At 49.5% G+C, this 70,975-nt stretch overlaps 1 protein-coding gene across 1 annotated transcript; it reads right to left on the bottom strand.

The window, feature by feature from the left end:
• Positions 1 to 19,469: 19,469 nt before the first annotated feature.
• Positions 19,470 to 29,756, bottom strand: LOC115614520. The gene is made up of 12 exons (XM_030501506.1): positions 29,207 to 29,756; positions 28,629 to 28,886; positions 28,189 to 28,470; positions 27,795 to 28,079; positions 27,592 to 27,688; positions 23,904 to 24,034; positions 22,721 to 22,864; positions 21,246 to 21,527; positions 20,390 to 20,671; positions 19,999 to 20,283; positions 19,781 to 19,883; positions 19,470 to 19,647 (listed from the first exon to the last, which is right to left on the bottom strand). Exons 1-12 carry the CDS (start codon positions 29,280 to 29,282, stop codon positions 19,614 to 19,616), a joined length of 2,259 nt encoding a protein of 752 aa, XP_030357366.1. The 5' UTR covers positions 29,283 to 29,756; the 3' UTR covers positions 19,470 to 19,613.
• Positions 29,757 to 70,975: the final 41,219 nt, after the last annotated feature.

Raw genomic sequence — 70,975 nt, 5'->3', positions numbered from 1 at the left:
GAGCACAAGGTGCTAAGATTACACAGGAACCATCTTGAATACTAAAATAAAGTTGGATAGTCTTTCTTCGTGTGATAGTTAACCCACAGAAAAATTTTTCCCTAGTGGAAAAATCGCAGCAAAGACAAAGCCCTGCAAAGCTAGTTTTATATAACCGGAGTCCAAACCCCAAGCAGGTAGGTGCTTTAGTCCAATGCTGCAAAATATTCAGGTATTTGCAGGCACGATCACCTTCAAACAAGCTGAATTTTCTGATAATCCCTGCTGAATGAATGTGGAAAGCCAACCTTACCTGTGCAAACATGAGAATCCTTAAAAATACCTTTCTTTTTGTACCTTAATTTGGATTAGTTCAAGTGTACCAAAATAAGGTTGTACAGCATCATTTCTTCATTCTCCTTTTATCCACTGCATTTGTGTACAGCTCAGCTATAGCAAAATCAGAATAAAAAAAGATCTTTAAACTGGCCTGACACAGTCCCCAAATCCTTCTCTCATTTTCTATGTAAGAAAAAAAAAAGACAAGCTTCAGGGGTAAGGACAATTTGGGACTGGCTAGATGTTTGCATAAGGTGTGGCAATGACTGTTCTTAAAACATGCTTCAAAATAAGAACTTGAAAGGCTCAGATGGCTTGAAAATATTGATTTTCAAGAGTCTGTCAAGTTCCTGGCAGAAAGCTGCTGGAGAGAGCATCTGCCTGCCAGAAATGAGCAGAGAAGTAAAGAGATGTTTGTCATGAAACCAAATTCTTAAGATGTCTAAGCATCAGGAGAAAGAGGCGACTTAGCTTTGGCCATTTGTTGAAATGCCTGGGCTGGATTTGGGAGCAGGGATTTCTCCTTGACCTGAGTGGTTGGATATCCAACCTGATAAGCGCTTGGCCCACTGCCAGGAGCAGCAAAGGAGGAATGGCTGGAAGGTCCAAGCAGCAGTATGTCTGGCACACCATCTGCTGGGCATAGCACAGAGCAGATGCTCAGGATACTTCGTTGCTCTGCTGGGAGGGAACAAGACAGAGAGGAAGGGAGGATTTCCCCACACCCCTCCCCCCCCAGACATCTCCCTGCTTTCTCCTCCTCTCCTCTGCACTCCAAGCCCAGCATCTCCCTCAGAGCTACCTACAGCTTCTCTAGACCATGCTGTGCCCTCTTGCTTTCCAGCATTTTTCTTCCTTGGTCTCATTCACCAGAGGCAGCCTCTCCTGTGTGTCTGCAGAAAGGGCCTGGTCATCCCAAGTGGTTGACCTCTTCTCAACTGAATTGCAGTAAAGGACGATGTTTACGCTTCATGCTGCTGAACATCATAGAACCAATGAATAACAAGTTGGAAGGGGCCTTCAAAGGTTATCAAGTCCAACCCCCCTGCAATGAGCAGGGACATCTTCAACTAGGTCAGGTTGTTCAGAATCTGATCTGATGATGTCTTTACAATAGCTCTAATGCACAAGGAAAGTAATACACCCCTACCACCTCCAGTCACAGTCATCCAGGCCTTTACTCCTGACCATCAATGTTCCCTTGTAACTCACCTTTGCAGATCTGATTGGTGAGCAGTAAATGAGCTACCATTACTGACTTTTTTTGATGAGGTAAACATGCCCTTATTCAAATGTAAACCAAGCCTGTTTCATTTTAGATAAATCATTTAGGCGCATGTTTAAACTGAAGCAAAACAAGAGCCTGCACAGTGGGGTGTACCACTATAACCAAGCGGATCACTGCAATGCTATTGCTCTCTCTCTTCTCCCCCCCCTTAATTTTCCTGTAATAACTCAAAAGGGACACAGGTTCCAAAGGTACAGGAGAGTAATACAATTATGTATACACACAGGAATGCAGCACGTACTTTGGCTGGGACAGATTTCACTTTCTCTGTACTTACTTCCACCAGTGTGAGAAAAAAAGTTTGCATATTTCCCCTCTTCTCATAAGCTCTGAAGGGAGACAGGCATAGCTAGAGCCTGCTTTTGGCTGCACTGTTACACGCAGCAGGAATTTTACTGAAGTCAGTTGAATTACTTGATGAGACATGGGTAAAATCAGTGGGTCAGAGGTTTGGTGCCAGGGAGGATGCTTTTATAACACCAATGGGACACAACAGCTTTGGTGCCTTTGAAGAGTGTCTCTGCAACCCCCTGCAACTTGCCAGAATCCCAGGATGATGCTGGCGCCTCCTTCTCCGTCATTTTTGCTGAAGAACTAATTTGGAAGAAAAAATGAGGCAGCATTTCTGCAGTCAGATGATTTCCTCACTAGAATAACTTCCTGACAGTGCCAGTTTTGCTAATACAAAGTAAGCTCTGGGAAGGGCGTCAGATCTGTTTTTGATTTAAGACAAGGCTCATGTAAAAGTCACTTCCAAAAGTTTCTCTCTACTTCCAAGCAAGCACACTTCTGTGACACCTCATATCTGTTGCAGAATTTGATCTATTTTGGATGACTTAATGTTGCTCGATAGATGACCCATAAGTTAAAAATAGAGCATTTTCCCCACATCAGGGAAGCCCAACTGTAAATTACATCTCTTGATGATCCATTCACATACCCGTTCCACTAAGTACCTCAACGAGGTGAGAAATAGCTGTTAGTCCTTCGCTCATTTAGCCCTGTTCTGAACACAGTATTCCCATTTCCTAGGCACTGAGGCATTTTCTAGGCGTTTTCTAGTTTTTATGATTAAGGAAAAACTTAAAAAATCCCCAGACCCAAAGTGACTGTGGAATTAATTTCATCGATTTAAAACCTAATCAACTAAAGAATTCACAGTAGGTCTGAGCTCACTGTTACATTCCTCTGCTATATAAATATAAGGGCACTCAATGACAAGAGCATCAGGTTTATAAAAGAAAACTCAGAAGGCTGGTGAAGCTGTGTAGGCTGGTAGAGAAGCAAAGTTACTGCAAGCAGCACAGAGAAGTCACAGCGCGCAGGGACAAAGCTGTCAGGCAGCCAGCTCACTGGTAGCAGTATCATAAAGGAGACAGGGTGTGCCCAGAACCCAACTGAATTAGTCTGTGCTTTTAGCACTGAACTCATGAGTTATGGAATGGAAAGGTGTTGGTTTGGGGAGAATGTTATTTCTATTTTCTCATTTGGGAATTCACAGATTTTACTGACATCTGCTGTAATTCCTGTATTAATTACTAATAACTTGAATTCCTATTAAATTCCTATTATTCCTAGTTAAAATGTTTTATAAAAGCAGAATGTATCCTTGTGGTCAATGTCAGCAGGTGGTAACTGAGGCCATATCCTGTTTTACACATCTGGTTAGAAATAAATAGACTTATACCTTAGTCTTTGTTCTTTGATGTTGATCTCTGCTCTGGCTTTCAGCTAATGTTGCCTTTCCAGAACTGATTAAAAACACTTGCTATAAAGCAAACAAAAAACAACAACAACAAAACAAACAGCCAAAACCCCAAATCCAAAATAAAGCAACCTAGGCAACTGCAAAAAAATCAGATGTATAAAAAGGGGTAACTAATGTGTTGATATGGGTAGCATTTTCACTGGATGTGATAAAATCCACGATTAAAATATAATAAAATGCCTCACTGCTCAGTTCAGACCCCCACGGGAGGGTTCAGGAAAACAAGGGAACAGCCTCCAAGTTAATTACAACTTGTTAAATGCAAGCATTTAAACGACTAGACCTTAACCGGGTACTTTCAGTAGCTACTGCAGCTTTATGTCTGAATTATTTTCCAAAGAAGCTTTTGCGTATCTGCAAAGCAGATGCAGGGGTGTACTGGTGCAGGGTGTATGCTCACAAGCTGCATAGCAGGCACCTGTTCACACCGGTTACAGGGTAACAGGCAAATACAGCTCTACTTAGTCTCCAGTTAGGAGATTCTACCTGGTGCACAGCAAGAGTCAGGTCCCTTCTACAGAGAGCCTTGCTTAAAAAGCGAGAATGAGCCTACATTTACACTGATAAAAAAAACGGAAGTGCAGTACTTCAGAAGCACATGCTTATACGCAGCAATCAAATTCTTTGCTGCTATAAACATTACATTTCATAGAAAGATAAAAGTAGACATGTCACAGCTTTTCCTAAGCATTGTCTGTGGGATTAGATGCCTGCACCTATAGTGTCAGCCCGCCAGACTGACTACTAGGTCCTTGCAAGGGAATGGGTGCACTTTCTTTGTCTGGAGAAGAGAAGGCTGTGTGGAGACCTCAGAGCAGCTTCCAGCATCTGAAGGAGGCCTACAAGGATGCTGGAGAGGGACTCTTTATCAGGGACTGTAGCAATAGGACAAGGGGTGATGGCTTCAAACTGAAACAGGGGAAGTTCAGATTAGATATTAAGAAGATGTTCTTTACTGTGAGAGTGGTGAGGCACTGGCACAGGTTACCCAAAGAAGTGGTAAATGCTCCATCCCTGGCAGTGTTCAAGGCCAGGTTGGATGGAGCCTTGGGTGACATGGTCTAGTGTGAGGTGTCCCTGCCCATGGCAGAGGGGTTGGAACTAGATGATCTTAAGGTCCTTTCCAACCCTAACAATTCTATGATTCTTCTTAGCACCTGCCTGATTTCTTCTGGTAGCTGACTAAGGCTTGCTGTATGATGCTAGGCTATCAATAACACGTTAAAAAAAGAAAAAAAAGAAAACTGTTGGCAAAAATACAAACAAAAATAGAAATATGAACAAAAATAGAATTAGATTTTTGCTTTCTTCTTCCGTCAGGAAAGACTATAGGCTGGACAAAGTATAAGCTACATCTTTCATCACCATATCTGGAAAAAGACCTGTTGTTGGAGGGGGAGAACTGGAAGCCAGAGGTAGCCTGATGTGAAACCATATCCAAAGAACTGCAACCCTCTACCATCCTGTCATGAAGAAATTCATGCTATTAGACAGGTAACATCATTCAACATGTAGAACAAATAAAGAAATTTTAATGATCCTATTCTTGACTGCAATACCTGCAATTCTTATAGCCAGTAATGAATGAAAATTATATTGTAATTTTACTCCGTCATTACAATAAAAAGGTTACTGAAAAAGTGCTACCAGAAATGAAAACCTACATCTATGTCAAGACATAGCCAGCATTCTCCTGTTTCCATCTCAGCATATCTTCCATGCGGATATCCCATATGTATCCCAGATCTGTCACACTTGAAAAGATGCTTCACGTGTTGTCACTTCACTGTATTTTTTTTCTGTCATTGTGGCTATTCAGGCTCTGGTTACAATGTAATTTCCCAGTGAGAAGAACTGAGGCGAGAGTGAGAACTTAGAAAGTTATTTAGAAAACTGAGATTGGTGAGATACCCTTGGAGACATCTCAAGATTTTATTCCATGGCCTCATCATTCTCCTACCTCAAGAGTCTGTACTCTACTAAATTATTTACAGTCTACATGAACTAAGAATTGAGTGGAACCAGAGTGTTTTGAGAAATAGCTGCTGAGGTTGCACTTTCCTTTTTTTCCTGGCAGACAGATGATGTCTCCATTAAGACTGATCCCATACAGCTATACTTGCAGGGTTCAATTTCTGTTCTATTCAGGTTTTTTTGCTGCCATTCCCTCATGCCACTTGCCTGTCCAGTAAACCTTTAAAAGGCTCAACCCCACCTTTAGATTAAACAGTTGCAGCTGACCACAATCTCCTTTACTAGAGCTATGTCATCAAAGCCCTTAGCTCAACTCCTGCTGTAATTCTTTCTCCTCTATGTTTACATTCCTTGTATTCCTACTTCAAATGCTTCACTGGATGACCCTTGCTTTTGAACATAACCAGGCTATATAAATATCTCAGGGCATGCTTGTTTTTCTGTCTCCCTGTCACTGGACCAGCAGGAGCAGCTGGGCAAGCAGCATGCCTGCCCTGGCACGCTCCCCTGCAGCCCCAGCTGCCAGGACAGGTCTCCCTGAAGCTGTCAGGCAACCCAAAGTACTGGAAGATGGGAAAGCGAAAATCAAAGAGGACAAACCCTGTTGCACACACTCAGAGAGGGAAGCTGTAGCTGCCTGGGGACCTGTCGTCACAGAAGGAGCACAGGTGAAAAGCCAGGGTTCAGCAGGGCAGTGTGGGAGGACCTGACCAGTGAGTGACAGAGAGGATTCCACACCTACTTTGTTGAAAGCCTGTAGGTCTTGCATCACTATAAATGGGTTTAATTGTATATACAAGTGCCAAATGATTCCTCTAAATATTTAGTTATTTAAAAAAAAAAAAAATATCCAAGGGAAAGAAGCTTGTGGGTGCAAGGTACTTCAGAGCAAAGTCACTGAAGTTAATCCTCATCAACTGTGATGAGGACAAGCCTTTTTACTAGTACACAGTGAGCCTTCAGAGTGTTTTGCTAACATTTTTGACCTATTGCTTAATGCTCCTCTCTCAGACAGTTGCATTTGTCCTGCCAATAACTAAGGTAATTACTTACCAGGTAAGTAAGTAACAAGAAGACTGCCTTAGATCAATGATGGTGTCAATCGTATATGGGTATGGCTGCTGATCCTGTATTTTTTCCAGTTATATGACACTTATATTTTATTGTTTTAAGCACAGTTTTAGCAGCACATAGTGTTCTTCTGTCATAAAGAATCTGATGTGGCAGCTTGCACAAGCAGAAATCAATATTTTTTTTTTTTGTAATAAAGACAGCATAAGATTATAATGGGTTTATCCAGATTTTGGACAAAAATAAGCTTTGAGACCGATTTTGAAAAGGCAAAAATGTTATATAGTAATTCTTCCCTCTCCCTATAGCATCATTGATTCAATACATATTTGCTTGGCTTCTTGAGAACATTGTTAACTGTAATTTCTTCAGAGAAACGAGATTTAATCGTCCTTTTGATAATTACACATACGCCCTAGCCTCAGGGTGTTTCCAATTGAAGGTAAGCATGACCAGACCTGAGACAAGAGCTCAGGAAAAGGAGGGTGTGGAGATTATTAACAAGGAGACAAAGGTAAGAGCAATCGCTCAAAGAGCCGAGTTTTTCTGGAAGGGTTATCAAAAAGGAAAAATAATTTACGTACGGAACACAGAACATGCCAGGAGAGCACAGGGCATTTATGGCAGAAGGAGCAACTGTGCAGGTCCCAGAGGTGGCTGTAATCATGAAGACACTGTTTATGCAGTACTTGGTCTTTTGAAAGACAAGAGGAAAAAAAAGAGGCCAGGAATAAAGAAATAACAGGGAGAGGATGGCAGAAACAGACAAAAGAGGAACAAGCTGTGTCTAGGATTTCAGGTGATGATTGTAGCAGGAAAAGTTGAAAAAAAAATATAGTCTTCTGTTTCATTTTCACTGACTGTTACCACTGCAGCAGTACCTGAGTCTCTGTGCAGGTACTGGAACATACCAGAATAAACAGTCCAGCAGTGTGCCGACTGTGGGCAAGCGAGTGCCTCCAGTGCAGTGCAAGTGCCCCTCGCTGCACTCTGCTCAACCTGAGGGCACTGGTGGCAGGGGAAGTGGGACAGTAAGGGGCTTCGAGATGGATTTTTGTGGCCTCTCAGGTCTTCCAAGGGGCAATCCTGTACATCCTCTGTGCAGGGACCGTATAACACTTCCATCTAGTGGACAGTCTGGCAGATCTGTGCTGTTTTGTACTAAGGTGTGGGCCACAGGCTGTCTTTGGCTTCTCAACATTTTATAAAAATGGTGGTATCCAGTGGTGGTTCCTTAAAATGGTGGTATCCAGTTCTTCTGTATCAGTGTGGTGGTGATCAGTTCATCTGGAAGAAAAGCTCCCAGGTTTCTACCTGGGTATCCAAATTCGGAAAGTTACATTTGATAGTGTAGGTGGCTGTGAATGTGATGCCTTGGGACTCAGCTGTTTGCTCCAGGAAGGAGGGGTTTAGGGTAGAGCTGGTAGGCTTGAATAGGTTTTAAATGTAAGACAGATAATTTCCAAACCTAATTCCAGTTCCATTGAAACTAGTGAAAAGTTTAGATGAACAAGCAGACCAGAAAAAATTCATGACCTACAGGCTAGGTAAAAATGAACTTAAAATCTTCTATAAAATCCATATATGTAGCCTATGTCAGAGGAAAAAAAAACCAAAACCCACTCTTTTTTCAAAGTGTTAAAACTCATTCTGGAGAAAAAAGGAACTGCCTGATTGCCTTGAAAATAGCCAAAGGAGGTTTTAGAAGAAGAGAAGTTTCTGCCATCTCTTCTACACAACAACCACAGAGAAACAGTCAACCCAGAGAAACAGCCTGTCAGCATCAACACACTTAATACAGATTGCAAGAGTGAGTTGGGTGCTCTTTCTCTGTTTATCACAGCTGCGAGGACTAAAATTTAACATGCTATTGCTATTACAGTATATATTTCTGAAGTCCTTTTCTGTTTCAGGCCTCTATACACAGAACATCAAAAGAAATTAAAAACTAACCAAAACAAAAAAAGAAGTAAATATACAAGTCTCAGTGCACTAAGGAAAACAAATACCCAGATCCCAGCCCCTGAAATGTGGTAATGTCTCTATTTGGTTTCCAAACAGCCTTTTATCGGAGTGAATCTGATAGTTGACTTAAGGTGACCTCTGTCATCTGCAAGGAAAATTCTCAAGCAATGAGCTGAATCAGCTTATGAATTAGCATGAATGCTCAGATTGTGCTGGCTTGGGGAATTGGGAGAGGAAGGATGGGATAAAGAGAGAGAAGGAAGACAGAGAGATCTTCAGATTTCATCTTTACTCTGTTGTTCAAATCCATCTGTGCAGCTCCCAAAATTATGGTTGCTAGAGCTGCTACCCCCTTTCATTTTGACTACTGCCATTTTAAATGCTACTCACTCTTTTGCAGACATTATTGCTCTTTCTAGCACTATGCGAAAGCCAGAAAGTGCTATGACAAATGAAAAGAAACTTCTAGGTGTCAAGCTGCCACCCCCAGTGAAAAGAGACCTTGATCCCAGGCTTCCACAGCAGAGCTGTTGCCCTCCATCGCTCTGTCTGTACAGTGCCATCTCATGTGGTCCACACAGTGCTGCCTTTAGGTCTGGGGGCGATACCTTTTAAATAACAGGCACACCCCACTTGCAAAAGCACAGACACTGTGAACTGCAATGTTAATTAAGGGCAGTGGTGAGTAGGTAGCAAAGGTGAAGCTGAAATAAGATGTAAACAGGGAAACATCCCAAGCAAGCGGTACAGGCCATGTTTATGGGTCTGAGATGTTGGAAGGTGATGTGGTGCATGGGGCCGAATTATTCCAGCTGCTAGATTGCTACAGGCTAAAATAAACATACCAACGCTTCAGACTGGTGGGCTGGAATCATCTAGAGATTAAAACAAAAAAGGGCTAAACTGAGGTAGATAGCAATGGCAAAGGATTAATAGGTGCCAGGTGGATTTCTGACCCTTCTTTCCCTGGTATATATCAAGATTGTCCTGAAAGTTTCTGTGGCCTTGAACACAGAGTTTAGAACCTTCTAATTCTACCTTCAAAATAAGTCAGGAAAGCATGAGAGAACAATTAGGGATCAAGCCTGCTGGAGTAACTTGCTGTGTGTTTTGATCATGATTTCTATACTGGTGGGAGAAATAGGAACGGTGTATATTTAGCTTATCTGTATCTTTTAGAGAGAAATTATCTCTTGTCAAATTTGGAGTTGGTTATTAAAATTTTAAGGCTGTTTACAGAAGCAAAAATCTGGAACAAGTAATTTTAAAGCATGATTGAAACAGCTGCTGCAATCTTTCCCAGCACTTCAGCTCCTGGACTGTGCTGCAGACAGCCCATGCAAGCACGGAGCATCAGCTCAGGATCTCTCTCAGAGAGATTTCTATGAGCACCAGAAAATAATGAAATAGAGAAGGTAATAAAGAAATTTGGCCAGCATGGATGAACTGAGAGGAGGCTCCCTCTTTGCTTTAGCTCCTTCTGTCTAAAATGTGGGTCAAAATATCCCCTCCCTGCTGTGAAGTATCAGTGTCTTTACTGTGCATCACAGCTAGAAGGATCAACAGTCATCATGGATGCAGGAGGTAAGACTTAGGTCACTCACTGCTAGTGAAGAGAAGATACATTATTAATTACTTAGTCATGGTTGCTTGTTGCTGCTCTGATCAGTTCAGTGACAGGCACCATTTTCAGGAATCCTGGAAAGTCACATGATGTGCAACAGCTGAAGGATACTCTTTCTAGGAAAGAGTATTTTGCAAGAAAAGTCACTAAAGCTGGCAGTCCTCCTCTGCATTATAACTTCCAAGGGAGCATTGCATACAGGGATCTGGAATGCATATACAGTCTTGGGATCAGCAGGTTTTTAACAGCTAATGCATTTCCTGAAGCTGTATGAAGTGTCATCTGACCTATCGACATTCCACAGGGATCTTTTTTCCCAGTAATTGTAGTGTAACTGATAGGCTACAGTCTGCTGTACCCCTTGGAAAGCATATGCCTTGATTGAGAAGTACCAGGGTCTTCTACATTTAAGTGGGAACAGAAAACCTTTAGCCGTTGCAGAGGTGTTGCCATTATGGGGCTAATTAAGCATTAAGAACTGAGGCACTGCTCACATTTTCTGGGGATTAATGACCGTCTGGGAGAAACTGATGGCTTAGGAAACCCTAATTATTAGTGTTTGGGGCTTGTCCTTTCTCAAGGTCACTAGCATGGTTGCAGGATATGGCTGGATCAGAGTCCAAATGCCTATTCAAAAGGTCCTCCAACTCCCAAGGAGTTTGTGCCTGGCTCTGCAGTTTGTGGTTTGCAGTCAGCTGCTGATACACTGACAGTAGTGAGAAGGTTTTAAAAGCATTCAGAGACCATTATTTGAATGAGGGGTAAAAGGTTCATAGACCAGGTTCATTTGAATCTTTTCAGTTTATAATATCCACTGGTTAATTTGTTTTACAATAAAGGCTTTTCCCTCGAGCTCGTAAGCTGCTATTTTGCTGGTGCCCGTCCCAGACATGCCAGTATCATGATCTCTCAAGAGTTCTGCCAGCTGTGCCTGCCAGCAAGAGATATTTCACAAAAAATAAGATTGAAATTGCAGGATATCCCACCTAAAGGGGGAGATTTTCTTGCTTTGGTATTAAATTGGAAGATTGGTATTTTCAGTATTTTTATATGCATATTTTATATATGTACATGCACATCTATGCATACAGAAAGAGAGAGGAAGAGAGAAACTACATGATGACAATGAGGTCCACAGAAGTCTGATCATTCTGTACTTCAGAAAAGGTTAGATTGTGTTATCATGTCTCTATGTCTTCCCAAGGCAGATGATGCAGCATGGCTCTGTGTTTTCAAACAGGCTTGACAATTACAAAACATCCTCCTGATTTCTTGCCTTTTGTTGAAATCTGGATTAAAGAAAACGAAATTCCACCACTTCCTTTCTGAAGTTGGTATTACTTCTTTCTCTGATGCATGTATTTCTACACTTACCTGTAAATCATTGTGCCTCTCTGTCTCTGGAGGTCTTCTATACATTTGGCAATAAGAAGCAAGAGGTTTCATGGGGCTATGTAAGCTGAGGTCTTTTCCTATGTGCCTCTTGACACAGAAACTCCTAAGGTGCATGTCAGTATTCCAACCTACACTAAGAACTGTTCACCAAATGGAAATCATCTGCCACTAGCTGCTTGGTTAGCATAGCTGTATCTCTTCCATGCTTAACTAATCTCAGTGTTATATCATCTTCAGCTCCTGACTAACTTGTGTGAGAGGACCTCTGCTCTGGCATGCAGACACTTGGTACAAAGCTGCTGACATTGGTTCTGAGCTCCTCTGCTTCATTAGGGTGCCCCAAAGGCACTTATGGGAGCAAATCAGTTCCCGCAGCTGCCCTTCCTGTCCTGTTGGAGATTAGGGCCTCTTGTTCTCTTTTCCACAATAGAATTAGCTGAAATTAATATGCTCTGGCTTTCCAGGTGCCTCCATTCATGACCTACTGCATTAACTGAGGCAGTGAATTAGTTCATCCAGAGATTACCTGAAATTGCTTTTTACTCTACTACTTTATGTGCCTCAGTTGGTTCCAGTCAGGCAATTTTCCAAGTTATTTTGAAAATCAGATTATATATATATAAAAAATATATATAATATGTAATATTCCTTTCCCCTTAATCTTGATTTTAATCTATCTTGATTTTAATTAATTTTGTCATTCCAAATTTTATTTTGGAAGTGTTTCACCTTGCCCTGCTATTGAGCATTGCCCTCCGTACTGCACAGCAGAAGCCTGAACCAGTAGGAAAACCTGAACTGGGAGTAAGAATATCTGAACTAAGAGTAAGAAACTAGACAGCTGCCAAGAGGGTTGTCAGCAGTTAAACCCCATTAACTCCTGTCTGTGAGCGCCTGCCAAACGTTGCATGTGTAGGTTGAACAAACCCGCTTTCCATACCAGTGAAGAAAACATGGTTGACCAAGGTGAATAATAATGCTCCCCAAAAGTTTTAATTTACTTTTGCTCAAGTTATAAGCAGCTGGGTAGTGTGAAACATTTAGAGCTCATTTCTTGATGAGAAGCAGTAGCAATTTAAGTTTGATAATGGCTCACATCAAAAGCAAACCCCCTAAGTCAACATTTTTTCCCCAGCAGAAGTGATCAATTGAGTTTTAAATAGGTCCAGATTTTAGCAAAGTGTAAATTTGTCCATTATTTGGCTTCAACCTCTAGGTACAGATAAGTCTGGCATTAAGCCCAAGCAATGCCTTCAGCTAGCATCCTACCCCATCATTATTCACTCTGGCTCTTCCCTTGCTCACCAGGGCATTTTCCCAGACATTGAAAAATTATTTTCTGAATACTCAGCAAAAATACATTACTTCATGTTTAAAACCCAGGACTTTTCAGTGTCCTGGCTACTGACAATACTGTTGAATGCAACTGTCTTCTGCACAGTAATTCCCAGTGTCTGATAAATTGAGGTGTGAGCAAGCCATGCTCGGGGGGTGGGAAGCAAAAAACTGGTAACAAGTTTTTTTTATTAGATAATGAGTGTTTGGCATATGTTCATAGGGACATTTAAGTATTTCCTCTTTTGATGTATAGTGTATGTCCTAAAACCCTACATGTTTATGCTTCATTTCTCTGTGAGGCTGCTGAACATAAATAGCATTGTTGTGTTATCAATTACAAAACTGTTAAACAAAATAAACCATTAATTTTAATATTATCTTCTTTAAGAAGAAGCAGGATCACCTCCCCAGACCTGCTGGCCACACTCCTTTGATGGAGCCCAGCATGCAGTTGGCTTTCTGGGCTGTGAGTGCACATTGACAGCTCATGTCCAGCTTTTCATCCACCAGTACCCCCAAGTCCCTCTCCTCAGGACTACTCTCAATCCCTTCATCCCCCAGCCTGTATTGGTGCATTGGGTTTTGATTGATATTGATATGTTGATATTGATTGGGTTGCCCCAACCCAAGTGCAGGACCTTGCACTTGGCCTTATTGAACCTCATGGGCCAACTTCTCAAGCTTGTCCAGGTACATCTGGATGGTGTCACATCCCTCAGGTGGGATCCCTCATCTGCAAATCTGGTGAGGGTGCGCTTGATCCCAGTATGTCATTGATGAAGATATTCAACAGTTCTGGTCCCGGTATGGACCCCTGAGGGACACCAGTCTCCATCTGGACATTGAGCTGTTGACCACTACCCTCTAGATGTTACCATCCAACCAATTCCTCATCCACTGAGTGGTTCAACCATCAAATCCATATCTCTCCTATTTAGAGAGAGAGATATTGTGGGAGACCATATCAGAGTCCTAACAGAAGTCCAGATAGATGACATCTGTAGCTCTTCCCTTGTCCATGGATGTTGTAACTCCACCATAGAAGGTCACTAGGTTGGTTAGGCAAGACTTGCTGAAGTCATGGTGGCTGTCTAAAATCACCTCTTTGTCCTTCATGTGCCTTAGAATAGCTTCTATGAGGCACCATGCCATGATCCTCCCAGGCATGAGGTGAGTCTGACAGCTGGTAAAGCCAAGCACAGAAAGCATTTTTAAAAAGCCATACTTCTGAATGTCACTTGGCAGTTGTAATAGACTGACCTCACCAGCATGTTTATTGGGCACTTGATGACAGACAAACCACTGCAAGCAGCTGAATGGTTCCCAGTGCATGAACATCCGCTACATATAACCATGTGCAAGAAGGGTCATAGGGACTGAGGAAGGATTCTCCCCAAAGCTAGTTTAATCTTGATGCTTTGTGTCTGTGGTTGGTAGTGGCACAGCATTGAGGGAAGAGGGAGAAAAGACAACAGATGACCAGGGCTCATAGTTGGTTTCCTCAAATAATTAGAAGGCTTGCTGTGATTTACCACGGTACAGGAAATACCTTACAACAGGACCACTGAGCTGAATTGGCGGATGGTATACAAGTGCAGTGCTTTGCAGGTTGCGGGGCAGGTGATGTACGCTCTGGCAATCTCTCTGCTCCTTTGTAATTTCTATGAACACTAGCAGCTGTTGACAGCAGGCCATGACCAATAAGATCAAAAAATAGAAGTCTAACTCTAGTGGGACAAAACTTAGATACATGATCAGAGCACATGCATGTTGAAATACAGACAATGGTAAAAAATATTTAGGGGCCATAATACTTTGTTGTTCTACTATGGTGCACTAGGTTAGGAACTGTCTCAAGGAAGCCTTGGCAAATCATGATTTGATTAATGTGTACAAAGTAAGTAAGAGCCCATCAAAGATATTCTCTGTGTCAGTTTCTTATCAAAAGTTTGCTTCTTGCTGAAGAATTCGTGAGAGAGGTAAAATTGTTCAAGGGAGGGCTTTATCAGGTCTCCCTATTCAGTACACCTAACCTACACAGGACTTCCAAACAAGGCTTGATTAATGCAGTCCATCCCACTTTCTATATAAGGTTACAGAAAGATAAGAGGCTTGTTTTTATTTTCAGTCAGTTACTCATTCTAAACTTCCATCTATTTAGAAATATGGAAAGAGAAAACAAACTGCTCAGATGTCTTTTTGGAGTTCTTAAAACCAGAAATAAATCCTCCCATGGATAAAAGAAAACAACAGGTATATTGCAACCTCAAGAATGTTAATTTCTTGGGTGAAATTAGCACTTCCACCTCTGTTTTCACTGCACTTTTCTTAAAATGCCTCCTGCCTTGTTATAAAATCAGTGCAAACACAAGGACAAGGTAGGGCGGGCAAACAGTTACTGGTTTTCTCCACACCATGTTGGTCATTTCTCCTCTCTGCAGGGCTGTCAATGCAGTTTTAAAAAACCCTAGCAAACCTTTACAGGAACAATCATGATCTCAACACTGGTGATATACCCCAGCATAACACAGCAAGAGTAGGGGATTCAAAGTAGATGATCTTTAAGATCCTTTCCAACTGTAACCATTCTATGATTCTGTGATACAGGATTTTTTGCCCCCCCCCCCCCCCTTTTTTTTTTAACAGATCCATGTACCGAGCAGTCTTGCTATGGTCCTATGTGGGAGACATGTCCTGAAACCTGGGAGCACCTGCAAGCAGTGCTTGTGTTGGAAAAAAAGTGGAGGGGGAGAGCAAGGCACAAGTGTCTCTTGAGAGGGCCTAACTCTGTATGTAGCGGGTGTGAGTTTTGACTATAAAAGGGCACTGAAACTTGCTGTCGGTGTGCTTGATTTGTGGAACAGTCCACTTAGCACCCAGGCCTGAATAAACACAATATCTCTCCTGAGCGTATGGAATTGGGTTACTGCATGCCAGGTGCAAATCCGCTTTTTGGACAACAGTTGATAAAGTAGATAAAATTCATATGTTTGACAGTGACAACTGGAGTTGTGGATCAGAATGTTGTTTGGGGGTAAAAATATGGGAACTCAGCCATCTAAAATGAATTCTTGTTCTCCTCTTGGGTGTCTTGTGAAACACTGGGGAAATTTTGGAAGAGATGCATTAACAAGGGAACAGCTTGTTAATGCAATTGCTAATACTGTAGTAAATGGTGGCCATTTACATATAAGTGGTGGCCATTATTTGCATATAAGTGGAAAGATGGGGAAAAAAATGGCCTGAGAAAGGGTCATTAAGGTATAATACTTTTTTGCAACTAATGTTGTTTTGTCGACATCAAGACAAAAAAGCTGATGTTACTTTGTACTTTGCATTAAAAAATGATTATGAAACTCGAATAAAATGTAAAGTTGTGTTTCTAATGTAATGAGGAAGATGATGATGGAAGACAGGGATACAGATTTGTGCTGTTGTTCAGCATGTAGCGCTGAAAAAAGGTGTGTGAAATTGAGTGATGAAGGTGTACAAATGTTGGCGGCTACACATAGTGGGAACAGTCACAATGGGAATGACAAAGTGAGTTATAATTTTAGTCCTTTAGTATCCCTTTAGTAGGGAGAACCCGAGAGCAACAAAACCCTGTACTACTGGTTTGTCTTTGCCAGTAGTCCTGCAGTCCTGTAGTCCCAGGAGGAGATCCATACTTGTTACAATATCACAATTGATTGATTGAGGTTGAAAATAAAATTTATAACAACGAAGAAAAAGAAGAGAAAAAGGTGATAGAAAAAGAAAAGTTAAAAGACAGAAAACAAAAAGCTGCAGTCTTGGCAGCTGCATTTGCCCAAGCCCATGTGTCAGCTTGAGGAAAGGGATTTCCTAGGGGAAGAGGAAGAAGAGGCAGTGGAATAGCATGTGGAAATAGGATAAGATCCCGAGGAACCAATCAATGTGCCGTTTGCAAAGAGCAAGGACACTGGAAAAATGAGTGTCCAAAAAATAAAAGGATTAGCCAGCCTCAGGAATTACCTGCTGAAGCTGATTTACTTATGATGCGAACTGAATCTGAATGACAGGGACCTGGGGCAGAAAAAGAGAACTTCCCATCTGAGGCCCTGGTTGCAGTAAAACTGAGGAATGAAACTCTTAGGTTTTTAGCAGATGTGGAAGCAAAATATTCTGTTATAAATACTTGTAAAGGACTCTTGAGTAAATTTTTTATGTCTATTTTTGGAGCCAAGGTAAAGCAAGAGGTTAAACCATTCTTAAAACCATTGATATGTAAAATTGGAGAAAAGACAGTGATGCATGACTTTTTGTGCTTACCAGAGTGTCCAATGCCTCTTCTAGGATGGGATTTATTACATAAATTAGGAGCACAAATTAAGTTTGAAAATTGAAAGTTCCAAGTTAATTTCTCTAAAGCTAATGCTTGGCAAGCTCAAATATATTTATTACATACAGAAACAGAAAACAGAGAAGAGAAGTTTGAAATTGTTCCAGAAGAAATTAGGAATGCAGGTACTCCTTTTGTATGGGCAACTGAAAAACTGGAAAAAGTGAGAAATATTGAACTGGTAAAAATTGAATTAAAATCAGGAGTTTGGCCAGTCAGAAGGAAACAATACCCTATTAGCAGGGAAGCCAGAAGAGCTTTGGAGCCAATAGTGAATAATTTCCTTAAATATGGACTTCTGAGGCATTGTCAATCCAAACATAATACTCCCATCCTTCCAGTGAAAAGCTGCATAATGAAGGATATAGACCAGTTCAAGACTTGAGAGCAGTAAATCAATTAGTAGAGGATATAAACCCAGTGGTCCCTAATCCATGCACATTGTTAACAACTGTTAAAGAATCAAATGTATATATCTCTATTTTAGACCTAAAAGATGCTTTCTTTTGCATACCTTTGGACAAAAGCAGTCAAAAGATTTTTGCCTTTGAATGAGAGGACCCATTGACTGGGACTCAGCTCTACCAGATTGTGTTGAATCCACAAGGATTCAAAACCAGCCTGACCATCTTTAGAACAATCCTGGCTAAGGAGCTGGAGCAGTGGCCAGGTAAGGAAAGTCAAATAACCTTCCTGCAGTATGCTGATGATATTTTATTGGGGGTAGATACTGCTAAAATATGTAAAGAAAAGACTGTTAGCCTCCTAAATTTCTTATGAATGGTCAGGTATTGTCAGAAAAAAAAGTACAGATTGCAAAACAGGCTGTAATTTATCTCAGATTTGAGATTTCCCCGAGACAACGAAAATTGGGAAATGACAGAAAAGAAGCCATTTGTAGAAAGCCCCTCTACTTCCCCTACAGTCCCTGCAATCTAAAAGAGAACTAAGGGAATTTCTGGGAATGGCCAAATAGTGTCACCTTCACCTTCCAAATTTCATTTTAATTGCAAAACCATTACATGTGGCAACCAAAGGTCCTGAAGAACTCCTAGAATGGACTCCGGAATGCTGGGGAAGTTTTGATGGCATTAAATAGACCTTAATGAAAGCCCCAGCCCTAGGGCTCCCAAATCTACACAAACCCTTTGAGTTGTTTGTCCATGAAAGAGGACATGTAGCTCTGAGAGTTTAAGGAGCTGTGGCCCTCTGGAGAGGATCCCACACTGGAGCAGATCTTCTGGCAGGAATTGTGACCCCACAGGGGACCTGTGCTGGAGCAGTCCACTCCTGAAGGACTGCACCCATGGGAAGGACCCATGTTGGGGAAGTTCATGAAGGGGCGTCTGCTATGGCTGGGACCCCGTGCTGGAGCAGGGTGGTGAGAAATGAGCAGCAGAGACAATGCATAATAAACTGATGGCAATCCCCATTCCTCAGACCCACTGTACCACTTGGGAGGAGGAGGTAGAGAAGTGAACAGTGAAGTTGAGCTCAGGAACAAGGGGGGCAGCAGGGAGGGGAAGGTGGTTTTAGTTTTGTTTTTATTTCTCATTATCCTACTCTGATTTTGATTGGCAATAAATTAAATTAATTTCCCCAAGCCAAGTCTGTTTTGCCTGTGATGGCAATTGCTGAGTGACCTGCCTGTCCTTGTCTTGACCCATGAGCCTTTTGTCATATTTTCTCCTCCCTTGTCCGGTTAAGGAAAGGGAGTAATAGAGCAGCTTGGTGGGCACCTGATAGCTAGCCAAAGTCAACCCGCCACGCCCCCCTTCTTGGGAGCATGTCAATCAAATACAGAGTCCCCCCTGAGCCTCAGCATGGCTTTTGATAGGCATCAGGCATACTGGGAGGGTGGCTGTTCCCCATCACTCCAGATTTTGCAGGGGCAGGAGTCAGGAGTGGAGGAGATCCCAACCCAAAACCAATCTGGACAGAGGGTGAGATCAGCACTGGAGTCAGAGCAGCTTTGCAACTGATCGAAACACGTCCCCGTATCAGGAGATTGGAGATGTCACTTGGATCCTCCCCTCCCCCTTCTGTACCCAGTGAAACAGCTCAAATTCCTCCATCTCTTCCTGTTTTGTGGCCTGCTCCATCCCCCATGCCACTCAGTGTCCCCACGCTGGTCTGACCTGGGTCAGGGTTAGGTTTAGGGACAGGCACTGTCCACAGAGACGCCGAGATGTGGGAGAGGTTGGTGGATGAATTGCTCTTCCTGATGTGCCAGGGAGATCGGCCAGTGTCCATGAAAAGGGATAACCTTCCTGGCCATAATGTGGGGTCTCTGTGGTGCACTGGGCAGTTTCCTTGGGTGACCTCATGAGGGGGAAGGAGGGTGAGAGCCACAGGAGCCATGTGCAGCTGGGGAAGTTTGTAGCTCTTTAATGAAGTGATTTTCCAGAGCAAACCCCTATTGGTGCTGATGCATCAGGGATGGGACATGAGCATGGAGAGCTGGTGGTGAGAATATCATTGCTGGGCAGGCAGTCAGGTCTCAAATGGTGAATTACTGGGTCTCCCATGTGGACTCGGCACCTTTCCTGCAAGGAGGGAGGCAGCATGAACTCAGGGCTGGGGAGTTCATCTGTGCAGAGCTGCTGCTGCTGTGCAGAGCTGATGGCCTTACCCATCTGCCCATGAACCCAAGGGCAGATGGTGGGAGGGAGACCTCACCTGCACTTCCACCACCAAACCCCCCCAGCAAAGGCTGTGACCACAAGGAGCAGCACTGTGATGATGATGCTGACGGTTGGAGCTGTGCTGAGGTTTTCTAGGACAGGGAGAGAAGAGGGTGGCCCTGTGATTGTGGCAGCACCAAGCAGGAGCTGCCTCTTGCAGAGCCAGTGGCTGCTACCTGCAACCTGTGCCCCATTCCCATGGGTGGCACTTACCCCATGGGATGAGGAGGCTGCGGGTGCCCAGGCTGCAGTGGCGCACACGGCAGGCGTAGCTGTGCCCGTCACGGGGAATCACAGCCAGGGTGCTGCGGAGCTGGTAGGTGAGGTCGGCATTGGGCAGGATGGCACTGGTGTTGAGAGCAGGGCCCGGTGGCACCTCCTGGCCATCCCGCAGCCATGCCACGCTGATGGACCGTGGGTAGAAGCCGGTGACGCGGCAAACCAGCAGGAGCTGGGCTGGGCTGGGGGTGAGGGCGAAGACTGTGGCCAGGGGAGGCTCTGGAGGGCAAGAGCAAAGGGGTTGGGGGAGCCCTGGTGGGACAATGCTTGGCCCCAGTGTGTGTGGGGCTTTGTGGCAGCCGTGCCAGGGCCAGGGTGGTCTCACCTTGTCTCTCCAGATCAGCCCTCCCGTAGTTGCACAGGGTGAGAGTGTAGCTCGGGCAGAAGATGGAGAGGAGGTGTACCAGGAACCCTGTGATGGACTTCTTGCTTGTGAGGCCATAGCTGGTCAGCTCTGCTAGCGGGGATGGCCGCTGGGGCTCCCAGTGCTGGCTCTCCATGTTGAAGGCTATGAGGTCTCTGCCACCCTCCCCGACATTCATGAAGCCCCGGTTTGTCTTATTTGGGTGCAGCACACAGCCCGCACGGATCTGGATCACAAATGGGTCTGCCAAGGGCAGAGCCAGAAGAGAGGTCCCATGAGTGTGTGGTACATGGATGCACAAAGCTGGGTATGGCTGGAAGCATGTGTAGGTGTGTGATGGGGTGTGATGGGCAGCAGGGTGCAATGGGCAGCAGGGCAAGGGGCCATGCTTCAGAAAGCCCCAGGACACCCTGCAAGCCCTCAGTGCCCTTGGAAGGCTGGAGTGGACACAGGCACAGTTAGTATGGAATGGTTGCTCAAACAGAATGTTGTCCCGCCAAATATTTGTCCCCAGATTTCTTTTTCCCTGATCAGTGCTGTGTGGGTCTGGCAGCTGCAGTAAATTCGGTGGCCATTCCTTGGTGCACAGAGGCATTACCCCATGCCAGACGGCAGGAGGACTGAGGGGTGTTTTTGATGTGCTGTCCTGCCCAGCCCTGCTGGCCATGTGCCCTGGCAGCCACGGCATTTCCAATTACCCTTTCAGGAGCTGTTGAACCCTATGAGACTCCACAAGTGCCACCCCAGGAGGGATGAGGGCACAGCCACAGCCCAGGGAAATGACTGGGACTCTGGCTGGGGTTGTCCCCATACTCACAGTCCAGTTGCACCTGCTGGGCCATTTTGTGCACATATTGGATGAAATTGCGCAGAAAGAATTTGAAGTGGGACTTGATCTTCTCTGCATCACCCTCGGCTGTGGCCTGGCTGGCCCAGGGCCAATGGAAATGGATGCTCCAGTTGCCAGGATCCAGTGCCAAGATGGCCACATCCTCCAGGAGAGTCACCATGGATATGTCAGCAGAGCTGATGGTGAAGACGCTGGTCTGGAGCAGCTGAAGAACCTGTGGCTCTGCTGGGATGGTGAGGATGGGAAAGGCTGCAGGAAAGAGAAGATGAGTGGGGGGTCTGGAGTGGAAACAAGGGATTCAAACTAGATAAAAGGAAGAAATTTTTTATGACGAGGATGGTGAAACACTGGCATAGGTTGCCCAGAGAGGTGGTAGATGCTCCATCACCAGAAACATCCAAGGGCAGGTTGGAATAGAGCTCTGAGCAACCTGATCTAGTTGAAGATGTCCCCGCCTATTGCAGTGGATTTGACTAGATGACCTTTAATATCCCTTCCAACCCAAACTATTCTAATTCTATAAAGCATATGCTATTCTGTGAAGCGTAGCTCTTCAGCTCACTCAGAGTTACTTTTCTGTCTGAACTTCCTCTGCCTCCACTGCTCTTTTTCCTTCCCTATTTTACTTTCAATGAGGTGTTTCTCTCCCGTACATGATTTCAGGCACTTCATTCTCTTCTGTCCCCACCTCCCTCCTGCCCAGCACCTGCTGTCTGGCTGTGCAGAGCGGATGATGGGGGTACCTCAGTGCTTGTTTGGGGTGATGCTCCCCCTGGAAAAAGCACCTATGCCAGGACCCTTATCTGCCAGACACCTGAACACAGCACAGAGGATGTGGACGGTGGAGAAGGGAAAAGGGCATTTCATACAAGTCTGGGGGCTCTCATCACCGGTAGCTTAAGGACATAGAATGCTGACAGGCACAGGAGAGTAGCCCAGCCCAGAAATCAGTCCTGCATTCTCATGTCTGCTGCTGCCCACCGTCAGAAACATGAGCTCTCACAGGGTTGTGGTGAAATGCCGTGTGCGACAGCAGCACCTGAAACACCCTTACACAGGTGCAGCTCCCCAACAAAAAAGGGGCTGCTGGAAGGGGCCCACAGCATCAAGTAGGGCTGAGACACCCTTGGCACCCACAGGCTCCCTGCAGGAGGAAGGCACTATTGGGGGAACCCCAACATCCCGGCCTGACTGGGGACCCTTGGCCTCACTTCTGCTTGGGTATCTGAGCCCCTCTGCTGGAGCCAGTGCAGCATGAAGCCTTGAGCTGGAGGCAGGAGTAGAGAGGGTGGGCTGGAACAGGGCACCGTTGGGCGCATTGCGGTGGGGGGTGGCCCTTTGATGTTGGGTATCATCCTCCCCACACAGGGTACAGTGGCCTGGCTGTGTGGGATCCACTGACAGGGGGATGAGAGTTGGGGTGAGCCAGGGCTCCCACTTACCCTCTGGGTCTGCCCACATCCCAGGGAGAAGGAGCAGAAGAAAGAGGAAGAGATGACAGGGCTGCATGGTGCAGGCAGCAAGGCTGAAGCAGCAAAAACAGTGACTGTGGGAGGAGGAAGAACTTGCAGTGTCCCACGCTTGCACTCAGCCCAGCATTCACAGCGGTGGCTCTCCACCAATGGGACTGGTGCGGATGTGTCAAGAGGGGCCTAGAGGTCCTGAGCTGGGCCCCTCCCGGTGGGGGGGGCTGGGGACATAAGGGATGGGGGAAAGCTGAAGTAAGGTCTTGAGAATGAAGTATCGTGACAGACTGTGGGTGGGGAGAGCCTGGTCAGGAGGAGAGGGCAGACAAAGGGAGGCCCTGGGAAAGGCACTACGAGAAAATGGGTGCTCTGACTTCTCCTCCCCACAAATGGTACGTCACCCCTATCCCTGTTGCTGTCGGGTGCACGAGCTCTGATGCAGGTGATGGTTTTGGATTTCAGGTCTGAGTGGAGAAAGACAGCCATGGTCCTGTGAGTGGAGAAGGATGCTTTGCGTCAGCGTTGGGCAGGTTGGTGCTGGGGCTGAGTGCTGGGCCCGGCAGAACTTCCTAGGGGAAAAAGCAGAGGAGAGGGAGGAGGAGGAAGAGGCAGTGGCAACGGGGCTGCATGGAGCCAGCAGCGAGGCCCTGAGCATGCAGCATTGGGTGTAGTGGCAGGAGAAAGAGACTCTGAGAGATGTGGCCGCACACTTCTCCTCAGGATGGCTCTGCCTGGGCAGCTCTGCTGATGCTAGTGGCCCTGGCAGCCAGTGGGGCTGGCAATGAGGTTTTGGGGAGGGCCCCGAGGTTCCTGCTTGGGGTGGGCTGGTCTATGGCTTGAGTTCTGGGGGAATTTGAGTGGCAGTGAGGCCATCCCACTGGCTGCAGGAAGGGGTGCCTCATGTCTGCATCAGCACCTCAACGATCAGAGCAGTGTGGGTGACCCGAGCCCTCTTTTCTACCCCCATTGCAGGTGGAGGTGCCACCCGGACATGGGCTACATCCACTGTCCCTGGCAGGAATGTCCCTCGCTGCCACTCATGCCCAGCATGCCTGGCCCTGCATGGCACAGATATATCCATCTGCTCTGCGCTACTACTTAACTGGGAGGTTGGCTCTGACGTGGCTGTTCCTGCAGAGAAGGCAAACACTGTTCCCACAGCCCAGCTGCATGTCTGTGCTCCCCATGCCCCCCAGCTGTGCACTGGCCCCATGCCTCTTTGTCACCTCCCGGATGTCCACAGCTAGGCCATACTGATGAGCTGCTGGTAGAAGCCGGTGCTGTGGCAAACTAGCAGGAGCAGAGCTGGGCCAGGGGTGTGGGCGAAGACCGTGGTCATGAATGGCTCTGGGGGCTGAGAATGAGGAGAGCTGATGATATCCCCTGACCCCTCAGCACCGCTGGTCTGATCCTGGGGAAGGGGCTCCCCAGGGAGGAGGTGATGAGCAGCTCCAGCCCAGCCTATGACCACGAGGTCAGGGATGGTGCAGGCAGGGCTGGAGGAGGCATCTCCTCCAGGAGTTCCTCTCACGGCACAGGCAGTAGGCTGGAGGAGCTGTAGTGTCATGGTCCCCAAGGGCAGAGACCGGCTGTGGGGCCTGGAATGGACTCTTTCCCACTGAACAGTCATTGGACCATTGGAGTGGTGGCACTTGGCCAGGCAGGATCCTCAAGCTGGGACAGGGATGGGACCATGGTCCCCCCATCCCAAAGCCCATTCCAGGGGCCTGCTGTGGACGAGCAGCCGCCGTATTTCCATGGAGCTCCATCCAGGCCATGGGGCCTGGGAGCTGCCTCTCCACTTCCCTGCACCCAGCAGTGCTGGGGAGCCCCCACTCTCCCATAAATGCCTCCAGGAGAGAGCCTAGGGCTGGGCTGCAGCCTGACACTCCCCTTTCCTTCCCTCCTACTTCAGTGGAGAACCCTGTCACCCTCCTCAAGAGCCCCCTAAGCATGGGAGCAGGAATGGTGGGGACCATCCCCCTGCTCTGTCTCCACTGTCACCATTGTCCAGCACTGGAAGGACAACGGGGTGACTAGAGCTGGTCTCACCCACACAATGTCCCTTATCCACTGCTCCTCCTTCACTGTCTTGTGGCACCTCTCCTCACCCTGCGGTTTCTCTTCCCCTTTCTTGGGAGTGCTTGTGTTGGGGGGCAAAGACAGAACTGAAACCACAGCCAAGGGGAAGTTTGAGGGGGTGCACTGATAACCTCCATACACCAGCAGGGCCGAGGCGTCCCCTCTTCAATGTGACAGGATGCCATGAGACCCCTCCAAGCACAACTCAGCTCAAGCCTGCTCCATGTCTCCACCTCAGGTGTCCTAAGCTGTGGTGGGAACATGGGGAAGTCCCATATGGGGCTGCTGCGGGCTGACTTTCAGTACCCCAAGACACTGAGTCAGACTTGGACAGGCAAGGACACCAAACCCCTTCCCTTCTGTGGAGCTGCCCCACAGAGAAGTTGGGATGCTGTAGTGGTCTGGCAGGCCCAGAAATGGCACCGACTTCCCCAGCAGCTCACCTCGGCACCACCCAGGGGATGTCCAGCCATGCCGCTGTAATGCCTGCATCCCTCCCGGCAGGGCCACCAGGTCAGAGGAGACTGTTTGGCTGGTGGGATGGCAAAGCACAGCCATCGGGGAAATGAGGGAAGTGGGGGAAGGAGCAGGGGGCTTTTGTCCTCGCAGTCCTCTGTGGTGACCATTTGTCCTCACAGTCCCCTGTAAGGGTGACTGTTGGTCACTTCTTGCTGAGCAGCTGATAGGCAATTGGCAGGTTTCTGGCTTGTGCATAAGCTATCACTGGTGGCTGAGTAGCTGATAGGGCAGGTGCAGCACCTGACTTTGCTCAGGGCGTGTTTGGCCCCCTCAGATTTTTCCTCAGATGTCTCCCACCATTGCAGTGGACCAGAAGTTCTGCTTTAGCTTTTCGTTCCTCTATTGAATGTGCTTGCCCTCATGGGTTTTTTTTTCCTCCACTTCCTTACCTGTCGTAGCAGAGGTCACAACTTCTGCCTCCTTGATATTGTCACTTCCTTTGTTCATTGATTCTTATAGTCTTCCCAGGTGACCACAGGTCCACCCCCACCAAGTGACTATAGGACTTTGCAGTTCCACCTCACGTAACTACTCCTCCTTGCAGACCTCACTGGTAACACTGGTCCTTGCAGTCCCTTCAGGTTGCCGTTGGTCCTTGCAGTCCACTCTCAAGCGAGGGCTGTAACCCCCCTAATCCCAGAGCTGCGCTGGGTGAGTTGGGGTGCAGTGTGCAGGGCTGCAGTGCCTCTGGGTGCTGCACTGTGTGTGGGGACCAGCACCCGCCTGCCCAGGCTGAAACACTTGAATATCCTCTTGAAATGCCTGGGGTTTCTATGTGTGTATTTGTAGGGTCTCTTGTAGGGTCTCAGCCCGGAGGTGAGACCTGCGGGCAGCTTGAAGTTTCGTTTGTCTGTCCTAGTTCAGCAAGGGCTCGGAGAGACTCAGCATCACTCCTCCTCCAGTGAGGTTCTTGAGCTCTGCAGATGTCATGAGTCAGCAGGTGACTCTGGCTGTCAGGGAAATTCAGTTATGTCCACGGCACCATGGTCCACAGGGTTTGGCCAGGGGAGAATAAGCCCTGCTAGAGTTGCAGTGGATGTGCCCACAGGCCAGCTGGGTTTTCTTCTGATTCAGCTGATAGTTGACTCACACATGGCTGCCAGAGACTTATCCTGTGAAAATTTGCCAGGAAGTTGTCCTATGAAACCAAACCTTTTGAAACAGCACGTTCAAGCATGTGGTTGATTGAGCGCACAAACTAAATTCCTTTTTATGCCTTTCTGCACTCCACTGTCTCCAATTGGAGACTGGCTCCCTTTTCTCCTTAACTGGGAGGCTTGGGGCACCTTGCACTCATGTGCGCAGTGGTTTATTTCCATGGCATATGTAAGAATGTGTTTGTATATCCAAAAACACACTCTTTTTTTTTTCTTTTCCTTGCTGTAGTGTTTCCTGCAATTAGCACCAATAATTCAGTAGTGCTCCAGCTTCCATTTGCAGCTGGTAAAAACCTCCCCAAACCCATCCAAATCCTGAGGAAAGGCACGAGTTCTTAGTGAAAACATGAGTGTTTTAATTTTCATTTTACACGCATCTGCAGCTCCCATCAGAGTTTCAGTGTTACCCAGCACTTTGTAAAACCATTTGCAGCAGGTGCTGTTAGTCTGTGTAGAACAGTACAGTCTCAGCACAAATACTTCTAGAATATGGTTAATAAAGGCAGCTTTCAGGAAAAGAAAATACTAGAAAGCAACAGTAGAAGGACACACCTTACTGCCTACTGATAAATGTGTTATTGTACCACAACAGGGAGAAATTGCCACTGGGTACTGGGGTACCCTAAAGAGCCTCAGTGGGTGCATGGGTAGTGCCACAAGGTAAGAGGTGATCGTGCGTAATGAGTGAGAAGGTCTTAGACTTGCATCCTTGTCTGCTTAGCAAATTGAAGTGGTTCAGGAGCCTCCACAGGTTTTCCCCCTGTGCCTCTGAGTCAAGTTGATCTTACACTTGGCAGTGCCTAAAATGTTGTCAAAGCAGTAGAAAGTAGAGGTTTTGTCCTTGTGAGTGCGGTGGAAGGAAACAGGCTGTTGGCTCCCTTCAGGGCTAAGCTTCTTTGCTCAGGATGGAGTTCCTGGACTCTGATTCCTCCATCTGCTGGTGCTTTCTGAAAGGAGAGGGAGATGACTCATGGGTACTCCATGAAAGAGACCTTGTGGGGTGTAGACAACGGCTAGTAGAGCCGCAGCAGGAGCTTCAGTAGGGCAATCCCCTCCCAGTGCTGCTCTGTGGGGCAAAAGAGGCCTCACCTGCATCTCCACACCCAATGTGCTATGACAGCTGCCACGGCCAAGGCTGCCAGCAGCCCAGCCCCGAGCCCCACAATCAGGACAATCTCTGCGTTCCCTGAGAAACACAAGCAGACACTGCCATGAGCTTTCCCAGCTTTGCTCCGTCCTGTGGGACAAGGCGGCTCAGGACCTCCATCCCTGTCCCCATGGGTGGCACCTACCCCATGGGATGAGGAGGCTGCGGGTGCCCAGGCTGCAGTGGCGCACACGGCAGGCGTAGCTGTGCCCGTCACGGGGAATCACAGCCAGGGTGCTGCGGAGCTGGTAGGTGAGGTCGGCATTGGGCAGGATGGCACTGGTGTTGAGAGCAGGGCCCGGTGGCACCTCCTGGCCATCCCGCAGCCACGCCACGCTGATGGACCGTGGGTAGAAGCCGGTGACGCGGCAAACCAGCAGGAGCTGGGCTGGGCTGGGGGTGAGGGCGAAGACTGTGGCCAGGGGAGGCTCTGGAGGGCAAGAGCAAAGGGGTTGGGGGAGCCCCGGTGGGACAACGCTTGGCCCCAGTGTGTGAGGAGGGGCTTTGTGGTGGCCATGCCAGGGTCAGGGTGGTCTCACCTTGTCTCTCCAAAGCTGCCCTCCCATAGTGCAATAACACATCCATGTCGTCAACGCAGGTCTCGTTGAAGAGGACTTCCACCAGCTCGCTGAAGGCGGTATAGTTCTGGAGAAAAGCCTGAACGTACCGTGAGAGGTTGGTGTCTTGGGAGACGACCCAGGTGGCATTGTCCGTGTCGAAGCTGAGGAAGTCCTGGCCATTGTAAGCCACATAGGCGAAGGCTCGGGATGTCTTGTTGGGGTAGACCTCACAGCCCGCCATGCATTGGGTCACAAAAGGGTCTGGAGGAGCAGACAGGAGAGAGAGGTTGCATGAAGGGCTGGGAACTGCCTTCCCATGGATGTAGTCGGTATCTCCTGTGCAGCTCCAGCACTGCCAGATCCTTCCCATTTCCCAGATGCTGTTCAGAGAAGGGATGCAGAGAAGAGTGGATACTCACAGGGCACATTCTTCTGTATTGCACCTTCACTGATCAGGTGGATGAACTGCTGCAAATAGATCCTGATCATGTTCTGAATGGTGTCCCAGTCACTGCGGGGCAGGGCTGGGTGCACCCAGGGCTGGTAGAAGCGGATGGACCAGGTGTGCTTATCAAGAGAACCAAGCTGGATGTCTTGTAGCAGGCCCAGCCCCTCTGTGTCCACGAAGGATGCGTTTTGGAAAAAGGAGGTCTGGAGCAGCCGGACAGTGAAGGTCCCTACACAAGACAGGAGTCAGCAGGGGGAGATGGGAGTGGGAGTAGAGAGCTGGGAAAAGTATGGGGGCTAAGGGATGGGTCGTCAGGGTTGCAGGAACCTGCAGGTCCTGCATAAAGCCCCTGCATCCTTGGCAGCTCCAGCTCCCACCCCCTGCATGTACCTGTGGTGGGTGCATTGCTGCAGGGGACGTGTGGAGCCAGGGGACAGGAAGGGGTGAAGAGGCAAGTGCCCAAGACAGGCGGGGAGCAGAAAGCCCCTTGTCCATGGGATCCCACAGGGGCATGAGAGCAGGTGTGGATGAGCCAGAGCTCCCACTTACCCTCCAGGTCTGCCCATGTCCCAGAGAGTTGGAAGATGCAGAAGAGGAGGAAGAGGCAGCGGCAACGGGGCTGCATGGAGCCAGCAGCGAGGCCCTGAGCATGCAGCTTTGGGTGCAGTGGCAGGAGAAAGAGACTCTGAGAGATGTGGCCGCACACTTCTCCTCAGGATGGCTCTGCCTGGGCAGCTCTGCTGATGCTAGTGGCCCTGGCAGCCAGTGGGGCTGGCAATGAGGTTTTGGGGAGGGCCCCGAGGTTCCTGCTTGGGGTGGGCTGGTCTATGGCTTGAGTTCTGGGGGAATTTGAGTGGCAGTGAGGCCATCCCACTGGCTGCAGGAAGGGATGCCTCATGTCTGCATCAGCACCTCAACGATCAGAGCAGTGTGGGTGACCCGAGCCCTCTTTTCTACCCCCATTGCAGGTGGAGGTGCCACCCGGACATGGGCTACATCCACTGTCCCTGGCAGGAATGTCCCTCGCTGCCACTCATGCCCAGCATGCCTGGCCCTGCATGGCACAGATATATCCATCTGCTCTGCGCTACTACTTAACTGGGAGGTTGGTCTGACGTGGCTGTTCCTGCAGAGAAGGCAAACACTGTTCCCACAGCCCAGCTGCATGTCTGTGCTCCCCATGCCCCCCAGCTGTGCACTGGCCCCATGCCTCTTTGTCACCTCCCGGATGTCCACAGCTAGGCCATACTGATGAGCTGCTGGTAGAAGCCGGTGCTGTGGCAAACTAGCAGGAGCAGAGCTGGGCCAGGGGTGTGGGCGAAGACCGTGGTCATGAATGGCTCTGGGGGCTGAGAATGAGGAGAGCTGATGATATCCCCTGACCCCTCAGCACCGCTGGTCTGATCCTGGGGAAGGGGCTCCCCAGGGAGGAGGTGATGAGCAGCTCCAGCCCAGCCTATGACCACGAGGTCAGGGATGGTGCAGGCAGGGCTGGAGGAGGCATCTCCTCCAGGAGTTCCTCTCACGGCACAGGCAGTAGGCTGGAGGAGCTGTAGTGTCATGGTCCCCAAGGGCAGAGACCGGCTGTGGGGCCTGGAATGGACTCTTTCCCACTGAACAGTCATTGGACCATTGGAGTGGTGGCACTTGGCCAGGCAGGATCCTCAAGCTGGGACAGGGATGGGACCATGGTCCCCCCATCCCAAAGCCCATTCCAGGGGCCTGCTGTGGACGAGCAGCCGCCGTATTTCCATGGAGCTCCATCCAGGCCATGGGGCCTGGGAGCTGCCTCTCCACTTCCCTGTACCCAGCAGTGCTGGGGAGCCCCCACTCTCCCATAAATGCCTCCAGGAGAGAGCCTAGGGCTGGGCTGCAGCCTGACACTCCCCTTTCCTTCCCTCCTACTTCAGTGGAGAACCCTGTCACCCTCCTCAAGAGCCCCCTAAGCATGGGAGCAGGAATGGTGGGGACCATCCCCCTGCTCTGTCTCCACTGTCACCATTGTCCAGCACTGGAAGGACAACGGGGTGACTAGAGCTGGTCTCACCCACACAATGTCCCTTATCCACTGCTCCTCCTTCACTGTCTTGTGGCACCTCTCCTCACCCTGCAGTTTCTCTTCCCCTTTCTTGGGAGTGCTCGTGTTGGGGGGCAAAGGCAGAACTGAAACCACAGCCAAGGGGAAGTTTGAGGGGGTGCACTGATAACCTCCATACACCAGCAGGACCGAGGCGTCCCCTCTTCAATGTGACAGGATGCCATGAGACCCCTCCAAGCACAACTCAGCTCAAGCCTGCTCCATGTCTCCACCTCAGGTGTCCTAAGCTGTGGTGGGAACATGGGGAAGTCCCATATGGGGCTGCTGCGGGCTGACTTTCAGTACCCCAAGACACTGAGTCAGACTTGGACAGGCAAGGACACCAAACCCCTTCCCTTCTGTGGAGCTGCCCCACAGAGAAGTTGGGATGCTGTAGTGGTCTGGCAGGCCCAGAAATGGCACCGACTTCCCCAGCAGCTCACCTCGGCACCACCCAGGGGATGTCCAGCCATGCCGCTGTAATGCCCGTATCCCTCCCGGCAGGAGGATGGGATGTTTGGGAAACATGACTTTATTCCTCTGTATCTTCCCTAAATTTAGGGTGGATCATGCATAATATTTCTACAATGTCGCCATCTTTCTGTTGCCACTTTTTTAGCCGCCTTTTATGGCCAACATGAAACAAGGTATTTCTACGGTTTGCTTCTTCTAATTTCATGTTACCTGAAAAGTAAATCAGCATAATCCTGGAAGTGTCCATTTAAATCATCTTGCTAAGTCAAAACCAGGTCTGTTCAGAATTTCTTGCAAAAGAGAAGAAATAGCTGTTTCCTACAGGTCATAGCAATGTCTAATTTTATAACCTTTGAACAATGGTGTCACAAATTCTACTTCTGTATTATTATCAGGACCAAGGCAGAGTTGGGTGAAACATCATAGCGACTTTGATTTCAACAGAACTATACCAGTTTGCCAGGGAAGGAAAAGGTTTGTGATTATGAGCATTATACTGCTGGATTTGTAAGCAAGTCTGACCAACATATAAAAATTATGGAGATGCAATAATTGATGGATGACTTTTCCACAAATGCATAACCATATAGAAATTCTTGTATTTTTAATGGATGCTTAGAATAAAACAGAGAGATTATCTTTCTTCATACTATTTTTCTTTGGTTTATATATGGGTACCTACTATATCTTTCCCCCATTTAAGGTATTGAATTTTAGGTATGACTAAATTATCTGTTTTGCTAAAGCATTAAAAACCACAAATGCTCACACTGAATATTGAAGCAAATTTTCTGTAGATTTCTGAAACTTAGAGTAGGACTTCTTAGAGACACAGAAGTGAACTGTCTCCCTAGGCTTACTTACTACCAGATGATCATTTCAGGTAGCTCTAGAAAGGAAACAAAGCAACATGGTTCCAGAATTCCTTCCTTCTTAGGGGATTTGAATGGTCCCAGCTTTAATCTCCCTTGGAACTATTGGTGGGGCTTTCCAGGTATAGCTAAATGCCTGTCAAACACTATTTCTACTGATGACAAGCCTAGAGGTTAGTGAGGAGTATTTCTAATAGCAGTATTAGAATAGAGTATCAGAATAGCAGTATTCCTAAAACTTCAGGCCATTTGAAACCTACTTGACCACAAGTTCAAGCAATTTTAAGGTCCTGTTCATTCTTTCCACCTGTCCTGAGAACTGTGGACAATATAGAACATGTTACTAAATTCCTCAACTTTTGTACATGTTGTTTAGTACTCCCTCTGAAAAATGAGAACTCCTATCTAAGGTTTGAGGTATTCCATATCTGGGAAAGATTTCCCACAAGAGTGCTTTGAACATTCCCACAGCATCAGCCTTTCTGGCAGGAAAAGCTGCTTCTACTAATCCTAAGAGTTGATCCATGTTTACCAGCAGGTGCTTAAGTCCACTCGTGTGAGGCGTGCCAGCATAATCAATTTGCAGTCTTTGAAATAGGAAGTATGCCCATGGTCATCCTCCAGCCTCCTGTCTGGGCTTTGCATTGAAAAACTTCAAATATGTGGGACAAGAACTCACAATCCTTTTTACTACCACATATATTCCAGAGGCTGCCCACATTCTTCCAATCCAGTTGACAATTGCTGCCATTTCTCCATGTGTTTTTTCACGAAACCACCTAGCCAAAGTCATTAAATATTTTCTCAGTAAATAGGTTTTCCTCCAACAGTCCTAATTCCAGTTTCATCTGTCACAGCTTCACAATTTTCCCATTAAGTCCATTCTTCCTGTATATATTTGTCATATATCCTGACAAAGAGGAAGTCAGGCAAGAACACCAAGAGGCCTGTGTGGATGAATAAGGAGCTCCTGAGCAAACTCCAGCATAAAAAGGAGGCCTACAGAGGGTGGAAGCAAGGAAGGGTAGCATGGGAAGAATATAGAGAAATTGTCCAAGCAGCCAGGGATCAGGGGAGGAAAGCTGAAGTCCTGGCAGAACTCAATCTGGCCAGAGACGTCAAGGGCAACAAGAAAAGCTTCCACAGGTGTATCAGTGATAAAAGGAAGACAAGGGAAAATGTGGACCCTTTCCAGAATGAAATGGGAGATGTGGTTATCCAGGATATGGAGAAGGCCAAGGTTTTCCATGACTTCTTTGCCTCAGTCTTTATCGGCAAGAGTTCAAGCCACACCAACCAAGTCACAGAAGGCAAAGGTACTGGGAGATGCACACAAGAAGATGCAGCCTTGGGCCTAGACTGCAGCTCTACCCTCATCCTCGTCTGGCCCACCAGCCAGGTTGCTTTTGGGTGAGTCGTGGCGATGTGTCACGCTGGTGTTGGGCTCTGTTCCCCCATGCTCACCTTCAGATCCCCGCTGGCCCCTCAGGCTCACATTGTGGGAAGGAGGGAAAGCAGAGGCACTGGTTTGTTTTTGCAGCTTGACCAGGGAATTTTCTGAGCTGGCTCTCTCCCCTCTGGGAACAGCCCATGCATGAGGGGTGCACTGTCCATGGGGTGAGGCAAAGCGTGGGCCGAGAGAGGGAATGTGTGTGTGTGTGTGTGCAGACAGTCGATCCTGTTTAGTCCCAGGAAACCCCATGTGCAGTTCTGTTGCTCTCCGCTCTGGAGCAGCTCCTCAGCCCAGGGGCAACAAAGGCTGTTGAAGTTGCAGGATCAAAAGGGACTTCTGGAGAGACAAGGCTTGGTGACAAGCAAAACCCTTCTTGGCTTTTACTTTCTCTGTTCTTCATCTGGCCAAAAAGAGTAGAAAGACTTACTTTTCCCTACTCCCCCTGATCAGCCCCCACCAGTCCTTAAGCTCCTGGATGCAGTGGGAACCTCAACATTTAAACAGCCCAAACTCAGAATAGTTATGCTGACCCTCACTTAGATATTTTCATCTTCCTTGGATATATCACTAGGCACATACCCTCCTACCCACTGTCTTGCCTCCCACCTCACAGGTCTCTGAAGAATTCAGGAGAATTTGCAAAACATGTAATTTATGTGTCTCTGACACAAACACTTCCTTAGCTCCGTCCCTGCTCTCACACTCAGCAACACAAATGGACCATTATTCCTGATGGTCGGTTTGCCGCTGAAAGGAGACGGGGATCCCTGTCAGTGCCATTTTAGCAGATATGATTCCCTGTTTGGCTTTGCTGGTGCGTTCAGGGTGAAGCCCTCCCCTCTCCTCTCCCTGATGCACCAGCTCCCTGCCTACCCACCAAGCATGCGCAGTTCCAAGGAGCAGAAGCAGCCCCGTCTGCCTGCTCCTGCCTCTCCTCCCATCCTGCTAGAAGATGCATTTCTGCAGCTGCTACCAAAACCACACTGCTCTTTGGCCAGGTGAGCTTTAGCCCCACTTAAAATTTCCAGCTCCCCAGCCTCAGCCAGCAGCACAGCACGTGCTGGATGGAGCAAGCCAGCGGCACAGGGAGATGCTTCCTGAAGCAGCAGCGTTTGCTGAACAGCTCCAGGGAATGGCCTCCATGAAACCACACAATCAGCTGCTCCTGGAGAAGTACCACCAAAGTGGTCACCTCAAGATGCAGGGAAAGCAGCAGCTAAATCTGTCAGAAATGTCCTTGTTTTAATGAAACAAACATATTTCTGTCCAAGTTCAGTCCTTATAGTCATCGTGTATAATTTCCTGAAGTCAAATAGGTTTTTAAACTCTGGTCTAAGTGAATTAAATACATTAAAGCTGACATCTACAATTCCTTACAAGTCTTTCTACATTCCCACCCCAGACATTACCCAAGCTCTCTCTTAAAATATGCAAGATGAGAGAAATACTTGTCCTCCCCCCAAAAACACACACTGACCAAAATCACATTGGTGCTGGAAGTCCTTCGTGCTGCTCTTGAGTGCTCCCTTGCTGACCTGTGACCCCTCTCCAGGCTCTGGGCATCTTGCTGACACCCTGTCCCCAAGGTGGTGGCCTGCTCTGTGGGGTACAACCACCTGGGGCTGGTGGATGACCAGGAGTGAGCCCACATGCAAGGAAAGAACTGCTACAGGCAGCTGGGGTCCGGGGACCGGCTGGACTGCATGGAGGTCATGCAGGTGCCAGGCCTGTCCCTGTCCCCATCACTATCCTATCACTGTCCCCACAGGAGTCGGTCCCCATCCTGACCCAATCCCTCACCCCAGTGCCATCCCTGTAGATGCCATGTCCCCATCGCTGCCCTTACAGGTGTCCTGTCTCTGCCACTGTCCCCATCCCTCTCTCTGTCCCTGCAGGTGCCTTGTCCCCATCCCCGTCCCTGTACGTGCCCCCACAATGCCCTGTCCCCAGAGTGGCACAGTTTCCCTCTCTTGCCTCAGAAAGCAGGTTCCTTTCCATAGGGGTCACGAAAAAGCTCCCTTGGATGTAAAGGTCCTGAAAGAATGTTACTCAGATGGCCCTGCTTCCCACACCACACTGGGCTGATCTCAGAGCCATGGCCAGTTGTAAAGACCTTCTAACCTGTTCCAGTGAAGGACCGTTGTGAACAGTTAAACAACTCAACACCCTTTTGCTACTTCTCTGTTACATTTTTATTCATCTCTTTCCCGAGCTCCTTGTGTCTCGAAGACAGATGGAATCTGCCTAGGCTGGGTCACAAGCCTGCTGCCCCAAGGCACCAGCATCACACCACAGCCAAGAGCCGCTCTCCTGCAGGGAAGGTGGAAAGAATCACTGGCACATTGTGCCACAGGGAGCTTTCCTGAGTGTTTCTCCAGGGTGACACAGGCCACTGGGTCCTTTGGACCATGAAGGCTGGTGGCTGCACCTTTGAGGGTTACCTGAATTGTGCCCTTGCTGCACTGATGACACAGACACAGTGGGCAGAACCTGCACCCAACCATCACAGCCCTGCTTCCAGCAGCCACCAAACAAGGGAGGAAGATGATCAGAGGCATGGGATGAGTCCTGAGGAGGCTATGGACCTGCCCCCTACATAGATAAATTCCTTGGAGAGCTACTTTGGAGAAGTCTGGGGCTGACAGTTGGGACTTCCGTTGCCTCCAGAGGCCAAAATTCTCTATCTGCTATCTGGGAGTAGTCACAGGGAGCTAAAATACATGGACCCACCTTGAAGATGTACAAAACTCCTCAGATAGCGGCTCCTTTGCCCTGTTGCTCTCGTGCCCGCTGTGTCTCCCTGCCCCTCCCTACCCCCCCCCAATGTGCCATGGTGGTTCTTATAGCCATCCTGGCCACAGCCACCAGTGTCTGCCAGTGTGGCACCTGCTGGCATGGGCAGTGCTGGAGAGACAGGCTCTGAGCAGATCAGCACTACCCTGGCACAGGGACGTCGAATCCCAGCCTTGGAAGGCCTTGCAGGGCCCTGCTCTTCCCCTGCCCCTGCTGAGCAATTCCACAGCACAAGCATCTGCCTGGCCACAACACCATGGGCTAGCTGGCCTGCTGCTTCTCCCAGTGCATGCCTGCTCCAGCTCCATGGCACCCCAGCATGGCCGGTGCCTGGCAGAGACATGTATCTGATGCCCGCAACCATATCCTTCACAGGGGCAGCTTGGTGGATGCCAGCTGGGTGCCCTCCTGTCCCAACAGCATCCGGAGCTCTTCTGCTGTGAGTGCGTGGCAGTGACCTGTTGTGGGACAACCAGGAGGAGAGACCTCCTGCTTTTCCAAGACTCACTGGCTATTGCCAAGCTCAGGTAAGAAGAGGAGATGGCAGTGCTCTTGCTTCCCAACTCCTCCCTCCAATATCTGCCCTCAGGAGACATCTCAGAAAACCCTCTCAAGCTTGCCTGCAGTCCAGTGTGCAAGAAAGTCCCAGGAAGGCTTATTTGGTAGGGTCAAGCCATCAGAAACCAGGGCTATAAGAGCCAGCTGTAAGAGCCTTCCTGGCAGGGATGTTGCTGATTTGTGGGACATGCGAACCTGGGCTGCCCTTCCCAGGGCTCTCTCTGTCTGGCTAAAATGGCTTTCCAAAGGAGTATAGCCATAGTTGGTCGCCCCCAAAGGCAACCTCGACATCATCCCCTTGTCTTCCTGGCTGCAGTGGTGGCACTAGCTTTTGGCTGGAGCACAGGATGCATCTCAGCAAGCTGTGGGTGCTGTGCAATCAGGTGTCATGGGGGTGCACACAAGAAGACAGAGCATTGGGCCTGGACTGCAGCTGTACCCTCATCCTCATCTGGCCCACCAGCCTCTGCATGGTCACTTTTGGGTGAGTTGTGGTGACATAACACACCAGTGCTCTCTGGCCCAGCGTTCACTTCTAGACCCCCTTCCCAGATGACGTGGGGACAACTGCCCTATTGTCCATGTACTCCAGCTGTTGAGACTGGAGCAGAGCTGCAGGTGGGTGCTGGAGGGGGAAAGGGGACTTCAGGGAGCGGAGGGAGTCAGAGGTGTCAACCTGCTGTCTTCTGCTACAAAAACGCTTTGCACCTTGAAAAGCAAACCTGATCCCAGAGGTCTGGGTTTTCCCAGTGGGGAAAAGAGCCTAACACCTAGTTGGTGGCAGTGGGGTGTGATACCTGTTGTCCTGTCTTGTGCAGTTTGCAAGAGAGGAAAGAGCTCTGGCTGGGCACCATCCCTGAGTAAGCCCCCTTGGAGGAGCCAATCTCTGGTGTCAATGTGGCAGTTGGTGGGTTGCTCTGGCTGCAAGCAACTCGAGAGGTGGGGGAGAGGTACATGCACTGCTGGGGCAGCGGTGGGGCAGTGTGGGCCAGGTTGCTCAGCCTTGCATTGGTAAAGGAAATCCAAGCCAATCTGGCCAGCACCACTTGCTCCTTTTGTGCTGGAATTCTTCTGTGGCAGTTTGGACGTAACTGGTGCTGGCTGGGCTGGAAGGGAAGAGAGCAAAGGCAGGTTCAGTGTGATAGAGAGCTCTTGCTTTGTCCATTCCCTGTGCACAGGTGCGGAGCCCAGGGAACACAAGTGACCACATTGCACCCAATTAATTTCCTTGTGAAGGTCTTGGGCCTCTGTAGATCTGTGTCTTTGTTGTTCCAGCTGGGTCAAGAGAGTGACTCTGCTTTCTAGAATAGACCATCAGAGGAGTTTCTCCCACTCGGCATTTTTTCTCTTGTCTAGCTGGTGCCGTTAACTGTGAAGACCATCAAAAGTTTGCTTCAGTGCCAGGCAAAAGTAAGTAGCAGCTACATTTCTCCTTGGCATTACACCTACATTACACCTAGGCATTGTGTACAGGTGAGAGAGGCCTTAGGAGAGTAGGGTCAGCTTGTCTGGGATGGGAGGTCATTAAGACACATGACTCTTTCTCCCTGGAGGAGTTAGGGCAGAAATCTCCAGCAACTGGGTGGAGAGCACAGACAAGTGGCCTGTGTCCCCTGTGCTTCTCTCCAATGACTTGTGACCAGCTGTGGCTTTTGTGGACCACATAGCAGCTGAGAAGTTTGCTGGGGCAATGCCCTGTGGAATAGGTCCCCAAGCACTAGGTGCAGTGCAAGCCTTTGGAGCAAATACCCCTGTGGGGCACAGAGCCTCTGGCTCCCTCCTCAGGGTCAGGGCCCCAAACTGCAAGTTTGTGGGGTTAAAGGCGAGCATCTTCATGTACCTCTGGGGAGAAGGATTACTACTTACATACAGAGAGTAATCTGGGATGGGTTTTTTTCCTCCCGCCTGCTCAGAGGATCCCACGTTGCCATCCTCAGACTCAAAGGCACAAAGAAGTTGAGAGAAGAGCCTTGGATAACCAGCAAGTGCAGGGGCAGCTGGAGCCAGAAGCACCTGAGCTTGAGGATGTACAGAAAGGTACAGTCATAAAGGTTTTAATTTCATGTCCAACACAAAGCCTGTGGACCCAGATGCACCTTGAACAGGCAGCTAGTTCATGGTGCAGTTGGGAGCATCACCTTGAGTTGCGGTTCTCTAACTGTTGCCATTAGAACACTCTGGAATTCATCACTTGGATCATTAACGAACAGGGTGAATTAGGGTGACCTTTTCCAAAGGTGAACTGACCTTTCTCCATGTTTCAGTGCACATCTTGGCACACAAGCCAGGGCTTGCTTTCTTGTTCTTTTCAGATGCTTATCAGACATGGCCTGAGATTTGTGAACAGTGTCCGTGCTGGGGCTCCACTGAGCTGGCTATGCTGCAGTCCAGCTGCACTGAGGCTCTTCTCCAACGGCATAGCATTTAATCCAGAACTAGGTGGCCTATGGTGGAAGTTTTGGTCTCTTACTGCGTGACTAATGCAGATTGTCTAGTGTTCTACATAGCCCTCCTTTTCTGCACAAGGTCTCTTTACAATCCCGTTGGAGATGGGTACAATTCAGAGCCCATACCTGCATTTCAGATGTGCTGTCACCTCCAGGGCTCTGCGGAGAGGGGTAGGAAGAGAATGTGCATGTTCTTCACAGGGAGACCTAGGGCTCTGGACTGCAACATCTGACATCTGCTGGGTGACGCCTGATGCCAAAAGTCCTTCCCAAGGAGGGCAGCAGGGGTTGCAGAGAACAGGGCATCAGAGGGCCAACAGGTGAAAACAATGTCCCTCTTCAGGCAGGGACAGGCTGAAGGTGTAGGTTTTTGCTGCTTTACTTCACAGGAGTCCTTTTGCTGCACATTCTTGGCATGTTCTTTGTCCTACTGTATCATCAGCCAGAGTCATGGCTTTTCAAGCTCAACCACTCCCAACATGTGCCATTCCTCATGCTTTTGCTTTCCAGACTTGTGTGCAGATGAGCCTGAGGACTGTGGACTAAAGGTGGAGGTGGCATGTCAGGCAGAGGTGCCTCTCGAGTGAGCACCCTCTTTGCTCTCCAGTCTGGCTGAAGAAGGAGAGGTATGAGGCAAAGACAGGCTCACAAACCCTGTAGCATGTCCTGGGTTTGGCAAGGACTGTCGTGGTTTAAGCCCAGCCGGTAACTCAGAACCACACAGCCACTTGCTCACTCCTCCCCCTCTTTATTCCCCCCTGCTCCTGGAGGATGGGGAGGAGAATTGAAAGAATGTAAATCCCACAGTTTGAGGTAAGAACAGTCCAGTAACAAAGGTATAATACAAACCCACTACTACTACCACCAATAATAATAATGATAAGGGAAATAACAAGGGGAGAGAATATCAAACTAAAAGGGGGAAAGGAAAAGAAAACAATAAACACAAGTGATGCACAACACAATTGCTCAGCACCCACCGACCAACACCCAGCCCAACCCAAACAGTGATCTGGGCCTTCCGGGTAACTCCCCCTGGTTTATATACTGGCCATGACATGCTGTGGTATGGAATACCGCTTTGGCTAGTTTGGGCCAGGTGTCCTGTCCCTGCTTCCTCCCGGCTTCCCATGCCCCTCCTCACTGGCAGAGCATGAGACTGAAAAGTCCTTGATCAGAGCAAGCATTACTTAGCAACGACTAAAAACATCGGTATGTTATCAGCATTGTTCTCAGACTAAAGTCAAAACCAAAGCACTGCACCAGCTACTAAGAAGGAGAAAAATAACTGTTACAGCCGAACCCAGGACAGTATCCACCCCTTATTCCATGCCATTCACATCATGCTCACATCCCATATTTTTCAATGTATCATTGCTTTTTGTCTCTTATATATATATATATATACACACACACAAAGAGAGAGGTATCATTCCTTAGTCCATGGACCATCTCTATAAAATACGCTGAATTTATTCAGTCCAGGATGTCAGGCTCCATCTCTTGTAACAGTCTTTCAGGACAGGAGAGATGGTGTGTAGTGCTGGATTCTTGCCTGCTGAGCGCCAGACACGCTGGGCAGTGCTGGTGCCCCGCCGTGCTGATGCTGGTCGCCGATGAGACCACCTGCCTGACCCTCCACAATTCCCTCCCTTTGCCCTCCTGATGTCACCGGCAGCCGTGGTGCAGGTCTACCTGAATGACCTGCCACAAAGGCTGGATCCCTCCCCTCCAGGAGGTCTCCCTCCCCACCAGGCCCTGCCCTTGGCCAAGGTGGTCCACCTGACAGCCATAGACTGTCAGGTGGACCTATGCCTGTACTTTGCAGAGGTGGGGGGCAACACCATCGGGCTGTTGCACCTGAAGGACTCAGGCCGGCTGTCCTGGAAGCAGGCGGTGGCTGTGGCAGACATGGTGACATCCCTGGTCCTGGACTGGGTGAGGGGGAACCTGTACAGGATTGGGGGGCAGCTGCCCAGCATCTACATGGCAGCTCTTGCGAGGCTATGGGCCCTGGCGCTGCCCAGCAAGGGACTGCAGGGTGCTGCCTGGCTGGCACTGTGCCCTCATGCCTCCATGTGCTTTGTCACAGCAGCTGGCAACCACGGGCCCAGTGCTGCCGTGGAGTGCACAGCCATGGACGGCACCAGCTGCAGGGTGCTGTGGAGGAGAGCCCAGGCTCCCACTGGCCTTGCCTTTGGAAGGGCACCCGGATTTGAACCGGGGACCTTTTGATTAGACACACTCTAGTAAGATCTGTCGTTATCTCAACCCTTCGTGCCTCACATTGGGCACCAAAAAGGACTGTCATGGTTTGAGCCCAGCTTAAACCACAACATAGCAAAACAACCCCTGTGTGCAGTTCCTGAGGCAAAATGGAGGCAGAAGTCTGCTTTCTTTGAAGCACACATGCTCCTGAGGCTTTGCCTTGTTAGACATCTGATCAAGAGGACAGGACTGAGAGCAATTTTTTTCTGTACCTCATACAGTTGTAAGTAAGTCAAACAGTTTAGCCATGTTCATGATGATCACGCCCTAAGCAAATACTCACAAGGGAAGGTGGTTACCCTTTTGCATTTGTAGCAAAATTATAGTGACTGCCAAGATGCTGCCCTTCCTCCTTAACACAAGAACACTTTTTCTTGCTTTCTTCTAGTGAAGTTATTGAAACTGAAGTCATTCCATGGCTGATGGCAGAAGTGGAGAAAATACTGGAGAAGGCTCTGTGGAGGGAAGAGCTTGGCTGCAAGTCCCCACCCCTTGAAATATAAGCTTTTCTCCATAATATATCATGGTTGGTTGGTTTGTTTTTCCATTGAGTCACAACAAATCTAACACTGGAGGGTAGAATTCTGCCATCAGGCTCTGGCAGCAGTGAGGTGATCAAGAAGAGGCAAATAAAGCACACAGCCTCAGTGCTTCTAGGGCTTTGAAGAGGCACATGCATGCACACTGTTTTCAAAATCCCACGACATAAACTCTTTGGACTGGGGATTTCTACCAATTGCCCTAAAACCTACAGAGAAGGAAATACCCTGTAAAGTACATATGCAATGCCAAGGGGTGTTTTTAATTCTGGCTTTGGGTTTTCTGCCTGCTGGTTCCAAGCAAGTGCTGTTTTTGCAAGGCGATCCCAAAAGCGGAACACAGAATCGTAGAATCATTGAATGGTTTGGGTTCGAAAGGACCTTAAAATTATCTAGTTCCAACCCCCTGCCATGGGCAGGGACGTCTCACCCTAGACCATGCCGCCCAAGGCTCTGTCCAACCTGGCCTTGAGCACTGTCAGGGATGGAGCACTCACAACTCTTACAGTAAAGTGCCTCACCACTCTCACAGTAAAGAACTTTTCCCTTATATCTAACCGAAATCTCCCCTGTTTAAGTTTAAACCCATTACCCCTTCTCCTATCACTACAGTCCCTGATGAAGACTCCCTACCTGGCATCCTTGTAGGCCCCCTTTAGATATGGAAGGCTGCTATGAGGTCTTCATGCAGCTTCTCTTTTTCAGGCTGAACAGCCCCAATTTTCTCAGCCTGTCTTCGTATGGGAGGTGCTCCAACCCCGTTTACTTCCCTTAACATGGATTACAGCTCTTCTTCAAGAGACCTGTGGGCAGGCAGACCAGCTTGCATTGTGAGTGAATTTCTTAAGCGATTTTGTAGCATTAGGGAAATGGCCAGGCCAAATACCCGATGCTCCCTCAAGCAAAGTGAGCATTAGTGCAGTCAGTTTGCCAGCAAGAGCTGGAGGTAATTAGAAAGCAGTGATGAACGTATGGCATGATCTTGTGTGGTCCACAAGGGCCATCAATTGCAGTGGAAAAAAAGATGGGTTTTATGAAGTGCCAGCACTGGGCCAAGGGGCAGCTGAGGCAGGAGAATAGCTCTGCACTCAGCAGGGTCAGGCCACTCTCTGCTCTGCTGCCATGGGCAGTGCAGGCAGGATGAGCTCTCCCCTGCCTGTCCAGTAGCCAGGAAGGATAGGAAAAGGGAAATGGGCTTGAGCTTTCTTACCGGGGGTGTCCTGAACTGATGCTACACTGGTGAAACTGATTTAGGCTGGTGAGCATTTCTAACCCCATTCTCCTCAGGCCACTCAATTGTTGTCAATTTAAAAGGGAGCAGAACGGCAGCAACCAAAATCAAGGGAAAACACAGCTTCCCCTAGCCCTGCTCTTCCCAGGCTCAGACTCACTCTTCCTTTCCCAACTCCTTGGCTCCCTCTCCCCAGCAAGTGGCATAAGGAACAGAGAAAAAAGCAGTGACTTACAAAAATTAAAAGGTTAGAACTGAGCTTTGCCCTGCAGGGCAGCAGAGAGCTTAAAGTCACAAGGTGCACTTTCAAAGTCAGACTAATGGATGTTCCCACTCTGAGCTTTTTTCTTCTTGTTCTTCTTCACTGTTTTCATTTTATGAGTCTCGATACACAGAAACTTTAGGTCCCTTTTCTGTAAGCACTGGAACAAGTCCACTAACATGATCCTCCTCATGCTCCTTCTTGAGTAATGTCTCTCTGGGTAGCTCCCCAGAGCCCAGCTCCAAAAGAGAAACATTGACCCCCTGCTCCCACACCAGAGGTTCCAGGACAGAAAGCTGTTGCTAGGCTTCACCTTCCCTTGGCAAGTGCTAGAATACCCCTATAAACATCAGGATCCATGCTTGCTTAGTATCATGGTTTAAATCCAGCCGGTAACTCAGCACCACACAACTGCTTGCTCAACCCTAGGCGGGATGGAGAAGAGAACTGGAAGAATGTAAAACCTGCAGGTGGAGATAAGAACAGCTTAATAACTAACATAAAGTACAGTTTCATACTACCACTAATAATAATAATGATAAGGGAAATAACAAGGGGAGAGAACATCAAACTAAAAAGGGAAAGAAAAAAAAAACCCAATAAACACAGGTGATGCACAATACAATTGCTCACCACCTGCCAACCAACACCCAGCCTGACCCAAGCAGTGATCTGGCCCTTCTGGGTGACTCCCGCCAGTTTATATACTGGCCATGACGTGCTGTGGTATGGAATACCACTTTGGCTAGTTTGGGCCAGGTGTCCTGTCTCTGCTTCCTCCCGGCTTCCCATGCCCCTGCTCACTGGCAGAGCATGAGACTGAAAAGTCCTTTATCAGGGTAAGCGCTACTGAGCAACAACTAAAACATCAGTGTGTTACCAGCGTTATTCTCAGACTAAAGGCCAAACCCAGCACTGCACCAGCTACGAGGAAGGGGAAAAAACCCAACTGTTACAGCTGAAATCAGGACACTCATGAACTCCCCTTCCCATCATTTGATGTCACACACAGCATTCCTTTGCCTGTGGACCACCCCTGTGAAATGTCCCCAAAATGCCTGTTGAATTTATTGGCTCCATGACTTTGGGCTCTGTCTGCTGTGGTGGTCACTTAGGACAGGAGATGTGCTGTGTTGCCTGGAGTCTCTGGGCACCAAAGCCGGCTCAGGTTAAAATCAAGAGCTTTCCTTCATTTCTGGGGTTAACAGCACCACTTGTAGCACCCAGCCCATCCTGTCAGTGCCTAAAGCCTCCTTCTTAGGGCCTGAATTGTCATTTTCAGGGCCCAACCTGTCTTTTATGGGCCACAGCCATTTCTTAGGCCCTCTCCTGAGGAGCCCCTTTGCTGACAGTGGTGCTTGCACGGAGACCAACTCTGACACTGTGGTTCACATGGCCTGCTCTTGCCTGCAGCCACAGGGATGCCACTGTACAGACAACAGCACTGTCACCAGTCACATGACACCTCAGGGTTTATGCAAAAGTAAGGGTACAAGAGGACATGGTGGAAGGGAAGGGAGACCAGCACTGGAATGACAATGTCCTGCTGCTGTCGTTGGCCATGGTTCCAGAGAATCAACAGCCCTGACTCACAGGGAGTGAACAGAGAGTGCCCACCAAGGCAGCCAGGACAGCCCAAGTGCCGCCAGGGCTGCTTCTCCATGGGGCAGCTGGACATTTGCCTCCTGAACCCCTCCTGCATGCTGGGGCTACTCGCCCAGCTCCAGAGGAGATGTCCTGGGCTTTCCAGAGATTCAGTGGGAGTCTTAGTGGGGTAATGGGCACCTTTTCATGTGAAATAACAAATTCGAGTAGTTTCCTCAGGGCATCCTTAATTTTCTGGCTCCTCAGGCTGTAGATGAGGGGGTTCTCTACTGGAGGTACCACCAATTACAGAACTGCCACCCCCAAGACAAGGGATGGGGAGGAGATGGACGCGGGCTTCAGGTAGTCAAATGCTGCAGTGATGATGAACAGGGAGACCATGGCCAGATGAGGGAGGCATGTGGAAAAGGCTTTGTGCGTCCCTGCTCAGAGGGGATCCTCACCACGGCCCTGAAGATCTCCACGTAGGATCCCACCATGAAAACAAAACACCCAAAAGCAATCAAGGCACTAAACACAAGAAGCCAAACTTTCCACCAAGGTAATTGGTGTCTCAGCACGAGAATGTCAGGATCTGGGGAACTTCACAGAACTGGTCCACAGAACTACCCTGGCAGAGACGCAGTGACAGTGTCCCGAGGTATGCAGCACAGCATTGAGAAACCCACTGCCCCAGGCAGCTGCTGCCATGTGGACACAAGCACTGCTGCCCAGGAGGGTCCCGTAGTGCAGGGGTGGCAGATGGCAACATAGCGGTCGGCAGAATACTCTGCATCAGTCAGGAAGAATACAAAGAAGAACTGTGCAGAACATCCTGCGTAGGACATGGCCCTGGTGTCCCACACAGAACTGGCCACAAGGCTTTGGGGGCAGTGGCACAGATGGAGGCCAGGTCAAGAACAGAGGTTGAAGGGGAAGAAGTAGGAACTAAACCTGGACTCCTGTTGCCATGTTAACAGGCTTGTTGCACGGCATTGTGGGTAGGCCCGGACTCCTGTCTCCAAGGTAACAGGCCAGCAGAGCACTACGGGTAGACATGGCACCCGCAGGGCACCGCAGGTAGGCCCGACCCTGTGGGGACCCCTCCGGGCCCCCCAGTAACCTCCAGTGCCTCCCAGTGCTCCCAGTCCCCGTTTCCTGGGGAAGAGGAAGGGCTCCTGGTTCCACACCGGGTTAATGGGTTCCTCAGGCAGGGCCGGGTGTGGAACTGGCGCTGCATGTCCATCGGTAGCCCCAAGACATCGACCTCCACAGAGAACCCCCGCGGAGCCCCGAGAGGCACTGCTCGAGATCACCTGCAACAGGGGGACCCCAGAATCACCCTGGCACCCCCAAACCTGCCTTGGGATGCCCAAATTGCCTTGGGGTCCCTGGGAACATCCTGGGACCCCCGACCCTCCTCCCAGCACCAGCACTGCACCGCCAAACTGCCCTGTAACCCCCCATCAGATCCCAAACTGCCCCAGGAAACACACCCCCCAGCACCCCCAACACCCCCCTGCCTGCGGTCCATGGAGGTGATGCCCCCACACACACCTCTAGGGACACTTGCGGGAGACCATGAGGGGACGGGGGTGGCAATTTGAGGCACAGGGGACATCGTGGGGCAGTGGGATAGGGGGAATCCGGTGGGCCATTGGTGGGGATACGGGGAGCTTAGGGACAGTGTGGGGGTCTACACTGGGGAGACATGGGGGGGGTGGAGACATGGGAGGGGTTGGGGACATCAGGGGCGACCCCAGCACTGACACCCTCTCCATCACGCCCTGCACGTGCTGCCACACCCCAAGAGCTGGAGGGGGGCAGGAGGCGCTGCCTTGTGGTGGTCCCACCCTGGACCACTCTATTGTCGCCCCCTCCTCACCCCCCATTTTACTGGGAGAGGGCAATGAAAATGGTGAATTTTTGTAATGGTGTTTGCTGGTTTGTCCTTAAAATAGGAAGAAGCACTCACAAATTTTGAGGGCCCCCCACCAAAAAAAAGGAGTGAGCACCCAGAATGAGGCTCTCCCCAAAGGAAGGGGGCACCCCAAAATGGGAGGAGGAAGGAAAGGGGACCCCCGGAAATGTAGAGGAACCCCCAATAAAGGAGAACCCCTCAAAAAAGGGTCCCCCAAGCAGAAGGGTGCATTCTGGAATGAGAGAGGCCCCCCTAGTTGAAGAGGGATCCCCAAATATGAAGGGGGGTGGCAGCACCCCACAAAACAAGGGGGGAAGGAAGGGCACTCCCAAAATGCATGGAAAGGGGCACCCTAAGGTGTGAGGGGACCCCAAATACGGGGCAATCCAAGTGGATAAGGGCCACCCCCAAGTAAATCCCCCCCAGCGTAAGGGGGCACACCCTGAAAGTGAAGGGGTGCCCCCAAAAATCAAGGAGGAATTGGGGTACCCATGTCCCTCCACGTTTAGCAACCCCCAGCAGCACCTGCAGGTCCCCCGAATTTGGGTCCCCCCAAAAGCACCGCGGGAGCATCCCCCAACCTCCCCACCCCTCCCAAAACATGCAGCTCCATAGAAGAATGAAAGACTCTTACTGTACAAACAGGAGGGCAGGTTTGGGAGGGCCTGCCACAGTTAAAGGTTGTGGTCCCCAATTTTGGCAGACTCCCCAAAAGCAGAGCACGATAGACAGGTTCCCCTCCCCCCCCCCAGTTTGGGAGGGAGGGTGATTAAAAAATAGCCTTTGTAGAAGCCCTGCCAAATCTGGGGGTGAGGGAAGAGGCTTTGGGGAAGCCCATCACAGGTGGGGAGGATTTGGGCCCCCCCCTCAAGGGAGTATTTTGGCCCTCTGCATTCCCCCATCCAAATCTCGGGAGGAAAGGAAGCATGGAAAGAAGGTGATGTAGTGTTGTGAAGCAGCCCCCCTCCCATACCCCAAATATTGGGGGGGTCCCCCATTGTGTGGCACTCCCCCTGCAGTGGGGAGGACCCCAAAATTAACGGGGGTGGAATGTGAGGTTGGGGGGGGAGGTAGCCCCTCGTTAGTGGTCTCTGAAGTAGAGCGCAGGGCCCTCCCCAGAGGGAAATGGGAGGGGGGCCCAACGTGGAGGGGGGCACCAGAATATTTGGGGCTGCCCCAAAAAGCACAAGCCTCTCCCCAGTCTCCGGGGGGGGGGGAGAGCACAAATGTCAAAGGGAGACCCCAATTTTTTGGGACCTCCCAAATTTAAAGGGGTACCCCAAAATGCAAGGGAGTCCCACCAATCTCAAAGGGGCTGCCTCTATGCATTGAGAGGCCCTCCAAATGTCAAAGGGCTCCCGCAGTCAAAAAGGGAAGCCCTAAATCTCAAAGGGGAGCCCCAAATTTCAAAGGAGCCCCTCCCAATCTCAAAGGGGGCAAGTTTTTGGCACCCCACCAATCTCCTCCAAATTTCAAAGGGGGACCCCAAAGTTTTAGAGTTCCCACCCAATATCAAAAGGGGGCCCCAAATTTCAAAGGGGGGGGCAAGTTTTAGGGACCCCCTCAATCTCCAAAGGGGGTGTCTCCAAATCTCCAAGGCCCTCCCGAAGTTGCCCCCCATCCCAAGGCACCTCCAATGAGGGGTGGGAGGGTTTTTGGGTCCCTGCTCCCCTCCGTCAGAGCTCAGGGTGTCCCCAGGGGGGTGCCGGGAGGCGGGGGGAGTGCCTCCCAGGTGTTGCCCCCTCCCCGTTCCTACAGGAAGCGCCCGAGCTCCTGCTCCTGGCCCTGCTCCAGCTCCCGCGCCAGCTGCGGGGGACCCAAAAATGGCGGGTCAGGGCAGACCCCTAAACCCTTCACCCCCCCGGGAGCCCAAATATCTCCCGGAAGCCCCAATACCTCCCCGGGAGCCTCCGCCCCCCTCCCAAACCCCCTTAGCACTCCAAACAATCCCAGGACACCCCAAAATCCCTCATTAACCTCCCGCAGTCCCCCAGGGCACCCCAAATCCCCCAAGAACAACAACGCCCCCCCCAGGGTACCCCAATATCCACCCTCCCCAGAAACCCAGTCACCCCTTGAGCCCCCCTGGCAGCTCCCAACCCCCTCTAAGCACCCTGACCCCCACCAGGGGTCCCCTGAAAGCCTCCTACTCACCTCAGACACCTTCCCAAATTTGGTGTTCACCCCTTCCGTACCCGGGGCTCCTCCTCCTGGATCTGCTACAGGAACCCCAATGTCCCTCCAGCAGTCTCTCCTGCCTCTGCTGCTGTGTCTCCTCCTGCTTGGGGGGACCTGAAAGGTGAGGGGGGAACCCAAAAATACCCCCAAAAGGGAGATAGCCCCCAAAATGGGGCAGCACCCCAAAATTATGGGGCACTCCAAAAGCGGCAGTGTCAAATATTAAGAGAGTGGGTGGGTGCAGGGAGAGGTTTGGGGAGGCTGTTTCTAATGGGGGGGGTCAGGAGAGGCAGGGGTGTCCCCAAGGGGTTTTGGGGTTCTCTGCCAGGGTTGACACCCCCCGTCATTTTTGGGGGTCACCCTGCAGATGGAGGTGACCTACTCGTTGATGTGGCACTGGTTGATCTCTGTCAGCTTCCTTGGGGAGGGGGAACATGATTTAAAGGGGGGGTTCAGCACCCAAAAACACCACCGCCCGGAAGCCAAAAACAGACCACCCTGGAAACTCTTCCAGAGGTGCCCCCCCAGGACTCCCCAAAATGTCCCTTCCCCCCTCCTCCCACCCCACCCTTCCCCAGCAGCCAGGCTCCCCCATCCCCTATAGCTGCTCACAGCTCTCACCCGCACCCCCTAGAATCCCCCTTACCCCTCAAAATCCCTCGAGAGCCCCAAGTCTGGAACCCTCCAAACACTGCCAGGATCCCCCCTTGTACCTCCCAGTGACACACTAGCACTCAGGAACCTGCCCCCCAGGACACCCAAACCCCTCTGGACCCTCCCCAAGGACTTCCCTCTTGGGAAACCCCTACCCACCCATGGGACACCCCCTAATACTCCCCCATCCTCAGGGAACCCCTTTAGCACCCAGGGACCCCTGAGGCCTGCCCAGCCCCCACCTCTCCCTGCTCTGCAGCAGGCGCTTGAGCTACCAGAGCCACCTCCCACAGCCGTGGACCAGGACACACCAGTAAGGACCAGTGTGGGCCAGTATGGGCCAGGACAGCCCCTGCCAGATGTTGGGGCTGCACAGACCCCAGTACGGACCAGTGTGGGCCAGTACAGGCCAATACAGGCCTCTATGGCCCCAGATACTGCTGGGTTTTCAATATCCCAGTACAGAGCAGTAAGCACCAGCCTCCCATCTGCTGGGGCTGCACGCACCCCGATATGGACCGCTACTCACCTGGATGCACCTGCAGACCAATATAGGCCAGTATGGTCCCAGATACTGCTAAGTTTTCAATGTCCCAGTGCTCCCAGTCTCTGCTGCAGGTGCTCCCAATGCTCCCAGTTCCACTCAGTGCTCCCAGAACCTGTAGAGGTGCTCTGGCCCCCAAATACTACAGGGAGGGTGTGTGAGGGGGTGGGTTTGGGGTGCCCCATGGGGTGGGGGTTGGGGTAAACAAGGAGCGTTTTGTGGGCTGGGTGGCTTTGGCGGGGGAGCAGCTCTTTTGGGGGACCCCAGTTAGGGGTGGGGAGGGTTGGTGGGGCCCCCTCCAGGCTTTTGTGTTCATCTGTGAGGGATGGGGTGATGTGGGGGTGTGGATCATTTTGAGGGTGCCCCAGGCCCCCCATGTAGGGGTCCTGCCTGCTTTTGTGGTGCTCTGGGGAGATTTGGGGGGGAACCCCAGGATTCTGGGGGGCATCACAATTTCTTTAGGTGTCTCCAGGGCCTTTTGGGGGGGCAGCGTGGTTTTGGGGTGCCCCTTTTTTGGGGTGCCCCCTTTGGGGGCTCCACCCCCTTTAATTCCCTGAATTCACTACTGAACCCCTTAAAGTCAGATTTTGGGATCCCGGGGGGGATTTTGGGGGACACTCCCCTTACCTGGGCTTGCAACAGTGAGGGGTATGGGGAGGCACCTGGGGTTCGGCAGTTGTGTGCCCCCGCGCCCCCCACAGGCTCTCACAGGACTTCTTCAGGCTTTCACTCTCAACAACTAGTAATAATTTTATTTCCTCACATGCACTTGATGTTAAAAATGAAAAAAAAAAAAAAAAGAAAAAGAAAGGAAAAAATTACAACCTACAGAATGTGACTCTACTGCCATAGTTTTTAGTAACCACTGCCATAAAGTAACTTTCTAGCAATAGTAATTTTGGGGATGTGAACAATTGGTAAAATTACCAGTCAGTAGCAGAGATGAGTTCATGGTTGATATCCAACATATAAAAAGACATGAGATACCTCAACAGTATGTATAAATATCTTACGAAAAGCAGAGAAGAAGAAGAGCCAGGCTCTTCTCACTGGTGCCCAACAGAAGGATAAGAGGCAACGGGCACAATATCTGGTTTATGGTAATCAAGAAGTAAACTTGAAATTTGAATAGTTCTGCACCTGTTACTTAGCTTTCATTTTAGTATCTTGAGATGGGATGGAAGGAGACATCCCATCTCCAGCATCTCATAATTGCTACAAAAATGAAGGCAGAAAGCTATTTTCAGTTGGTAATGTCTGTGGTGCTTATATGTAATCACATTAGAAAAAGAAGAGGTTAAGTTATACGTCAGCCTTGGAAGGATGTTCCATGCTCAAGAGACAGTAAGAAAAAAGTCATCAAGATGTTTAATAAAATGCAGATGTTGCCAAAGAGGAAGGAAGTAAAGTATCAGTAAAATACATATGGGTAGACAAAGGAAGCCAGTATGCTGAAGAGTTCTGAAATGAGTAAAAGAAACCTGGATTTGTTGTCAAAAGAAATACAGGCTAAAAAGATATTAAAGATGGGATCCAGGGTGACAAAAAAAGCAGAAAATATGGAAAACTTGGGGACGACACATCTTGAGTGAGTAACAGTGAGTAACCTCAAGAACACTTGAGGTGTTCTTGGTAACTCCTAAAGCACTCAAAGAACGCGATCACCACCCACCTCGTTCCATATTCATGTGTTCGCAGGCGGCACTGGCACCAGGACACCAAGATGGGAACCACCAGAGGAGCTGCTTTTGCCTCCTCCACCAGCACCTTGTGTTGCGTGGGGCAGTTGCCTCCCGTTGCCTCCAGTGACAGGTTCTGTGGGATTCCGTGGCCTCCACACCTGAACACAGGGTGTTCCAGAATAAGCCACAGCTGTGGTCCCCATGTCCTCATGGTCATTGTGATGCCTGTGTCCCCATGGTCCCCATGTCCCTGTGGTCACCGTGTCCCCCCATACAGTGGCAGATGGCCCTGTACTGTGAGATGGCCTTCAAGGCTGAGGACTCCAACAGCTCCAAGCAGATCACCCAGAGAGTGCAGGAGGTGTCGGCCATGCTTACAAACAGGGAGCAGCTGCAGTTTTAAGCGAGAAGCAAATGCTGAAAAAGAGAGCTGACAACACTGTGTGAAGTACAGCTGAATAAAATAAAGAGATGAAAAAAATGAGAAAGAGGAGTAAACCCAAACACACAGAGCATTGTTCTTTCTTGAATCTTGTCTTTCAGTTTTCTAATTCACCTCTTGTAGTATTTCTTGTTCATACCTCTAATCTTTCACCCTATCTGCAGCATTTAGCAAGAGTATCTCAGCATTCTGCCCTTTGTGTGTCCCCCATTCTCTCAAATGTTTCTTCCACAAACACAATTTATGACATCTTGTCATTTTTCTCTACACTCCAGACCTGTCTTTGTTCAGACTAAAATACAGCTGCATCTGTGACTTCTCCATAGGTCTACATGGGGTAGAACTACCTACGTAACTAGGAGAGAGCTTAGTCCCTCATCCCTAACATCTTCCCTTATCTCTCCCATAAAACAAACCAACAAAGTACCTACAGTCTTCTCAGCATCCCTACCCTGTCCTTCCCTTTATAAATCCAACCTCTCTCTAGGACCTCCTATCAAGAGCATGCAAAACCCTTACAGAACTTTCCTGCATGACATGCAAAACAGATGTAATTATTCAACCTTTCGTACCGATCTCTGGAAACACCATTTTCGTAACTTAACTGTTTTTCCTACATGCTCCTTCTTTAGGCTCTTCCTCCTCCTTCTCTGTTACCTCAAACATGTTCATGTATCTTCATGTTCAAAGCCCTTTTAACCTGTGTCTATCGATCTTGGATCTCACTGAGTATTAGGAGGTCAATCCCTGCCTCAGGTTAGCTCATCATCCCAGCATATTTTATCTGCTTGTTGCATTTGAAACAAGCCCTTTCTCCCCTACTGCTCTCACACTGGGAAGAGGTCCCTTAAATATCCACCAAATTATTCCACTACACATCTTCAAACACCTCTTTAAAACGTACTATCATGCCCACAAATGTTTTAACAAAGCACAAGCCCCCATGTTTTGTAAGACAATCGCCAGCTAATGCTGTTTCATAAGTTCCTGTACATCTGAATCTGTTGTATCCTGTCGAATACTTAAATGAGATGCCTGTAGAGTCTCTTTTTTATCTGTGTTCACACTGCATCTAGCATATATGTGTGAATTTCCAGATGCTACTGTACAGGGCTACAGTTCCTATGTGTTTTATTATTAAATAAATATATAAATGGGTGCTTTACTAAATCATGCAGGCATAAAGCCTTATAATAGGTAGAATGAGGTCCTCGTCAATGAAGCAGAGATTTAGATCACTAACTTCAAAATCTGGACTTTTCACTATTTTTGTCATAGTCATATTTGTCATATTTGTCTGCCCATAGTGCAAGTATTAAAAAATAAGCTATAACTGAATTTATGGGGAAGCACTAATGAATTGTAACACAAACCAAGAGATACTGATTTATAAACTGACACAAAGAAACTTTGTTGGAATTACCTGCATATAATTAGACTAACATCCACAGTTACGAGAAATTAGTAAGTTCTTCCATTGCTGTCTCTTTGAAGGTTTATAATCCTTTCTCTGCCCAAAACGAGAAACGTGAAACAACCTGAATTCTAATTTGGAGCAGAAGGTATATTTTGGGGAGATGTGCTATGTTTATTAAATACCAACAAAATGCAGGGCTTTTTATTAAAGCCAAAATTTAGTGTAAACGAATAAACAAAACATTTAACTTTGCAGTGCTTCAGAAGCCCTCAGCAGAATGGAGATTCACTCATTTACCAAGCTTTGACTTGGTAAATATGTTTGATTCCTAAAGTAGTATTTCAAAATAAGTGGTAAGTCTGAAGAACCTCAGTGTTCTAAATGAAATCATTATTCTGCTGACTGAACCTAATGCTGAAGTAATGTAGTGTCTGACCTTCCCAAATAAATCTCTCTTTAACGAATGTTCTTCTCTGGTCTCTGGAACAACAGAAGCCTCCAAGGCAGCAACAAACTAGAAACAAGGACAAGATGCAATAGTGAAGCAAGAGGCAATGTGATTTAAAGGTGAAAGAATTTGGACATAAACCTATTGGGAAAAAAGAGGCAGAGAGGCTGCATTCTTCATGAGCACCTGGGGCATCTTGTTTGCAGAGTCTGAATCTCTGGCGAACAGCTCACTGCAATTCCTGTCTTTTCTTCTTGAATTTTATCAGCCTGATTTTTATGTCAGAGAGATGAGAGGTGCACCAGTTGCTGTACATCAATTTACATCAGGGAATTATCACTACATATATCAGCTATTCATAATACATTTATAATTCATAGCAGCACTAGAGGTGCTATTATTTTTACCAGCATCAGTAAGTTTTAATTCCCAGGTACAAAGAACATTTCTTTTAAAAAGTTCTCTAGAAATATAAAATTAAATAATTGCACATAGACCCATCTTTGGCAGGATGATGCTTCTCTCTCCCAGTAAACCAGGGATAAAGGATTGCAACAGAGCTGAGACAAAAATGATGCTAATAACCAAACTGAAATTAGTATTTGAGAATTTCTTGACACAGGATTAAACAAAGGAGCATAGCAAAGGAGCCATCCAGAGTCTACAGGGCAGCACCAGGAACCCGCTGAGGGCCCACTTTGGTGGAGTCCTTAAACTGCTCCACTTACTGAGTCCAGGCAAAATTCCTTTCACATGGAATAGGCTGTGATGGTTCCTCATTTGTTAGCCTGAGTATTTCAGACAAAGCAACTCCACTTAGACACTGGTTCTGATTGGACACCTTTAGCGGTAATAGCATTTAATGACACATCATCTAAGTGACAGGCCAAACACAAAAGGACTTCTCAGTTGCATCTAGGATGAGGCTAAGATAAACAAACTTAAACCCCAGAACTATGCAGTTATCCTGAGATTTCAAAGTGATGTTCTCCGCTCAAAGCCAAGCTCACGCTTCTAGTGGATCTCTGCTCTCCAGGTGGAAGCAGCCAGGCACCAGTGAGGCCCCATCCTGACTGTTCAGGCAGTTTTTATTAAATGAGTTCATACTTTAAAAAGAAAATTCTGGATGGATTTTCTTTTTCTTCTTCAAGCACTAAAAAGCTTCTTTAACAATTTGCGTATCAGCAATGTTCTCCAAAAATCCTTCTGAAGAAAATGTATCAATAAAAATTCCTGTACATTTGGGAACTTTACTCGTGTAGAGGGCACAGAGATACCTGTGTGAGGTAATACTCCAGTTATGCATTCCTAGGTAATAAGCTTGATCTCTCAGGATCAATTTTCCATTAATAGCATTCTGTGCTCCATCCAACTTTCAAATTAATTTGACTTGTGAACCTGGGATGTTCTGATGCTGCTTTATTAATGACCAATGGTAATTAATCAATGACTGAATGGGATCAAATGGGAATCCAACGGTGATTAAGCAATAACTAAATTTTATTTCAACAGTGGTTTCACAATGATTTGAAGATGATGTAAATGATAATTTAGACAATGATTTAGACAATGAGTTTGCCTTCCAGTACCTAATGAGATGCCTATAAGAAAGCTGGAGTGGGATACTTTTAAAGGGTATCTAGTGACAGGACAAGGGAGAAACGGCTTTAAACTGGCAGAGAGGAGAGTTTGAGAAGAGATCTCAGGAAGAAGTTCTTCCCTGTGAGGGTGCTGAGGCGCTGGCCCAGGGTGCCTAGAGAAGCTGTGGCTGCCCCATCCCTGGCAGTGTTCAAGGACAGGTTGGACACAGGGGCTTGGAGCAACCTGCTCTAGTGGAAGGTGTCCCTGCCCGTGGCAGGGGGTTGGAACTGGATGAGCTTTAAAGACCCTTCCTACCCAAACCATTCTATGAGTCTATGATTCCATGTGGGGATCCATGAGGAAAGGGGAGCAGGAGCTGGCTAGGTAATGACACAGGTGGTGGTGGTCCCTCACCACTAGGATTTACTAGGATGCCACATATCGTAGTAAAGCTGGAAGGACAGACCCAGAGATCTACACCTAAAAAGCCAAATCCAGTCAATGGCCACACCTCGAAACCTGTGTTCAGTTCTGGGCCCCTCACTACAAGAGAGACATTGACGTGCTGGAGTGGGGCCAGAGAAGGGCAATGAAGCTGGTGAAGGGCCTGAAGCACAAGTGTGATGAGGAATGGCTGAGGGACCTTTGGGGTCGTTTAATCTGGAGAAGAGAAGGCTCAGGCGGGAACCTTATCACTCTCTATAACTGCCTGGCAGGAGGATGGAGCCAGGAGGGGGCTGGTCTCTGCTCCCAAGGAACAAGGGATGGGACAAGAGGAAACGGCCTCAAGCTGCACCAGGGGAGGTTTAGATGGAGATTAGGAACAATTCCTTCCCCAAAGGGTGGTCAGGCATTGGAACAGGCTGCCCAGGGCAGTGGTGGAATCACCGTCCCTGGAAGTGTTCACACACAGTGTAGACGAGGCCCTCAGTGACATGGGTTAGTGGTGGTGGCATTGGCAATGCTGGGGAATGGTTGGACTTGATGATCTTAAAGGTCTGTTGCAACTATGATCCTTTTTGCTGAGGCATCGGTGAACCAGGTATTTTCTGTTGGTGTTCCCTCGGTGAAGGAAGGTGCTTCTAAACCTGGTGAGGGCTTGAAAGGTTGTTGTAACGGTGATGGCTCTGCATTTATAGGCATCTGTAGTAGTTTGGAAACTTTAGCCTGTCCTTCAGTTAATTTCACTTCCTCTGCAATCTCTGGTAGGTAGGCATGCCATTTTGTGACAGTGGGTTCGTGCAACTCCATCCTGAGAAGTAGTTACCTTTGGGATACTGTCAAGTAAACTGAATGGATCTCTGGTTTGTACTGGTCATTCTTGATCAATGTTCTCAGTTTGTTATGCTGCAGGAACTAAAGACAAGAGTCCCTTTTCCCACTCATAATCTCTGTTCACTGTCTTTAAAAGAGGCAAGTTGAACATTAAAGTTCTTTTTGATCCATCAGGGCCAGTTTGAATAGGTCACACAGTAAGAGCCATGTTCAGCAAAACCCCATTCTACTATGGGGGGGGGGTGGGGTGCGTACAGGTCCCAGTGACTGATATGGTTTTAATTCCTGTATTAAGGTATTTACTACTTCCTCATGCTCTGGATTCTATTTCCATGGCTTTTCCTTTTGTAACAGTGAGTACAGTGGGCAAGCAATGATAGAGAATCCAATATCCTGGAGGACTCATAAGCTGTTGTAATTCCTTCCTAGACTGGGGCATCTGCTGTTCTGTTTTTCTTAAGGTGTCTGCTGGATAGCACTGCACTGCTGCTATCCACCAAGTACCCCTCGATTTTACTGGTTTCTACTTGGTTTCTGACATTCCTCAGGTAGAACCTTGACTTCCGCACCATGTAGTGCTTTCCACACTGCTGTTGCTGCAGTTCTTTGGGGAAATCTCCTCTGATTAAGATGTCATCTATATAATGGTACATTTTCACATTCTGAGGAAGTGAGACCTCCTGTGGGTTTGTGGTGTGCCTAGGAGGGAGCTGAGTCCCATTCCAGCCCCAGGGCTACAATCCCAGGATGAGATGCCTCAACTAAACAGGCTGAATCCATTCCATCAGCAGGGGTAAAGGAGATCCCTGCATGGCATGGCCTGGCTGTCCTGTCTAATGATGGGACAAGAAACAGGCTGCCCACAGACATTGCTGGGTCACCATCTCTGGAGGTATTTAAAAGACACGGTGATAAGGGGCACGGTTAATGTGTTGACTTGCCAGTGTTCAGTTAATGGTGGACTCGATGTTCTTAAGGGTCTTTTCCAACCTAAATGATTCCACGATTCTACAAAATCTTGTTTAGATCAAACTGTGTCTCAGCAGAGAAATGACAGGGAAGGAAATAAGTGTCTCTCCCAGCTGCAGGAGGGAACACTGTTGTTTCCTTCATCCTGTTTGACATTATGTTCTCCTGGAGCCCCAGGGACCCCTGGAGGGAGCCCAGAGGGGCAGAGGCAGTGCCACCTTGGGCTGGGCCTCTGCTGCTGAGCTGGGCCGGGCTCCTGGGACGCAGAGAGATGCTGGCAAGCGGGCAGCGCTGCAGAGAAACAGCTCTGCCCAGGAGCAAGGCTGGGGCACTGGAGGGGAGAGGAGCCGGCAGAGGGAGGTTAAAGGCAGTCTGGAGTGGATGGACAGAGCTGAGCTTGTTCACAGAGAAATCTTCACAGCTGTTGACACAGTAAGTCTCTGGCAGCAGGGAAATTAAGATGAGTAGCCTGGAGGGATCTTGTAGAGCTGGTGCACTCCATGACTGATGGGACCTCTAAGGGTTTCCTCTCCAGGCTTTTCTGTTGAGGAGCAGGAGGATGTGCTCCAGAGCAGGGCTTCCCTCTGCACCATCCAAGGGACAGGACAAGACAGGTCCCTTGTCCTGGGGCTGACTGCAGGGTGTGAATGTGGGTGTGCAGCCAGGGGTGCCCAGCGCTGTCCTTGCGAGCAGGGTCCCTGCACCCCAGGGGCTGTGTGCCGGGGCAGGGACTCTGCCGCCTGCCAGGGTCAGCACTCAGCCTGCCCGGGAGCTCCCCACAGCGCTGGGGGAGAAACTGAGGGTGAAGGATTGACCCCAGCAGGGCAGCCGAAGGGCGCTGCTGCTGTAGAGAGGGTGCTGTGTGGGTCAGGGTTACTCACAGCCCAGATCACCCCAGGACATTTCAAAGGGGACTTTCCAAGGGGAAAGTGGCTACATGGCTGTGTCTTTGTGTGGGAGGTGGAGGGCCTGTGGGGAAAAGTTTTGATTTTGGTCAGTGTGCCCTAATACGTCACAGTCTTTTTTTTTCCCTAAGTTAGGACAGCAGATGTCTAACGGCAGCTCCATCACCCACTTCCTCCTCCTGCCATTCGCAGACACACGGGAACTGGAGCTCTGGCACTTCTGGCTCTTCCTGGGCATCTCCCTGACTGCGCTCCTGGGCAACGGCCTCATCATCACCAGCACAGCCTGCTACCAGCACCTCCACACCCCCATGTACTTCTTCCTTCTCAACCTCTCCCTCCTGGCCTTGGGCTGCATCTCCACCACTGTCCCCAAATCCATGGCCAATTCCCTCTGGGACACCAGGGCCATCTCCTACACAGGTTGTTCTGCCCAGGTATTTTTCTTTGTCTTTTTTCTCATAGCTGAGTTTTATCTTCTCACCATCATGTCCTGCGACCATCTACTACGTGGCCATCTTCAAGCCCCTGAAGTACGGAACCCTCCTGGGAGCAGAGCTTGTGTCCACATGGCAGCAGCTGCCTGGGACAGTGGATTTCTCCATGCTCTGCTGCACACAGCCAATACTTTCACTATCCCTCTGCCAAGGCAATGCTGTGGAGCAGTTCTTCCGTGAAATCCCCCAGATCCTCAAGCTCTCCTGCTCAGACTCATATCTCAGGGAAGGTGGGCTTCTTGTGGTTGGTACCTGTTTATTCCTTGGGTGTTTTGTTTTCATTGTGGGGTCCTATGTGCAGATGTTCACAGCTGTGCGGAGGATCCCCTCTGAGCAGGGATGCCACAAAGCCTTTTCCACATGCCTCCCTCGCCTGGCCATGCTCTCTCTGTTTGTCAGCACTGCAGCATTTGCCCAACTGAAGCCTGCTCCATCTCCTCCCCATCCCTGGATCTGGTGGTGTCAGTGCTGCACTCGGTCTTGCTTCCAGCAGTGAACCCCCACATCTACAGCCTGAGGAACCAGGAGCTCAAGGATGCTCTGAGCAAGTTGGTGAGTGGATGTGTCTCACCAGCCATAGATTGCCTACTCTTCTCTGCAAAGGGCTCCCAGTATAGGTCATGACGGGACAACTCTGTCCTTCCTACTTTACATTTGTTTTCCTTTTTCCTCTTGTGATGATGTTGTCTTCAAAGACATGTCAGTATTCATCCCCTGCTCCTTCAGTATCTGCCCATCTTGTCTGACCCATAGACTTTGTGTCAATGAGGGTCTCTCATCGTATTTAAGGGAAATAAATGATCCTGCAGCAACTTCTTCTCTGTGATATGTCCTCACATAGCAAAAATGAAGGCGAATGAAATGAGCTTTCTGGCTGCTCCAGCTCTGGGATGGCTGCTCTTTGCCTGGAGCAGGAAGAGCTCTTGAGGAGCCAAAGGGGCGGGGCTGTTGTTCTGCTGTGGGGAGATGGAATGGCATGGGGGGGCTGCAGAGCTCTCAGGGCATGCTGGGGAGGAGAGCAGGGGACACAGGTGTCCCTGCAGGGGACTCACCTGCACTGGCACAGGCTGGGGCTGCCTGGCTGGGAGCAGCCCATGGCAAAGGTCTGGGTGGGCAGGAGCTGGACAGGAGGCAGCGTGTGCCCTGGCAGCAAGGGAGGACAGCAGCATCCCAGGCTGTGTGACCAGGAACACATCCAGGAGAACAAGGGAACGGGTGCTCCGGAATACTCCATCCAGGTTTCAGATCCCCAATTCAGGAACAATATTGCCAAGCAGGAGTGGGTTTAGCAACGGACCCTCAGGACAGGCAGGGACTGGAGCACGTTGCCTGTGGGGAGAGGCTGGGGGAGCTGGGCTTGTCCAGCCCGGAGAAGGGAAGGCTGATAGAGACATCATCACAGCCTGAAAGTACTAATGAGGAGGTCATGAAGAACACAGAGCCAGGCTCCTAACCACGGTGCGTGGTGGGAGGACAAAAGGCAGTAGGCAAAGCTGAAAGAGGAGAGGTTTAGCCAGGACATAAGGAAAACAGCTTTCCCCATGAGCTCAAGCAAGTGCTGCATCAGGTCACCCAGAGAAGCTGTGCAGTCTATGGCCTTTGGGTTTTCCAACTCAGATTGAATCAAGCCTTGACCAACTTGCTCTGACCCTGTTCCTGACAGGTTGGACTGCAGAACTCCTGGGGTCCCTTTCAACCTCTGTTCTCTTAAGGTGCTGTGATGATGTTGGGTCCTATTGGTAACTGGAGCAGAGCAGATGTGGATGGAGAATGAATCCTCTGGAGCTGCAGGTGACCATCTCAACTAACATCTTCACCAGCAAAAAGAGGCTGACACTTCAGCGACTCACTCTGTGCAAAGACTGAGTCCTGGGCAAGGTTTTCAGGGCACACAGCTCACTCTATGCAGGACACAAATGAACTTGTTTTAATACCTGTAGGCCTGTCAGACGGCAGTTGATGACTATGGAAATGAAAGTATGCACCAAATATACAAGCACTTTTTCAACAGCTCAATCACTTGAGTACATTCAAGACCTGGCAATGTTTTCCCACCGTGACAGAATGAGAAATTCAGGCAGTGTATTAATGGCAGGAGAAAAAATCTTGATCTTCCCCTGTACTTGTATTACTCCTACTCTGTCTATAATTTCATCACCCTCATTATTAAGGTTTTTCCACCTCTCCTGATCAAATGGCCATGTCTAAGGACATCTTTCCAGCAGACTATCTGGACATGTGCCCTTCCCATTGCTCTCAGGTTTCCTCCTCCACTTGCTCTTTGGTCATTCAGATCCTCTCAACTCTCTGGTTTCTGCTTTGAGCTGCAGGGAGTTAGAAACTTGCCCTTTCTTTCAGAAGTCTGATTAACCCTTTGGTCAACACCTTAATTATGTTTATGTTTCTCCTTTCTTATCTCTCTGTTTGAAAGTGTTCTATGCAAATCCCTTGTGAAAGGGGGATCATGTTAGATGCTGCTTGGACTTGACATAAAGCTGAGGAGTTATCATATAGTGTGTAACTATGTTTATTGGCACTGAAGAGAAAGCTTCTCTGTGGCTGGTGCAGCCCAGTTCCCCAAGGAAAGCAGGAGGGAGCTGGTGCATAGGAGCTGCACCATCCAGCTGCAGAGCATATTGGAGAAGTCGCGTGTAAGGAAAAGCGCTGCAAGTCCCAGGGGGGCGCTGAGGGCACAGTCTCCGCACCATCCTGGCCAGTGGTAGGGACCGGGCGGGCGGAGGCGGGTCCCGGCGCTGCCACATTTGTTTGTTCTGTGAGTTTGGGGGGTTTCGTTGTTTTTCGGTATCACATGTCCGTCTGCTGACACCCCCCACCCCCAAGTTGTTTCGTACGGACAAAGAATCTATTTTACAATATGGTTACATCCATCCTATTCTAGCAATGTGGTTACATTTTGCGGGCCTTGCTTACAATAGATTAGATATGCGAACAACCAAGCGAACTGAGCAATCTGACATTTACACGAGTTAACATTTTCAATGGACAAATATTAACCTCTTGCTTCAACCCAACCCATCAAAACAACAAATCAGCTAAGAGACCGGGGCAGCACTGGGCTGCCGCCTCTGACCGGTCCCCCCTGCCAGCCAGACACGTGTCTCGGGGCGGGGTGTGGGAGTTGTCGGTGTCACCCAAAGTCGGGAGAATAAAACTCCTTAACACCAATGTAGCATTAAGAAGCAGGCACTTCTTTATTACAGCGCTGGGTGCTAGATGGAGTTTCCAGTGTTCCGCCTCTTTCGCCAACTGGTTATCAAAGCTCATAGGACTATTTTTGAATCCTCGTGGCAATCTTGTCCATGTTATTCGTCCTGTTTGTGGATTTTCCCACTCCAAAGCAAATAATTTTCAGCTTCCCTCCTCCAGGGGTATACAAAAGAAAGCATCCTTTAAATCAAGCACTGTAAAGTACTGATGATCCTCTCTCAATGCTGTTAAAAGTGTATATGGATTTGCAGCTACAGGGTATATGTCTTTAACTATTTGATTTACAGCCCTTAAATCCGGAACTAATCTATATTCACCTGAAGGGCTTTTTTTTTTTTTTTTTTCTGGTAAAATTGGAGTATTATATTCTGAGTCACACTCTTCAAGAATCTCAAACTTTAAGAACTTATCAAGCAATTTCTTAATTCCTTGTCTAACCTCTGCCTTGATTGGATATTGCTTGATTCTCATTGGTTTTGCCTGTTCTTTTAACTCTATTTTTACAGGTTGTGCTGTCTTTCATTTACCGGGTATGTCTGTATTCCAGACTATAGGTATAACAGCCTGATCTACCTCCTGTGGTATTTGTTCCTTAACTTTCTGGTTTATCAACATTTTCCCTGTCTTTGATTGTGGTATTTTTAAAAGAATCTCTCCTTTCTCAAACACTATTTGCACATTTAATTTGGACAATAAATATCACCCCAGCAAAGGCATTGGGCAGTCTGGCACATACAAAAACTCATGTGTAGTTACCTTATTTCCAAATTTCAAATCTAGGGGTTGAAGAAATGACCTATTCTCTTGCTTCCCAGTTGCTACAATTATACTGGCCATTTTATTTCCCAATTTCCCTTGCAAGTGTTCAAAACAGAATATGTTGCACCTGTATCTACTAAAAATTCAATCTTATCGCTTCACAGCTTAATTATAACCAGAGGCTCAGCTGGGCTCCTCTCTGGTCCTCTTCAGTCGCCTAGGGTCATCATCCTTGCAGCTTCTTGCTGACTTGCCGTTAGTCTAGGGCAGTCTTTTCCCAATGACCCTCCTCCCTGCAATATGCACATTGATCTAGAGGTGCATTAGGTTCTTGGTTACCAAAGTTTCTAAAACCTCCTCTTCCTCTGGCTTGTCCTCTTCTTTTTACTGCATTCCCTGTCAAAAGAGCTATTAGTCTGCTCTCTCTACCTTTTTTTTTCTTTCTCCTTTTTTTTTTTTTCTATTGATATAAACTTTCCATGCTACTTCAAGTATTTTATTTAAATTTCTAGAATCCTCTACCTTTAATTTTTGGAGTTTTCTTCTTATATTGGGTGCTAATTGTCCCATTAAAAATCAAAGCCAACTGTTGTTGTTCTGCCTCAGTTTCCAAGTTTAAATCAGTATGTTTTCTAGCAGTCTCTTTTAATTTTTTCAGAAGCACAGAGGTAGATTCATTCTTGTCTTGCTTTACCTCATATAATTTAGACCAATTTAAAGCCCTTGGTATTGCATGATTTACTCCACACAGCCCCCATTTTTTATATCAATTTAACCTTCTCTTCTATAAAACAACATTAACTGCAAAATAATATTATAACTCAAAGTTCCATTTTTTGGCCACTTTTCCTTATCCTCCAAAACCTACAAAGACCATCAGTGGGTGCAATATTCAATCATCTGGCTTTTGCATAAATCATCATGTAAATCACCCCAATGTGGTAACAAATATCCTAACGGCGATGTTTTTGGTATCCTTTCATCCGTGGTGGTCAAATTTCCAGAACTTTTCAACAATTTTACAAATCCTGATGCCATTACAATAAAATATGTAATCGGTAATTACCAAAACAATCAAACGGTAACTATCAAATTACAATACAGTATGCAAAAGTGATCACCAAAACATGGGGGCTGTTTCCCTCCCAGGACGGGGGGCAGGTGCTGCTGGGGCAGCCGATCCCCGGCACCCAGGAGGGCGCAGAGGGGGCGGGTGGCTCTGAGCCGTGTTTTGACTCCTGCGGCGACTCCTCGTGCCGGAGCCTGACCACGCCCCTCCCGCCCCTCATTTGCATACAGCGCGCCCCCCGGGCCAGGGCCCAGCCCCCATTGCACCCCAAAAGCCGGCCTGGGGCACCGAGCCCGGGATTGCGCCTGAGCCCCAACATCCCCGAATGGGGTTCCCTGCAGACCCCCCGAAACTCCATCCTTCAGGTGCCACCGAGTCGTTTCTCCTGTTAATTCCTGAATCCACATGACAAATAAGGGAATAAAGTTGGGATAAGCCCAGGACAGGAGGAGCCCCCATCTCAGTATCCGTCCCACAGCGGGTCTGTTCCTGGTTCAAGGCACACAGAGAGGCAGCACTGCCCAGACGTATTACTGATATAATAGAGATTTGCTGGGAAGAAGGGAAATTCTATTTAATAAGGGTCACGACTGAGAAAATGCTCCCTGCTCATGGCAAGATGGGAATTAAAAAAAACCAATAAACCCCCAATTTTGGCCACGGTGACCCCTAAAGCACCTCCAGAGCATCCTCAGGACCCACAGAGCATTGCAGGGATATCCCTAGAGCATCCCAAGGAAGGCCTGGAGCATCTCCAGAGCACACCATGGACCCCACTAGAGCCCCCGTCGCATCCCAGGAATCCCTCCATGGCACTCCTGGAGTACACGCCAAGGATTCCCCCCAAGACTCTTGAGGACCCCAGGGCCCCCCCAGGGGAATCCTTAAAGCCCCTTAGCCCCACCCAGGACCCTGAGCTGCTCGAGGCCATGGGGCACAGCCAACATCCCCTGCACTGCAGAGCCTCCCAGGAGCACTCGGGGACCCCCCAGCCTTCCCAACCTGCTCAAGGTGGTAGAGGTTGTCCAAGAGCAAGTGATTCCCCAGGGAGCCCTACAGACCCTCCCCCGGGTCCTCCAACCTGCTCGAGGTGGTAGAGCATGGCCGGCTCCAGGCGGTCTGCTTGGGGCTGTTGGAGCTGTCGGGCTTGTTGGCCATCTTGCAGTACAGGCCCATCTGCCACCGCATGGGGGGACACGGTGACCACGGGGACACACTGGGGACATGGTGATCATGGGGACATGGTGGGGCACATGGGGACCATGGGAACACAGGCATCATGATGACCATGGGGACATGGGAACCACAGGGGTGGCTGATTCTGGAACACCCCGTGTTCAGGTGTGAAAGGCCACGGAACTCCATGGAACCCGTCACAGGTGGCAACAGGAGACAACAACTGCCCCACGGAACACAAGCTACCAGTGGAGGAGGCAACAGCAGCTCCTCTGTTGGTTCCCATCCTGGTGTCCTGGTGCCAGTGACGCCTGTGGACACACAAGCGTGGAACAAGGTGGGTGGTGATCACATTCTTTGGGTGCTTTAGGAGTTGCCAAGAACACCTCAAGTGACTTCACCAGACTTGCTGTTTTCGACTCAGTGTGCGAGTTCCGCTGGCTGAGCCAGCAGCTGAGCACTCTGGCTGCCTTAAATCCTGGGATCCCCCCTCATTTCTTGTAGGGAGAAAAAGTGTAGGGAGTCCGGCCTGTGGGGACAGGACAAGGGGGAACGGCTTTAACCTGACAGAGAGGGGAGAGTGAGATGAGATCTCGGGAAGAATTTCTTCCCTGTGAGGGTAGTGGGACACTGGTACAGGTTGCCCAGAGAAGCTGTGGCTGCCCCATCCCTGGCAGTGTTCAAGGCCAGGTTGGACACAGGGGCTTGGAGCAACCTGCTCCAGTGTAAGGTGTCCCTGCCCGTGGCAAGGGTTAGGAACTGGGTGAGCTCTAAGGTCCCTTCCAACCCAAACCAGTCTGGGATTCTAGGAGAGGAAAGGCAAGGGGAGGGAAGGAAACAGGAAAGGAGAAAGGAAAGGAGAAAGGGAAGGAAAGGAGACAGGGAAGGAAAAAGGGAAGGAGAAAGGACAGGGAAGGAGAAAGGAAAGGAAAAAGGAAAGGGAAGGAGAAAGGGAGAGAAAAAGGGAAGGAAAGGAGAAAGGGAAGGAGAAAGGAAACGAAAGGAGAAAGGAAAGGAGAAAGGGAAGGAGAAAGGAAAGGAAAGGAGAAAGGGAAGGAGAAAGGAAAGGGAAGGAGAAAGGGAGAGAAAAAGGGAAGGAAAGGAGAAAGGGAAGGAGAAAGGAAACGAAAGGAGAAAGGAAAGGAAAAAGGGAAGGAGAAAGGAAAGGAAAGGAGAAAGGGAAGGAGAATGGAAAGGAAAGGAGAAAGGGAAGGAGAAAGGAAAGGAAAGGAGAAAGGAAAGGGAAGGAGAAAGGAAAGGAAAGGAGAAAGGGAAGGAGAACGGAAAGGAAAGGAGAAAGGGAAGGAGAAAGGAAAGGAAAGGAGAAAGGAAAGGGAAGGAGAAAGGAAAGGAAAGGAGAAAGGGAAGGAGAACGGAAAGGAAAGGAGAAAGGGAAGGAGAAAGGAAAGGAAAGGAGAAAGGAAAGGGAAGGAGAAAGGAAAGGAAAGGAGAAAGGAAAGGGAAGGAGAAAGGGAAGGAAAGGGAAAGAAAGGAGAAAGGAAAGGAGAAAGGAAATGGAAGGAGAAAGGGAAGGAAAAAGGAAAGGAGAAAGGAAGGAAAGGAAAGGAAAGGAAAGGAAAGGAAAGGAAAGGAAAGGAAAGGAAAGGAAAGGAAAGGAAAGGAAAGGAAAGGAAAAGGAAAGGAAAGGAAAGGAAAGGGAACGGGGAAAAGGGAGGAAATAAAGCAGGAAAATAAAGTGTCCTTTCTAGTGTCTAAAGCCTCCTTTTGACTTTCCAAATCTTAGGTTTCGATTCTAAAGCCTCGTTTGCAGGGTCCAAAAGCTCAGGTTCAGTTTATAGAGTCTCCTTTTCAGCTTCCAGGATGTCATTTTTAGGATCCAACCAGGCATTTTTAGGGTCCAAGCAGCCTCTTAAGGGGTCAAACCCCTCATTTGGAGGGTCCAAACCCCTCTTGTAGGGCTCAAAGCCCCAGTTTTAGGTGTGGAGCGGCTCCTGCTCCCCAGCTCCCCGTGGCCGTAGTTCTGGTCGCTGCCGTTTCCCTGCCACGGGCAGATTCTCAGTCTGCAGCTGAGGGTTGCTTTTCTCCACGGGTGTCTTGGCTGGGGCTGGGGTGGGGGGAGCTGGCTCCGGCTGTCCGCGCTGTTGGATCTGGCTACGGGACCGAGTGTTGAGCCGGCGAGATGTGTGTTCACAGTTAAGAGCGCACAGTGCAGGGAACGCAGGAATCTTGTTTGTTTGTTTTCCATGCAGATTGAAATAAAAGGAAGCGCTTGATGGGATGGAACCATCCCTTTATTGCGGGATTGTGGGATGAAGGACGCTGCGAGCGTGCGGGGGAGCACAGCATGTCTGCTGCGGGGCCCGGCGGTTTGCCTCCCATCGAGACTGACTCTGCAGTCCCCCAAGGGCTCGCGGAGCCGCGTTACCCAGGACCAGCCCCCAAGAGCAGCACGGGGAAGGCTGGATCCAGCCCTCCGCGGGAGGGGATGACCCGACACAGCAGTTTGCACGCGGTGAATAAGGGCGGCGCGGAGGGAGCGGGCGGGACAGGGTCCGGGTGACGTCGGGCACCGCCGGGAAGCGGCGAGGCCCCAGGGAAAAGAGATCAAGTGAGGAACAGGCTCTCCGCGGAGGGCTCGGACGGGAAGCGCAGCATCCCACCGCCGAGGTTCGGTCTCGGGGATTCTGCGGGGGGCGCCAGAGTCCGCTTGCGGGGCTGGGCAAGGCCCGCTCCGCCGTTCCACGGGCTCCCGCGGCCGCAAGCCCCTCTCCGCCGGCCGCTCCGTCCGGTGGCAGCGGGCGCCCGGGGCGCGCGGGGCCACGGCCGCCGCCGCCGGCGGCAGCGGCGGCAGCAGCAACAGCAGCAACAGGCGCAGCTCTCGGAAGCTCGGAGCCCTCCCTTCGCCGCTCCCCGCGGTGGTTCCCCCCACCTCCCCCCAGCCCCAGGGGCCTCCTCCCGGCCGCCCTGGCGAGGCAGCGCCGCCCCCTGGGGCTCCCCAACCCGCCCCCAGGCGCGCTCCGCCCGGGGCCGACCGGGGGCCGTCGACACGCACGGGGATCCGGCGCCGCGCGAAGCAGCCGGGCCGCGGCCGCTCCCTCCCCGCCCCGCCGCCGCCGCGGCCGCCCCCGCCCCGAGCTGCCCTGCCAGGCCCCGGCCGCTCGGCACCGCGACCTCCGAGCCCGCGGTGCGGCTGCGGGGGTGCCGGCACTGGGAGAGCGGTCGGGCAAGGTGCCCGTGGTGCTGCTGTCGCGACTTGACCTGTCGGCTTATCTGCGCTCCGGGATCGGCGGGGACACCGGAGCATCGCAGGCAGGGAGGCACAGGACTCACAGTGTAGCATCAGCCCCGCTGGTGGCGTCGTGGTGCCCTTGCAGCCCAGCAGCACTCGTGTGCCGTTGGAGATCGAAATGCTGAGGAAGGTGTGCTCCACCTGCAGTGCCGTCGTCCGGTTCGTCGACTGGTTTGGGCTGCCCGGCTGCTTCGTGCTGGTGCTGGAGCGTCCAGAGCCATCGCAGGATCTCTTTGATTTCATCAAGGACCGGAGGTTCCTGCCCGAGGATCTGGCGCGGGGCCTTTTCCTCCAGGTGCTGGTGGCTGTGCGGCACTGCCACAGCTGCGGCGTCCTGCACCGAGACATCAAGTCTGAGAATATCATCCTCAGCCTGGCCACCGGAGAGGTCAAGCTCATTGACTCTGATTGCAGCACCCTCCTCAGGGACACGGTCTACACTGAATTAAGTGGTGAGCCCACAGCCGAGGGTGATCCCAGTTCCAGGCAGTTTGTGAACAAGAGTCATGTGCTGGTGATGGGGTGGCGGGTCACACTGAATGTGTGTCCCCCATCGTGAGGCCACTGGTGCAGCCCTCACATCCCCAGAGATGCTCGGGAGCAGGCAGCATCTACCTGATGAGCTGTGCCTGTATCCTGTTGTAGAAACACCTGTGTACTACCCGCCAGAGTGGTTCTGCTACTGCTGCTACCATGGCCATCTGGCAGCAACCTGGTCCCTGGGCACGCTGCTTTATGAGATGGTGTGTGGGGACATCCCCTTCCAGCGCAACGAGGATATCACTGGCAGGCAGCTCTTCTTCCAGCGCCAGATCTCTGTTGGTGGGTACCTGGCTTCACAGCAGCAAGGGGAGAATGGGATTTGGGAGGTGGCAGCTGATCTCCCTTGGTCAGCTGGAGGAGGTGGCACATGTCCTGCCATCCTGCTCTCCTCCAAAATGGATCATGGAGCGGAAGGTTTGCATGTGGCTCTGAGCACACCCAGGCCTGGGCACTGTGGACGGTGGCACAAGGTCGCAGAATGCCAGCACCTCATCAGGTGGTACTTATCCATGCGCGCTTGTGACAGACCGTCTCTGGAGGACATGTTCAACCACCCTTGGCTGCAAATGTCCCTCTGCCACAGGAGACAGCCACCCTCCATCCACACAGCCTGAGCCAGCAGCCGGGCAAGTAAGCAGGGGGTGTTTTTTGGGGGAGTGTGTGGAGTTTGGGAGGTTTGGGGTTTTTTGGGAGGTTAGGTATTTTGGGGCGGATTTGAGCTTTTGGGAGGTTAGTTTGGTTTTTTGGGGGGGTTGGGGGCTTTTTGGAGACTGAGGTTTTGGGGGTTGGGTTTTTTTGGGAGTTCACGTTTTTTGCGGAGATTCGGTGGTTTTCAGAGTTTTGTGCAGTTGGGTGTTTATTGGGGGAGTGGGTGTTCTCTGGGGACTTTTGCAGTTTGTGGTGAGCTTGCGGGGGTTGGTTTCTGGGGTCTTTGGAGGGCATTAGGTATCAGAGGGACACCTCATGAGAGTTCATTCTCCTCCCTGTAGCTGGGGCAGTGCTGAGGTTGGGCTTTAGTCTGAGGATAATGCTGGTAATACAGTGATGGTTTAGTTGTTGCTCAGTAGCACTTACCTTGAGCAAGGCTGTCCTGGGTTCAGCTATAGCAGTCATTTTTCTCCTTCTTAGTAGCTGGTGCAGTGCTGTGTTTTTTAACTTTCAGCCTGGGAACAACACTGATAACACTTATGTTTTTAGTTGTTGCTAAGTAATGTTTATTCCA

This window comes from Strigops habroptila, chromosome 11, assembly GCF_004027225.2.
Source record: "Strigops habroptila isolate Jane chromosome 11, bStrHab1.2.pri, whole genome shotgun sequence".
In the NCBI taxonomy this organism is placed as follows: Eukaryota; Metazoa; Chordata; class Aves; order Psittaciformes; family Psittacidae; genus Strigops; species Strigops habroptila.
This window is presented reverse-complemented; position numbering and strand designations above follow the sequence as displayed.

What these genes read in the sequence shown, in the direction of transcription:
- LOC115614520 (XM_030501506.1), bottom strand. Translation starts at nt 29,282, where the DNA reads ATGCAGCCCCGTTGCCGCTGCCTCTTCCTCCTCTTCTGCATCTTCCAA. An exon ending in GACATGGGCAGACCTGGAGG is followed by an intron (nt 28,887 to 29,206) that starts GTAAGTGGGAGC and finishes TGTCTTGTGTAG; the next exon opens with GGACCTTCACTGTCCGGCTG. An exon ending in GATGTGGGCAGACCCAGAGG is followed by an intron (nt 21,528 to 22,720) that starts GTAAGTGGGAGC and finishes TCTTTCCTGCAG; the next exon opens with CCTTTCCCATCCTCACCATC.